Raw genomic sequence first — 72,089 nt, forward strand, 5'->3', positions numbered from 1 at the left:
TTCAATCACTCTACAGGTATGCAACCAGTATGAGTGATTAACAATACAACAAACAGCAATACAACAACCGACTTAGACCCGCAAGGTCCGTGGTTCAAACCGGTGTAGCCATGATAAGATACATACAGCTGTTGGGCTGAGCAAGGCCCTTAACCCCACACTACTCCAGGGGGGATTGTCTCCTGCTTAGTCTAATCAACTGTAAGTCACTTTGGATAAAACTGTCAGCCAAATAACATGTAATGTATGTTTATATAAAGGATGCCCAAAGTGTCCAAAAAGGATTACTCACCCTAACGCTTTCTAACCAATTGGCAACTTTATTTCACCTGCAAGCAGGGTTGAGGGGGCAAAGCAGTTCAGCAGGGCAGGGTCGCCATGGCAACTTGATGGGATCATGTTAAAAGTGTGGATGTAAGCACTGACAGCAAGTTTTGTCAATTGACCAAAGATTGGGTGTAACATAGATATGAGCTCACATCCTGTTTAGGTTGTTTGCCTTTGATTTCACTGAAAATCAAAAATCCATCTGATAACTTTCATGAAGCTTTGTCCAAAGATCATCTATGCCAAATCTCATCTTCAGGATCTCCCGAAGTATCACCTGATACAATAATCACTTTTGTTAAGGTAAACACATCAACATTTAAACACCTATTTTTTTCCCCACATCCTCAGGTAGGGGCCCTGAGTCCATATACCAAGTTTGGCATCAGCACGTCAAAGCATTGCCCACACTTCCTGTATGGTGGCTTTTGCAATTTCAATTGGCTGTACTGAACACACAATTCTGAAAATTATCTGATACGTTTGTGAGGCTTGGTCTGAAGATCATCTGTGGTGAAGATTAGGCAAACTTTGTGGGCTGTGGAAAAATGTTAAACCTTTCAATAAAATCCAATATAGGTCATCAATTAGGTTGAAATGAAAAGCCATGTCTCAGCCCTGACCAGACACATCAAAGCATTGGTGAGTTATGACCTCACTTCCTGTTTGGCAACTTCACCGCCATTTTTGTTTGACTGTAATGGATGAGCGTGGCTAAAAACTTACATGCATAAACATACCTCCAACCTTGACCAATTGGTGGTGCAAGAGCACTCGAGGTGGAGATATGAATCTTGGGGAAAGAATCATGGGACTGCCCCCAATCAGTGTGCCAAATTTCTAAACATTTTACCATACAGTTCTAGGGGCTGCCATAGACACCCTAGCCATCAGTCCACGTCCTGTAATTACTCTGTATATTCATTCTGCTGTGCAAATGCAGCAATATTCCTAAACTGTCTGTTGCCTGAATATGACTCATTATACGTTGTTGGAAAGGGTAGGACACCCCGTACAAGAAGCATGCCATGTTCAGTACTGAAATGACCTAGTAATGCTTTTATGCAACAATAAGAAGTAGTTCAAGACGGCATTTGCTTATGTATAGTCCCGGCAAATATATAGTGTTCTCGAAAATGGCTGAATGGATTACAAAATACACTTCAACATTCGTCAGAAAACAGTCGTAGCTTCATAACCAGGTGGGATATTTGGTTCCATAAATATGTCGGTATCATATAATTAGCAAAAGAAACTTGTATTTGTACCAAACCGGAAATATGTTGGCCAGACGTGGAATAAAAGTGAGCTAAGACATGTTTTTATTATCCATCCATCCATCCATTATCTGAACCCGCTTATCCTGAACAGGGTCGCAGGGGGGCTGGAGCCTATCCCAGCATACATTGGGCGAAAGGCAGGAATACACCCTGGACAGGACGCCAGTCCATCACAGGGCACATACACCATTCACTCACACACTCATACCTACTGCCAATTTAGACTCTCCAATCAGCCTAACATGCATGTCTTTGGACTGTGGGAGGAAACCGGAGTACCCGGAGGAAACCCACGCAGACACGGGGAGAACATGCAAACTCCGCACAGAGAGGCCCCGGCCGACGATGTTTTTATTATGTTGCAGTTTTTTGTATTATATAAATATAAATGCAACAATAGTTTTAGATGTTGGCAACTCAACCACAAGGGGGCAAAGTGGATAGGTTTAATTTTCTTCAGGTGGATGTTTGGGGTTTCATTTTATTTCCCCTCTGGCAATTGTAATGCAGAACAATTAATGTACAGTATATGCAAGCATGTGTCCACAGTATAGGTTTCACTCTTACACTGGCTGGATTATTGATTGCTCCTTTCAGTATGTTACATGTGTATCTAATGCTGGCTGTACACCGTGCGATATTAACCATCTTTTACGATTGCTACATGTCACACTGTGTCCTTCATTGCTGTCACGGTGCAATAAGCTCCAAAAATTCTATAATAAGAGCAGAGATTCCATCCTACGATTACAGTGGCTACATCATCTCACATCCATGGACAGAATATGAGGATGGTGGAGCAAAAAGTTGAAGACTAATCATGGCGTTACCCTGATTTTTTTTTATAAAGGCGGTTTCTTTTCTTGCTCTCCTTTTTGATATTAGCTACAATTTTACTTATGGGTGTCTCATCTTTGGTTATTTATGCGGGTTGCAAAAATGGTTTGAGAGCAGTTGCAAAAGCGATGCCATTTTCATAGGGTGGTGTTAGGTAAATTGGGACATCGGGTAAAATTGGACATAGAAGCTTTGAGGCAATGTTCTCTTTAAATATTAGCAGTCAATCTCTGAAAACATCTTGTAATTGTTGCTACAACACTACTTAACATAAAGCAATTGTTTTGATTGGTCTGTGGTAACCAGTGTGTGGCAAAATGTTGAAGGACATCAGGTCAGGCCAATCACTCGATAAGCACTGTGACATAACGAATTTCACTTTTGCATAATAAGGGTGTGAAACCAAAAACAGACTAATCAACAATCTGCAGAACTGTATTATGATGAAGTCTTTTATGAAGTCTTTTAATTTTACTAGACAAATTTAGAAGGTTTGGTAAAATGGGACAATCATTTCAGCTAAATTGGGACACTTTTTTAAGTGTTAGTGGCAATAACAACATTTTTGTATTCATACAACACCTGATTCCCTATTTTACTCTGTTCAGCCCTTCTATAAGCTATAATGTACTATGTTCAATTGTACCATGTGCAGAATCTCGCCGCAGACGTGGGGGTATTTGGGGGTATCTGGGGTTTCCTGCTCACCTCGTATACCTTCTTAGGGCCTGTAGAGGTCATGTGGGTTATCCACGTAATGGTGTACTGCCATACAATGTTCAAAAAAAAAAAAATGAAAATGAATGTCTCAATTTACCTTACAAGCTGTCCCATTTTATCTGAACATGCCATCAGCGTGAGAGATGGGGCCTTGGTGCGTTTGAAGGTCAGTAGTTTCTAAACAAGTATACTTAGTAAACATAACATAAGTAAACATAATTTCTTAACATAAATATTGCAGAGATCCGTGATAACTTATAAAAACATCATTGGAGTGAGTAACCAGCTTTTTTGGTGGTCTCCTGCTAATTCTACCAAAAATGTCCAAAATTATCTGATTCCACTATAGTGTACTTAATTAGCCTAGGCTACTTTATCCACATGCAAATAATATTTTTGTATCAAAGGTGACACTAGCAATGTGTTAAAACAATGTGTTTATCATGGTTTGAGCACTACGTGTATCGTTTACAGTTTGTCATGTATTGTATTACAATGCACCTATTGCATCATTAGATGTCCATTGTCTGTGGTCGTAGCAGCTGTCATATTGCACGATATTGGCTCGAAATATCGGACACTGCCAGCCTTCCGTCACAGGCTAAGATTCAGTAAATCAGCAGTCTATGAATGTCACACTGAGAGATTCAAGACAGTCAATTTTGGCTCACAAAGAAAGATTCTTCTACGATTTGGAAATTTTCTCTGCGACTGCAGAACCATGGCAAAAGTCACACTGTGCATACCCAGCTTTCATTGAAAAGTGCTTTATATGCCCTGTTTGATTATACATGTGAATAATGCAGGTGGCTTTACAGAGGATGGTCATAGCACTGAGATATTTATTCTTTAAAGACAACAAATGTCCTGACCTCAGCAGAACTATGGCTGAAAAAACATATGTTCACAGAAAGCAGCCACATTTATCATGACAACATAGCTGGGGCCTCATTTATCAATATTTTCTTTGTCTATGTTGATGAATACCAATCAATCGTAAAAAAAAAAGCTTGTGCACAAAATGTATGATGAGCATAAATTGATGCCCCTAAAATACCTTATAAGGAAATCAATTTCTCTCCTTGTCCCCCCCCTATAACCCGTGACCACAGTTTGGGCTGCTAGCCTACAGAAAAGTGGGGGCATGTCATAGCTAATTGACAGTACTCATTACAACTTTTATAGTGGTAAATTTAGGCTTAGAAAAATAAGTTATAAAATACATTTAAATGACTGAATAATAAAACAATTATGCACATTGTTTAAGTTTCACATTCAACCACCATGTTACTCCTTTAAAGAGATGGTTGAGAAAAACAAAAAAACTGTGTAGCCTACACAATTTCTTTAATCATGTTTAATCAGCTGTGTGTGCTACAGCTACTTTGTAGCTTGTCTTTGCGAACATTTAAATGTAAATTAAAACTTAACATCTTCTTTGCCATGATGTATTCTTATAAAATTATAGGAGTTTGGAGTAACAATATACTTAGGAGTCTGGAATTAGCAAGGAAAGTGTATTTTCACTGTTCTGTGCCAGTCCCCAAGAAGCTGAGGATAGGAATCACCTGTTCACCATGTTCTGGAATTGGACAGGAACGGCATGTGGATCTTCTGCCTCCAGTATGTTGCACAAACTCAGAAGGAGATATCTCGGCAGTCAGAACTGACTCATGAGACTCACCAAATGAATCGTCTGGTCATGGCTGACTTTGGAGAGTGGCTGGTCTTTGAATATGCGTTCTCTCCAAAGTCAGCCATGCAGCAAATCTTCTATTAAAGCAATAAATGTAATGTGAAGAGAGGTCAACCATAGCAACATATATCTAAGCTATGACTTGTACGCCCTATTTATAGCAAGCTTTGTTTACACATTTTATGGAATTGATATTGAATTAATTCTTAATTGGAGTTTATCTGGATTACCGGAATTAAAGATCACCCATTATGTAAAATCCAGTTCCGTTTTTTATATGATATGAACTATAATATTCCATTGGCTTATTACAATAATTTTGTGGCTCTAAATCTAAATAAAATATGAATGGATGGAATAATAAAAGCAAAAAACAAGCTTTACAACCATGAACATTCATTTTCACACACAATACGATCAGCTGAGAGCAGTCGTGGAGTCCTTTCTGATCCTACTGACATCCAACATTATTTGTGTACTTGCATTTCTGAGGGATTTACGATCACTTTTGTTCGGCTCAGGTTTGATAAATGAGGCCCCTGGAGCGCAAACATACAGTGAGCACCATAATTAATTGGACACATTTTTGGTTATTTTGGTTCTGCACTCTAGCACTTTTAATTTAAAAGGATACAATGACAATAGTGCAGATTGTCAGCTTTAATTTGAGGGTATTTTCATCCATATAGGCTGAACTGTTGACAGCAGCTTTTGTACATGGTCCCTCCATTTTAAGGTAGGCCTACTACAAGTATTTGTTGAATTAGCTTCACAGGTGTGTTTCGTTAGGCAGGTATATTCATTTGTGTTGTTAGTGAAGTGAGTTGTTGATATCTAGTCTTGATTTTAGACTTTGAAATTGCCTTTGGAGATGATGAAACATGATGGAGGGGGTGTTATGAAAAAGAAAGAAAAACAATATAAAATTAAATGATGCATTAGGTTATAATTATATTAAATTATATATTATAATTATAAATATAGGCCTGTATTGTGTTAGGCACACTTTTGTTGCTACCGGATAGATAATAGCAGTATATTCATCATTTTGTAAGTTTCTATTCATTTCAATAACACGAAGCTCAAGCCATCCCACTCCACCTATCCAATCAACCAAGCTATTGATATTCGAGCGCAGCGAAGGTGGACTATGTAGCCTACTGAAGTCTCCTCCGTCAATTAGTTTGTGCACACGGTCCTTATGACATACATGCGACTATTCGGGTTTAGGTTTTCTTCTGGACAGCAACGCGAATCGAGAAGCGGTAATGCCAGAATTTGGATCCAGGGACAAGCCATGTCATTTTCATAACTGTGGGACATGATAATAAAAGACCGTTAGCGACAAAGATAGGATAGAGACAAATATATGACGGAGTAGGATTTATAGTCTGTTTCCATCCTTTCGGATCTGAATGCTGATAGCTGGATTCGTGTGCGTTTGCTCGCTTTTTCTCGTCGGTTCTGAAAACTGTAAGGTAAGGTTATCATTACTCGTTTTTCAGCCATATCAAAGTTTCACTCGCTCGTTTGAACGAGGGCTAGGGTACAATTTCGTAATTTATTATATTCAAATCACTTTCGCCGACACAGACTAGTCTCGTAGGCGGTAATGTTAGTTTTATGTAAGCTGTATCTACATCACTTTCATGGTTCTTTCAAGGAGTGCATGGCACACACTGCTTCTCGATGTAGCTATGCTACAAGTGCATAGGGATTGTTGGATTGTGAAACTGAATAGGCTACTCTTTGGCACCACGTAATTTTGTTTTATTCTGATGTTGAGATTTTTCACTGAGAGATGGGCTAAAGTATTATGCTTTTGCAGATTATCGTATGCAGTAAAACAACCAGTGTAGCGAATATAGAGTTTGTAGGCTATTGTTGGGTAAAACCGTCATACAGAAAAGCATCCTTTACCCTCACAATGGAGGCTGTCAAAACAGACGCAGCCAGCTTTATCTTTAGTCCAAGTGGGAGAAGTCGCACCACGGGAAGATTTTTTTTAAAGAAAGTGATGCGTAAAATCTTTGTCTAATAGGCTACGTTTTTAGGCACTGTTTGTTACGAGCTGTTGTGTTGCGGACGAAATGCTTCGTAGGCTGAAATGACCGTTTCATTGTAAATGGAAAATTGTCCATATTTTTTGTTTTGGGCCTAATTTAATTATTGAAAGTATTAGTAAGTCACTATGTATACGTCACCTATAGTCTACATTATAATGTAGGCTACATATTGAGCATAACGATAATGTTAGCTTAGTATCGTTTCCTAAAGGGCTGCTTCAAAGCATAAAGACAACTTTTATTGTGAGGAAATTGAAATTGAGGAAATTGAATCGGGAATTATTATTTGAAGCTTGGGTAATGAGTCGGATTTTAATTGGTTAAATTCAAAACATCGAAAGCATTGCCATAGTCCGTTATTAAGATGAACAATGCCAAGACGGCGTCAAAACAATCGTCTGATTAGCCGCCAAGTATGGCATCGTGAATGGAAAGTGTTGAGAATGTATGAGTTAAATCTAGAAGGCTTTGGTCATTACAAGAGAGATGGTGAGGAAAAGAAGTGTCTTTAATCACCTGTGCGTTGGTGTAGTCTACCAGTCGTCTGTGGGGTCTCGGAGGTCTCATTCATTTATACAGCATATATAATTCCTTGTAATGGTTCTCAATTAACGTGTTATTGGAATCTAACGTTTTCTTTTTTCAGAACATGAAAATAACGTCCCTAGAAAATATAGTCCAGCTTTACAGGATATTGCTGTAAGTTAGAACTTTCTAGCAGCTACAGTATGATTGGAAGAAATCACTCCTGTCATGGAATAGAAGTGGCAATAAAACCACTGAGAGAGAGGGAGAGCCACTGATGAACAATGGTCCCTGTCATATGCCACATAGGGATAGTCATGTTCTTTTCAGAAAAGTTCATAAACTTCAAAGCATCATGAACCTTGTAGCATCTGCAAGCGCAGTATCATGGAGAGAAATTAAACATCATCACACTGGTGAGCATATTTCTTCCTATTGTTTTAGAAGTCTTGGCAATGGATTGCATTTTCCTGTGGTCCTGTTTTATGGTAGATGTTACACATGTGATTGAAACATATGGCCATTCTGCTTCTGGGGTTTATGAGTGCAGTATGCTGCTTAGCATATGATTTTTGCGGTTCCCTGTATTGAGGTGCGTTGGGGGAGCATGCTGTGACATGTAAATTGATGCATTCTAAATGTGATGCATGCTTAATTTGGTCCATCACAGAAAGAAAGAACATGCTTTTAATTTAACAGAACATTGCTAGAATTAGGGCTGAAATAGCGAAATTAAACACAATTACCGTGTGTGTGTTTGGGTAGTTGACAAACACACATCACATTTTAAGAAAAAATACATATATTTCAGGAGAATGAAAACTGCTGTTTGCAAAAATAGTAGTGGTCACTCAATTTGTCAATGACTTCACTTTTTTTTTCACATTCTCACTTAACTGCACTGTAAATGTGTCCTGTGGTGTGACATTGAAAAAATGAATAAAGAAAGTATATTAAATAACATGCAAATTACTTGAAACAGAATTGTCTATATTGTTACACCATTATTGTTATGTTCCTGTGTTCTGTGTGTTAGTGTATCATTGTTTAGTATTATTTATTCTTGTAATTTATTATTTTTCATATTTCATGTCTGGTTCTGTTTATATTTGTTTGTCTTTACACTCGTCTTCCCCTGTGATGTCTGAGTCTGAATGTTTTCTAGTCCAGTCACTCCCTTGTCTGCGTGCCCCACTATTCGGGTGTTTACGGTAGTTCCGGGGTTCAGTCTTCCTTCCAATCTTACATTACTTACTTCCTGCTTTCTCTCCATTTCATGTTTGTACATAGCACTAATATACTAATCCCAACTAACATAGAATTTGTACAGTACTAATTATACTAACACACTAATATGTTTGTCAAACTAACATTCACTAGTTTTGGGTATTTGTAATTTAAAGCACTTAACTAACTTACTAATGCATCTCCAGTTTCAATTCTGTTCTGTAACTCCACCTCCCTATTCTATCACTGATTACTTGCTTAGTTTTCAGCGAAGTATTCGCACCTGTCTCTCTGTATCTCTGCATCTCCTGATTCTCTGCAAATTGTCTACTCCCTAGTCCGGAGCCGTTTGTATTACATGTGTGTCTTTGTGATTCCAGTCCGCGTTTTTGTTTCCCCCTCGTTATTGTCCCATTACCCTTTCATGTGTCTCACCTGATGTTTATTTGTTAGACCGCCCTCACTCCCATGCCCCGCCTAGTTTGTCTCATTCCCCTGTGTATTTATACCTGTCCTTTTCAGTTGCACGCTGCTAGTTCGTCTTGTCCTGTTTCTGTTCCCGAGCCCTTGATTCCTTCCCCAGTTCTAGCCTCCTTGTTTCCTTGCCCCTGCCCTTGTTCCCGAGTCCTTGCCCTTGCCCTTGCCCTTGCCCTTGCCCTTGCCCTTGCCCTTGCCCTTGTTTATCTGGTTTTCCTGTTTTGACCCCTGCCTGCTTCCCTGGACTATTCTTTGTGTTTTGTGGATTTCTGTACCTCTGCCTGTTTGGACTGACCCCCTGGATTTTGACCTTGGCTTGTTTTGTGACTACGCTCTGTCTGCCCCATCACCTGTGAGTAAACTTGCCATTTTCCACACCCCTGTGTCTGCTTCTGGTTCCTCTGTCCGCCCTGCCGTAACAATTATTTTCTTAAAGTGATATTTATTTCACATAACAGTACTCCTTAGAATAGTTTTCACCATGAATAGTTGAACTTGAAACTTTTTTTGAAAGATATTTTGAAATTGAAGATTTTTTTTTTGTTATTTTATGTTTGTCACACCATAGGACAAAACGTCACACCAAAGGACAATGATAGTTATTGCATAAAGAGAGCCAGAATATATGAAGTGTTTATTGTAACATTGACAAAGGAGGACATTTTTTAAAATCTTTCAACAATATAAACTGTGCAAAACATGTAGCACATCAGAAGTAACTTTGAGATCCATCGTCAAACGAACACTGACGCATATTATATCTTTGTAGAATTCAATACAATTTCATTTCAAAACAATATTGTGACACACTAAGATGGCACACTTTTCGTCATTTTTAGGTACTTTTTTAAAAACTTTCAATTCATTTTCAAATATTACCATTCATGTATGAATTTTCTATTACAAAACAATTCGAAGAGCTATATTTTATTCTTAACAACATTTTCAATAATGAGGTCATTGTACATGGAAGCATTCATCAATCAAGAATTTAACATCAACCAGTCAAGGGGTACGAGTCGAGCACCACGGCGCATTGGGTCCGGTTCAGATATGACACCAATGATCTTCTGCCGTGAATAGTAAATGCAGTCAGGTTTCTCCGGCCACACAAATGAATTCTCACTTTTTGCTTCATACAGTTTATTTTTAGTTCATCTCCATGAACCTCCACGATCTGACCAACATATGGCCTGTCATCATACAATGACAAATTTTCCTTGTGTGCACCTCTCCTCTTCCTCAAAGGAGTCATTTGATTCAGTCTCCAGACCATTTCCAAAATCCACCTTCTTTGATTTGTGGCAAGAACATACTTTAGGATATGAACAGAAACAACTTAAGTCTGTGCAGGATCAGTCCAGGTGAAGATGACAAGACTTGGTGTGTACTGAGAATCCCTGTGACTGGTTTGACAGATGGAGGTAGCAGTTTGTCATAGGCATCAATATGTGACTCTTCAATCCATTTGAATTTCACACTCGTATCTGTTTGGGAGGATAGAAACTCGTAGAAATCTTTTGGAGATTGCAAATCACTGCCTCTCAGAACATACTTGTCTGCCATTCTTTTCACTGCTCCCCCAACACCATCCGGGGCTCCCTTGCCATGCAACCTTTCTGAGAAATTCCAAGTTACATGTTTAAAAGCCCATTGTGAAGGGAACTTGGCTTAACAGAAAGCAGTTGGTTTTGTTTCGGTATTGTGTTACCGGACCATCACTGATGACATGCAGTGTATCAATGGCTTGGTCATGTTCCATAACAGGCATGATGTGTGCCCAAACAGCTCTCTTGTCATGCCTTAATGATGATGACAGAGTTGCATAGCTCTGGGTTCCTTTTGATCTGTATGCAACTGCAGTATGCAGTGTGACACTGCTTTCGGCTTCCTGCCCAATGATAAGACTGGATTTCTGAATTGAGCTTGCAACCATAATTCTCTGAAAAGTCTATGTGTAAGACCATTTCATTTTGAGCAACATTTTCTTTCATTTCCCTAAATTTCTCTGCCAGATGCAACCAGTGGTATTGGTGGCTTCCTATTGATTTGAGCTCAAGTCTGAATTTCTCTATCAGGTCTTCAACCGTGCCATACTTTGTCTTCTTGACCCAATTTTTATAGACTCTTTCACCTACTGTCACATCCACCTTTGCCCAATATTCCCATCTGGCGGAATCAAGGGGATTGTGTTCTGCAAGTTGAGCTTCCTCAAAACAGCACGCGGTGCATGTTCTGTACATGCATTCTTTGATTTCAGCATTACATGTAATGCTTTTGAGCAGCAAGGATAGGCTTTGTGTTTGAATAATGCCCCTATGTGCCATGCTATCGATGAGGAGCTGCATGTTCTCATGTTGAAAACAAGCACAGGTATTACGGTCAGTCGCTTTGGCCTCTGTGACATAAAATGGCCTATATCTCACAAATTACTGATAAGACATCCCGTATTTGTGTCCAGGATCTTTACAGTAATCACTGTAGAGGTCTCACAGTGATTTTGTCAGAACTCTCTGCTGTCTCTTGTTCACCCTGCCAACTTTCTTTCCCGCAAGAAATCTGCTGTTTGTGTCTCTTGACAAGAACGACTCTACCGACTTTCCTTTTTTCTTTATTTTCACCAAGACGGTTAAGTCTTTTGCGCAATCTACTGTTTTTTTTGTTGTTCCAACTTGAATTTCATTCGTAAGAGTGAAATAATAAGTAGTCATTTAGCCACTCGGCAAGATCCCTGAATCATTTTAAGATGTTTAAGGCAACATTTCAGTTTGATTTACTTTCTCGGTCGTTCTCTTAGGATCGCCTCCCTTCTCTGTGGATCCCTGTTGATTTTTTCCCTATACTTTCTGGTCCTCTCTTTTGCATCCACCTCTCCCTCAGTTCTTTCTGCTCTAAAAAAGAGCTAAGTTGCATTATATTTATGTATTATAGTTGTTTCACTAACACTTCAGAACATTTTACATAGTCTCCAAAAACAGCAATAAACATTTGAATTTGAATTTAAGTAATTATTGAATTTAAAATCATTAAAACTGGTGAAAAGATAATGAAAAATATGTTAACAAACTTTGTTTATTTGTTTTAAAAGCTTATTAAGGAGGTCTTGTGTCACACCAAAGGACATTTTCTGTCACACCAAAGGACATATCAGCTTCTGTGGCAGTTAATAACCATGCTAATACTAGCTGAAACTGTTATTAGCATTTGGCATTATACATTTGCATAATATTACATAATCCTGCTGTTAAAAATACAAATTTTAATAAAAAAATGAAATTTAGAGGTGTCACACCAAAGGACAGAAAAACTTGACAACTTCAGTGGTCTGAAAACAGTTGAATATTTGAACAATTCTGAGAGAAATACTTACCACAGCTCATGGGCTTTATAGGGGTCTTCAGTCACATGACCTTGAATGGGGTCTTTCAACTAAATGTAGTTGTCCATGAAATTGCCCAACTTAAAGTCAGGTTATTGCATAACACCATAGGACATTGTTTTCTGTGACAAATTTTATGAGATTCCTACAATTTTGGAATATTGGAAAAGTGATTGCCACCTAGTAAAATAGACACTTGCACAATTGTGCCAGGAGTGTTCTTTAACATTTTTAAACATTATTTTCTTTATGTATGAAAGTTCATGTTTATGGAATCATGTTGTCTTCAGTCACACCATAGGACGATTTTGAGATTTGGCTCAAAGTTACAAAATTTTTTAAAATAACTCCAGTTTTAAAACAACAAGTTCATATAAAACAAGAAATTGTTTAAACATTTACATTATTTTAAATGAGAAAAATGTGAAAAATTGTTTTTTCTTGTGTGACGGTGAAAATGCCATGTCACGTCAACTACCCGTTTTTAAAGTTTGTTTTAGTACAATATGTTGGAGGGTATGTAGTCATTTATGAGCATCTATCATTGTAACAGGGGAAGGTGTGCTGGGTATCAGTACTGTTGACAGTGGGCGCCAAAAAACATCTGCACAACTGCCAAGGATAAGAATATGGATCCCATCGTGTTCCAAAATCTGTATTGTCACACTTATACATTGTCTGCCAGTATTTGCCAATTGGCTTTTTTTATTTTTATTTTCTATATTCTGCAATCCACATAAACATACAAATATGTAGCTGTTTATTCATTGCGATAACATGTTTACTATTTTCTTGTTTTTCATTGTTCTATTACATTATATGCAAAAAAAAAAAAAAAAGGCATTGCTTTGTATTTCCTTTGTAATTATTGAGGTTTGAGGTGAGTACTGGTGTGTGTCTGTGTGCCTGTGAGTGCACACGCATGCGTGTTTATGGTGCCCTACCAAGGTAAATGGCCACCAGCCGCCACTGCAAGACAGATTGGTGATCGGGGCGTGGCCGATTCGGACAAATAAAGGCCGGCCCCCAAATACAAGCTGGGGTAATATTGCCTACCAGCTATCAGTCCATGTGCACTAGAAGACATTGTTTCGATTTAACTCAATTAAATAAAAGAGCTCTTCTTAATATTTAAATCGCTGGTTGGTTTAATCTGTTGCCATTGAAAAGTCGTTGTCCTACACCATGGGTCTCCAACACATTGCTCTCAAGCTACCAGTCGCTTGCCGCCCCCTTCTAAGTAGCTTGCCAAAGGCTGAAGCAGTATGCATTTAAACACACATTCCAGCCTACGAATTTAATAAAAAGTAAATCAGGCAAAATTAAAAATTAACTCAGTTTAGGCTACTTGGCTACGCAATAAGGTTTCCATGTATTTACAGCACAGCGCACGTTCAATGAATGAATGAAAGCGGCTTCCTTGGCTCGCAATAAACAGACGGGTGGAAATCCCGACTCTCTTTCAACTACATAAAACTTAACAGTGAACCATCAAATACCCCCCAGATTTCAGTGCCCATCAGTCCCAACATTTAGCAATAGAATCACAGTCCAAAAGTAAATTAAATCCCAAACCAAAGCGAAAATCTTTTGATAGCCTACCAGTATGCTTCTCCAAACGAAACGCATGTCTCACAATAAAACGCACTTTAGGAAAAAAAGATCCTTAACTTGCTGTTATCTACACTAATTTGTTATTGTTCATGAAGGCGTGTCTGGCAAGTTGTTATTTTATGGATTCTGGACTTGCATGTGATTTATTGTGTTTGAGAATATTTGCAATAAACTAAGTCTGTTAAGACTGACACTATGACTTAGCAAACGGTGTTTCCTGATTAGCCTACACTAATTGATTTCTGAACGGTTACAGGAAGTGTTGAACAGTGTTGGCCCACTTTAAGTGTAGCCTTTTACTTTATTTCCAAGAATAAAATTCGACAACAGAAGCCTAATAAGAAATAAAGTCCTGCCTCGAATACAAGCCTGCCCCAAAGGCCTGTGCTTTGTGCAGCCTAAGTAAATAAAAGACCCCGGACACAATTTGAGGATTTACGGTAAGCCATGTTATTCCAGAAATAACTACCCATGCATGGCATAAATAATGAAATCCTTTGTTAGCATTGTACTTATTGTGCTATATTGCCATAAAAAGGCTGCAACATATTTAAAGGAATCGGTAAGGCAATAGGCTCCTCTTGGTTATTTAACATAAAATGTTTTATCATTTGCTTTAACCATCTTTGAATTCTTCATTACCAAATGGTTTGTTTTAGTGATCATGTGTCTTCTCTTTTCATCAATTAACAGCTTGTTCACCACAGTCTTTAATTTTATCAGTTAAAAGACATCTTTTTATGTATTTTAAACTGAGTTTCCTGAAACTTCACTTTGTCCCTCCCACAAGTTCCCCACTAAAACACTGTGGATTATGGGTAATCTTGCTACAAATGACTGCTACGTCTGTTACGGGCTGAAATGCAATGTGGCTGCCCCCTACTGTCAGAACAAAACAATGTGAAACTCACTTGCTAGCTTTGCATTTAAAACTTAAAAATAATATATTTTTACTCTGAAGTAAATTATGAAGAGCATGAAAGCCAGACAGTGCATCCGCAAAAGCTGCTGAAGTGATGCTGGCTAGTTTCCAAACTCCGGTCCCAACTAGTTTTTTATCATTACATTTAAAAGCTTCAGAACACTATTTGTATTATACTCTTGATTTTGACATTAATAGCAACATAAAAACCATAAACCCCACTATCATGGCAAGAATAAAATTACTTTTTATAACTAGACCTTTTACAAACAGGTGGTTAACAGCAGCATTTGTTGCCTGAGATTTATGCTTCCTGTGTAGCAAGGGTCATTTTCAGCCTAATGAAAATGCAGTGGTCTAATGATTATGGTAACGCTGATTGACAACTGCACTGCAAAAAAAGTATGAACAGACACTGACAGGATGCTACATGTGCTGTTATCCATACTAGCTTTATTCAGTGCAGTTTTGAAATAGATAGACTGAAAGGCTCAGCCTCCCACTGGCCCCTGTTTGCTGAGTGATAAGACTTTTATCTCTTAGCATCAGCAACACACAGGTGAGCTGGATGGAAATTTGTTCCCCAGTGCGCAGCATATCTTTGTCATGTGTTTCTGCTTGTCATTCTAATAGCAGCATTTTGATTAACATACAGTAGTGTGCAAGTTGTTGCCATCCCTGGCACAAGGTTAAACATGACACATTTCTTCACATTTTTGTAAAGCAAGATTACAAGTGTTTTCATTTCAAAATTACAAAAAAATGATTTGGAACCCGTTAGTACTTTGTAACTCCTCCTCAGGCAACTATAACAGCTTGCAAACACTTCCTGACGCCAGCTAAGAGTATTTCAATTCTTGTTTTTGGAATTTTACCCATTCTTCCTGGCAGAAATATTCTCCAGCCTCCTTGCATGAATGGCATGTTTGAGATCTCTCTACAGATTTTCAATAATATTCAAGTCTGGGGACTGTGGTGGCCATTCCAAAACATTCATCTGTCTTTCCTGGTGGTACTTCATGGTTGATTTATAGGTATGCTTTGGATCATTGTCATTGGCTGGAAAACCCAACCTCTCTTTGACTTCAATGTCTGGACTGACCTTTGAACATTAGCCTCTAGAATTTGGTGGAATCCATTCTTCCTTCTACTTGCACAATATTTCCTGTGCCCCCAGCCATCACACAAGCCTAAAGCGTAATGGATCCACCTCCATGTTTCACAGTTGGCAAGGTGTTCTTTCAACAACAGCTTCACCATTTGCTCTCCATACCTTCTTTGGTGGTGGCCAGAAAATTTTCGTCAGTTCGGAGCACATTGTTCCTTCATTCTGAAATCCTTGGATAACCCATGGTTGTTAACACCAAACAGAAAAGTTGGAAGTCATGGAGCTACTTTAGAGTAACAAGTTCAGCCCTGGAATTATATTCACCTGGGTCTGGGCCTTAGTAATATCTTTTTAAAAAGTAACAAAGAATAATCACAAAGGGTTCCCAAACTTTTGCACAGGGCCCTTTTCCCTTTTTTATAATCAATAAACAATAAAAAAATTTCAATAAAAAACAATCTTGCTTTAAAATTAGCAGAAAGGTCTCATGTTTAACTCAGGTTTGCTTTCGATCGTATACAGATTCAAGAATTGTACAATAATTGTTCAGTGTCGTTATGAATCATAGCAAAACATTGCTTAAAATGTCCATACTCTTACAGTGGTTTGCTCTCTAGCAACACTGCCAAAATAATTTCTTCAAATTTTCCAACCCAACCTCATCATCACTCAGTTTTTACTTCTCTTAAACGTGCCATCAATACATTTTTGCACTCTCAACCTGATTTTGGTTGTATGTGTATGTTGTTGTGTTAATTGGGCCATATACTCACTGAGCACTTTATTAGGTACACCTGTACACCAGGTTGTTAATGTAAATAACTCATGTGGCAGCACCAAATTGCATAAAAGCATGCAGACATGGTCAAGAGGTTCAGCTATTTTTCAGACCAAATGCCAGAATGGGGAAGAAATGTGATCTAAATGACTTTGACCATGGAATGATTGTTGGAGCCAGACAAGGTGGTTTGAATATCTCAGAAATTGCTGATCTCGTTGGATTTTCACGCAGAACAGACTCTAGAGTTTGCAGAGAATGGTGTGAAAAACTAAAAACATCCAGCGAGCTGCAGTTCTGCGGGCAAAAACAGGTAGCCCTAAAGGGGCAGTTACAATAGTAAATGACAATAACTGGAATCTGTATCTATATATCCTTCCATATTAATCAGTCAGTAAGTATTGTAAATGACAGCTCTTCTGGTTAAAGTCCACAGATTTAAAATATACCTTAGAGGGTAAGTCTATTGGGGATTCTGGCACACTGTCTACATCTTTTCTGAATTAACCATAACAGAAACAGGTGTCAATACAGTCAGGCCAATCAGTATTACCTGGTGGAAAAAGAAAACAGGGCTGGATTTGGATTTGAAGGCCAGATTTGATTGCCTAAGGCTTTTGCGTCCGGGGGTCTGCTCTGAGGATCTGGGCCTATTTATTTAAACACAGCCCAATTTAATGGCGGTTAAAATGACATGTTTAGCAATGAACAACATAATATTTTTTCAGCGTTTATTTCTAGGTAATCCATTCAGACAAAATATCCTTGTCATTATTAGCACTGGTATTCTCAACATTATTATTATTATGCACCATGGTCATGGAATAATCAAAAGAAATCTAAAATTGGGCCAGTTACTGTGATTTCTTTTGATGATTTTAAACACATTGTTCTTGCTTTAACATAAATGTGGCACTCACAAGAGATCACAGCCACCCTGGCTGCCCTTTCTTCTGCCTATTCTTTATCCCACACACCCCGACCCACTGGCAGCAGAGGAGGCAAGGGTCTCCTGATCTCATCCTCATGGAGATCTAGTGTCTTCTCCATCCTTCTCCTTCTTGAGAAGGAGGGTCTCCGTTTCTGTTACTTTCCTGCTTAGCTCATCACCGGACAATAGCACTCCCCTGATCCTCCTAGGTGACTTCAACATGAACTCAGAGTCCACCCAGTCCACCTTTCTCTCCTTTCTTCTTTTGACCTTACCCTCACATAGTCTCCTCCCACCTACAAAGCAGGAAACCTTCTTGACCTGGTCTTCATAAGGAGCTGCACAACAACCAACTTCTCTGTAACATCACTCCATTCCTTCATCTCATTTTCTCTTCCAATATCCACTGTCACCTGTTGGCGCAACCTACGCCACCTGTCTACCTCCACCCTCTCTTCTGTAATCCTCTCATCCCTACCATCTGTGGAGTGTTTCTCTTGACTGTCTCCCGATGATGCTGCCACAGTCTTCATGTCCTCTCTCTCATCTTCATTTGACTCTCTGTGTCCCCTCACTACCAAACTAGCCCAGGCCTCCCTCCCCATTCTTTAGCTTTCTGAAGCTCTATGAGCTGATTGAACCAAACTGCGGGCAGCAGAGAGAAAATGGAAAAGTTCCTGTTTTACCCAGTGGTATAGCTTCCTTCCATGCCCTCCTATCATCGTTCTATTCCTCTGTCTTTCTTGCTAAATTGTCCTTCTTTCACTCTAAAATTAATGCAGCCGTCTCTGACCCTCGCAAACTGTTTTCAACCTTCTCTCTTTTCAACCCCCCTCCTCCCCCACCTTCCTAATCCCTTACAGCTGATGACTTTGCCTCTTTCTTTAAAAAGAAGATAGATGACATCCACAATTCCTTCTCCCTACCCTCTCCCCCTGCTGACCCTCCTACCTTCCCCTACTTCTTATCCTCATTTTATCCCCTCTCTGACTTTGAAACTCACATCCCACCGCCCAGCCACCTGTCCTCTTGACCCCATCCATTTCTCATGACATTCTCACTTTTCTCACCTCTCTAATCAATACTTCCCTTTCTTCCGGCACTGTGCCCTCTTCCCTTAAGAGACCCCTCTGCTCCGAACAACTACCAGCCTGTCTCTCTTCTTCCCAACCAGTCCGGCTTCAAGAGTGGCCACTCCACTGAGATTGCTCTTCTTGCGGTCACCGAAGCACTCCACTCTGCTAGAGCCAAATCTTTCTCCTCTGTCCTCCTCTGTCCTCATCTTCCTTGACCTTCCTTGATGGCAGCCTTCGATACAGTCAGCCATGACATTCTGCTCTCATCACTGACTAGGATGGGTGTCATAGGATCTGCACTCGCATGATTTTCTTCCTACCTCTTCGGTTGTTCCTACCAGGTGACTTGGAGGGGCTCAGTCTCTGACCCACACCCCCTACAAACTGGAGTCCCGCAGGGCTCAGTTCTTGGTCCTCTCCTCTTCTCTCTAGACCATGTTTCTTGGTTCTGTTAACTCTTCCCATGGCTTTTCTTTTCTCTTATGCCGATGACACTCAACTCTTGTCTTTCCTTCCCTCCCAATATGCAGGTCACCACAAATCTCTCTGCCTGCTTGGCTAATATCTCTGTGTGGATCTCTTCCCACCACCTGAAGCTTAACCTTGGCAAGACTTCTCTATATCCCTGCTATGTCCTCTCCGAAAATCGACCTCTCACTGATCGTCAAGGACTTGTAGTAGTATCCTCCTCCCATACGGCCAAGAATCTTGGAGTGACCCTTGATAGCCACATCACCATCGCTTCACATATATCCTCCACTCCACTAATTGCTCCCTATACCCCAGCTAGACTACTCCTGTCTGCCAGCTCTGGTCGCCTTGTGGTTCCCTCATTATGTGCACCAGGTGGTTGAGCTGCACGTTCACGCCTGTTTTCCGTTCTGGTTCCTCAGTGGTGGAATGACTTGCCTACCACTATCAGGACAGCAGAATTCCTCCCCATATTTCAACGCAGACTAAAAACACACCTTTTCAGACTTTACCTTAGCCCTCCCTCCTGATATCCCTCTTGTCTATCCCAAAAAAAAAAACTTATAATTACTATTGTCTTTTTATTTAAAACAGCTCTTCCTGAGTGTTTTGCTAGTTATGGATTTGATGCTTTTAACTTGTGGAAGAACCTATGTATGTTGGATTAAAAGCTTCTGCCAAATGACACACAAAAAAAAATTGTTCCTTGCATAACAAATGATGTCTTTTTGGGCACTAATTGTGTGGCTTCTACCATGGCCAGGTATCTCTTGAAAAATAGATTTTTAATCTCAGTGGTACTTCCTGGTTAAATATAGGTAATAAAATTATAAGAAAACATACAGTATTACATATATCTGTATCACATCATATTCTGTAGTAGCTAAGAGAGAGGCTGGGGGAAGGCACCATATGCAGTGATGTAAGGTGCTGGTCACTGTAATACTGCCACATTTAGTGTTTCTTCGAACAGGATTTAACTATTTTTTACTGTTGTCAGATTAATTTGTGTCGTTTTGTGTTCCTGCAGCTGTGTCACATATTTTTCAGTGACATGTTTGTCTGTGTGTGTACCTGCATGCATGTGTGTGTTAATTACTGTCTAAGCAGTCCCCATTTTGATAAACCATTGTATTATTGGTGTTTCTGTGGCAAAAAAGGCACAGGGTCTCCCCTGACGAGCAGCCCCAGAGCTGGCAGCTGTGCCGTAAAGCTGGCAGTATAATGACTCTCTTAGCCAAGTTTGCAGTTGGCTCACTTTCTATTTGTTTTGCACTGGTTCCGGTTCTTTCACCATGCTAGCCAGAAATGAGTGTGAAGGCTAGTATAGACAATAGACCTGCTTATTTATGGGAGACATCATGCCGTGGTGTGGGCTGCAGGCAGGAAATGGGTCATTATCACTGTTTACAATTTTCTCCCTTGGTGAAATCAAATAATATTACAGACCTCTGAATAATAATTTGGATAGTTTTTCATTCAAAATCAAATAAAATAGACTACATTAAATAATTTACTTGAATGCAACTTTGGAGAATAATTCAAGCGCCTTTTTACTGATGGCACTTGGAACCTGGAAAAGCAAATGTGTGTCCTCCAAACTGGAAAGTAGTCTGTAATTGACTGTCTGTGCAATTTATAGGTGTGGGTCCCCATTCCTTAACGTCTTTGGTGTTAATGTCCTCAAAACACCGCTGAAAACATATACACAGTGCTGGTTTTCTCTTTATTGTGCTGGTTAAGTTGCTCTAGTATTGTGACACTGAAAAGTTTTTATGTAGGCCTATGCAGAAAATTATGTACATTCCAGAAATACAGACATAGAAAACTCTAACACTGTAAATATGTAACACGTAGCATCCATAGTGCACAGTGTCTACTCACTGCAAAAAATGCATATCCTAAATAGCACTGCGTGCTATGCCTTCCTGCAAGGGCCACCTTTCCTGATTGCCAAAATGCTGAAAGGTAGATTTTAAACTGAAGCAACAGCAAAATTTGTTGTCATGGATTGAGTGTCCAAATACCGCAATAACACTTCCATCAGGGGCTCTTGTAAAATACTACCACATACTACTGCCATTTCAGCAGAGCAAAGAAGTGATTTATGGAATAACTACTGTGGTCCTTTTATCAATGGCCAAATGTCAGAATGTTTCTAGACCTGCAGTTTTCGCAGCAAAAGAGCATTGTATAAAACATAAAACTTTTTATCTATTATAGCACAAAATATTAGTCTGATTAATTCTACAGTAGCAAGTACACTCAGAAATAAAGTGACAGTGGCGGTACATCTTTGTTCATTAAGGATCAAACTTCCAAAATATACCCTGAAAGTACAGTAATATTCTTTCTGTGTACACATGAGTATGTTTTACAAGCAAAAAAGATACACTGATGCCATCACCCTCTGGAATAAAATTTTCATGTAACATTTTCTATATAGATTTTTCTCAGTTCCATCCTTTTTGAAATGCTTTCAGGTTGACTTTGAGTAATGCGTACCCATACAGTACTGGCACAAATTATGGAAGTGCTGCATATATAAACAGATTTTGATAATATCTTGCAGCAATTTCTCTTTGCCATAATATGGTCAATATAATATATAAAAAATTACATAAAACAAAGATCTTTTGTATTACACATAATCATTCCACCTTCCTACAATTGAACAGTGTTGCGTATCTTACTTTTGGATTGATTTTTGGATTGACCCAAAATGCACGACTCAGAAACAATAAACAAACAAAAAGCACAGTGCCGAGGGAAGAGGCAAACTCGTAGTCGGTAGACGTGCAGGAAGGTCCGGTAGCAGGAGAGCCGTCAGCGGGGCAGAAGTACAGGCGGACGGCAGGCAGAGTCGTAGTCGAAAAACAAACGATGGTCAACAAAACAGAAATCAATCAACAATGGTCGGGAAAACAGGCTTGGATCTTAACATGAATCAATCAGTAATAATGCTCAAGAGGCAGACAATTTCGCGAAGAACAGTTGCGCGACTGGGCTATAAATGCGGGTGTAGACAATTAGTTCAGAGTGCAGCAAGGAAACAGGTGCGATGGATGACAAGTTTAACTAGGTAATTAGTCATCGTTAGTAATAAACCTATCCTGCCCTAGCATTAGTAAATTAGTAAATGACATGCACGAGAAACGTAAGGTAAGATGAACACATGATTAGTTTGTTAGTTCTACCCAATCCTGATCTAGTGTTAGTAGTTTTAGTAAATAGACAAATAGAAACAATTAGGGTGTGAATGACAGAAAGAGAGAGAGAAAGGCGGAACGCAAGGTTTGCAGAAAGAGAGAGAGAAAGGCGGAACGCAAGGTTTGCGGAAAGACATGTAAAAGTGTATGTTTAAACCGTGACCAGTCTACATAACAAATAAACATAAATCAAAACATAACACAAAACGAAACTAAGACGATAACCATTCAACATAACAAGGTAATATAATCATAACGAAACATAACTAGACATGACAAGAAAATAAATCGTAACAAGAAATAAACTAAACAACATGACGAACCTAGACTAACATAATACATGATAAGACAATACGAGACTAAGACAAAATGAATAAACATAAAACATGACGAGACAGACCTGAAACATGACAATTTTCAAACTTTATTTTAGGCCATCTCAACATTTTAAGTGAGATAATAGTAAATCAGCCTAATTGCCAAATTAAATATTTACATTTACATTGACATTGTGCAGTGTAACCTCACAGTTGCAGAAATCTGTTGTTAAATCCCTGTGGTTTACATTCAGGCATGCTGGTTGATCGTGTGTCATTTTTAAAAATGCATCAGTTAAAATGGTCACGGAATATTTGTCTGATATAATATAAAACCGGGTCTATTTTACCATAGGCGGCTGGTCTAATGATTTTACTTTTATGCCAATGCAGGTCTCTGTACAATTTGAAATATTCTTATCTAACGGTAAACTTGCATTTTATATGGCGTGGGACAATCGTGGTGGTGAGATTAAGGTGTCCATTTTTTGCTGAAAGCAGGGAATTTTCGCTTTTTAAAATAGCCTAATGATAATGTATTGCTTTATTTATTTTTATGTAGATACTGCATAGTGGAAAGCGAAGTTCGGTTTGCTGATAGTTTGAATTCACATGTCAACGAATAAACACGGATGAACAAACTCCACAGAATAAGCCTTACGTGAACTAACAGCTACAGATTTAAAACACACAGAAATAATTTGACAACTATTGTACAGTAGCATTCATTTCCATCCGGTGTTTGCATTCTTAACCCTCTGAAATGGCCGCAGATTGCTTGCTTGTACAACTGTAGCTTGTGAATTTAATGTAAACAGCGTATTGTAATATTTTGTGCAACATTTGTGCAATGATGTATTGCTTTATTTTTATGTAGATACACAATAGTGTGTCAACGAATAAACACAGATCTTCTGTGAACCTTAGGAAACTACATAACTTTAGTCAACCAACAGCAACAGAAATGATTTGATAACTCTTATACTGTAGCATTCAATTCCCTGTGGTGTTTGCATTTTAAACCCCCTGAAATGGCCAGACTGCTTGTTAGAACTCCTGAAGCTAGTCGAACCGCAATAATACGCCTGGTGATGAACGTGCATTTATTTTAAACTGAGCTTACAATTTCACCTTGAGAAAAAAAAATTGGTTATTGGTTATCAATTTTTTGTAACCGGTTACAAATCAGTTTCGGTTAACCGGTTAACCGGTTAACCGTTTAACCGTTGACACCCCTAGCAGGAATACTACAGAGGTAGGAAGTGTACACAAACAACAACGGGGGTCTCAGTCACGGAACCCTGAGCTTGTCGGTGAGTTTGCAAAAGCTCTCATCTGAGAGGTGAGACACACCACTTGACTTTAAGGAAAGTCAGCAACCACAGATATTCAACAGACACTCACCCAGGACTGACTGTGCGGGAGACCTTACAAGAAAGTGAGCTAAAAACACGAGTAGGGCCGAGGCTCTCCTGCGTAGAGCCATCGGCTATCGGAGCTTCACACAGCTCCCCGCCAAGAAGGGCAACAACTCCAAAACATGTGTAGTTAACCTTACTGTAATACATAAAACAGACTGGCACTAAGAAGGAAATTAAAAGCATAAGCCTCTCGGGTGTGAGGCTTATGCGGACGTAACCTAACAACACAATCCACCACGAGGATCTACAACAGATCTCCAAACTGTCGGAGGTGCGCTGTGGACATCTGTTACTCATTAAGTGTCTGCTGAAGGCTGGTATCGGAAGCAAAGTGGTTCCACAGCTATCTGTCTAATCGTTCTCAGTTTGTTAAACATGGCAATGTCATGTCCGACCCTGTCTTTTTAACAAGGTGTCCCACAAGGATCAGTTCTAGGGCCATTGCTTTTCTTAATTTATATTAACAACACAAGTGACCAGTTTAAGTCCTGCAATTACCATCTGTATGCTGATGATACAATTATGTATTCCTGTGCCCCCAATGCAGAGATGGCCATTTCAATTCTGCAGACAGATTTCAACACTTTGCAGCATGCCTTACTCGATCTGAAACTCCTTTTAAATTCAACAAAAACTAAATCCATGATCTTCCTTCCTGGGCAAGCTAAGGCTCCAACCTCCTCCATTAGTACTCTTGACGGTGTCTCCATTCAATTTGTAGACCATTATAAATATATAGGTATTTGGTGAGACCATAATCTACATTTTAAATGTCATATTCACCACCTTTCAAAGAAGTAAAAATTTACACTGGGTTTCTTGTACAGGCTAAAGTCCTGTTTCTCAATGGTATCAAAAAATGGTTAGTTGCTAGCCTATTTCTGCCTCAGCTTGACTTAGGTGATACAATTTATAGGGCCGCCTCCTCCTCCACCCTATACAAGCTCGACCCCCTGTATCACTCAGCATTGAGATATATCACAAACTAGTTTTAGGACTCATCATTGCTCTTCATACAGCATGACTGGTTGGTCATCCCTTACTTTGCATGGGCTACAACACTGGTACATTTTGTACAGTCATACTCTGAGATCGCACAAATGGCTTCAGTTCAAGGTCCCCTCTTTTCGTACAGAGGATGGAAGAGCATGCTTGTTCTACAGTGGTCCTTGATCCTGGAATGAGCTGCAGGCTGAGCTCAAACTGGATTCTTTTATTTCATTAAATGATTTTAAAATAAGAATTATGGATGTTCTTACGGTTAACTGCAGTTGTTTTAAGTAACACTGTTAATTTCACCACCAAGTGTTTTGTTCTGTCATACTGTGTGTATTGTAACGGCACTGTCTCCCTCTTTATGTAGCGAATAGACCTATTTCTTCCTGTAAAACCCATAAAACTGCTGAAAAATGTATACAGATAGTATCCACTTAAGCATACTGTATCAGTGATTAATGTTTCAGCCACAGAAGTTAGATATTTCATTTTGAATTTAATACAGTTATTGCCATTATTGGTTACACCACATGATGGATGGTCGCACCGAATAATGAGAAGACCGCATGTAGTTAAAAATGTAAAAAGATTAGTACACAATAAATTCCATACAAAAAACAGAATTAACCAGTTTTTATTATAAACTCATTGAATTATCATGGACAATTCTCATTTCATAAACATTTCATCACAAACATAAAAATGTGCAATGCACTTTACAGGCTTTGTAGTGAACTTTCTAGTGAACACAGTGTTTTGGGGACACAAACATTTCATGAACATTTCATTCAACTCAAAGTGCAACTATACAATGTTTGGGGACAAACATTTCATTACACATCACAAACGTTAAAAGTGAAACGCACGTGATGAGCTTTGTAGAGACAATGGAATAAATCATTTTGATCATTTGTGATCATCAAATCATTTTGATAAGAATCATGTTTAACTGCAGGAATGTCTTTAACCCCAGGCATTTCTGAACTTTAGAGAAGCGTGAGGTTGCTGGCTCGGGTTCTGAGATGACAGCGTGAACATCTTTTCGAAGTAGAAAATGACATCTGGAATTTGTGGCCATATTAACAAATTCTTATCCCCAGACTGTTGCATGCAGCTTGTCGTGAACCACGGACCCCTTGCCGAGCTCAGACCTCACGTTCCCACGAGCAGTACCTCACCATGAGGTGTCTCGGGGACAAACTCAAGTACTCCGAACGTTCTGGAGCCCTGGTAAGTTCTACTGAACTTCCAGCCCAGTCTCGAAGTGAAGGGTGTGATGCAAATCTGGTATACGATGTCCTGTATTCAATGTATTCCTCTAAAAGAATCTTTATCACATTTGATTATAGTAAGATATACTTTATTATAATCAATCAAAAGAATAGAGTTATACAGATTACAGGATATATATCATCTTTCAGTTTGCTGATCACATGCAAGTTACATATACCCCTTTAGCTCTTTCTAATTTACCTTTCCACCATGATGTTAGAATTCAAGGTACACCCCTCAAATACCCATCATCTTCTTTGGCCTTTACCTTATCTTATGGCTCCCCCTTCACGGAGCTAAAAGCTACTGAACTTCCATTAATACAATGGGCACGAACACCCCTAAAGTCTACTACTTATTTATATCGTATATAGTATCTTACTAAAAAATAAAAGACATAAAAATGAAAGGAAACTTATAACTTTTAAATCACCTAATAATGCTACCTTCTATAGTATCTTACTGAAAACGAAAAGACATAAAAATGAAAGGAAACTTATAACGTTGAGCTTCTATGTACTACTTTTCCTACTTTTACAAGTAATATAGATTATAATTACCACCCATGCCCTAAATATAGCCATCTCGTTTTCTGCGGGATTTGATCCCTCCTCCTTGCTGTTGATGAGCTCTTTGAACAGCTGCATTGGTTTGGGAAAGACGTGACTTTGCACTTCGTACTTCTCCTGCCTGTTGTATGGGATGTGCACTGGTATGTCTTCGAACACGTCAGGGGTTTTGCAGTGCAGCCGCAGCATATGCCTCTCCTCACTGACACTGAGGTTAGGGGGGGAGGCTGAGGGAGCGCGCCACTCCAGCTTGACTACAGCTGTCCTGCGTTGCTCTCTCTTCTACAGCCCATAGATATCTTCTGAAGCAAAATTCTAAGATGCTATCCTAAGATCTAAAAGCTTATTCCTTATATATCCTTTTTCCGTATAAGAGTGTACCTTTTTTTGATAAGAAATGTCCCCAGTATACCGAGTAGGAAGACATTTATCTCTTATGCAACTTTTTTAATGACCATATTCATTACTTCTGTTTGTCTCACTGTCACTTTCTCATACCTCAAAGGAAATTTCCCCAATACTTTATCTCATGTGCCCCTCCGGTTGGGAGTTTCCACCATCTCAATATACGAGTGGAAAAACACTAGCTCTTATGTAATTTTTCAATGAACCTATTCATCACTGGTATTTGTCTCCCTGTCATAATCTCTCCTTGGACTCTCTCCAAACTTTGACTTCATACAAGCCAGAAGTTAGTGCCCTCCACCATCTCAACACACTCTTCAGGTGCCCCTCTCCGTGGTGCCTTAAGGGATCTACAAAGGACATCCAGCTAATAGCTGAGTGTAATTCATCATTTAACTCCTCCACTGTTAGTCCTTTGAATCTATCCGATAAATTATCAGATTATAATCGGGAAGGCCCTTAAAGCCTCTTAATATTCTTTCGGTATTGACATCCCTTCCGTTTTCCTTATCTTTTTGCTTTAGCCAGGCATTGTGCTCCTCCCCTGTAGGGTTGGGGTATTCCCTGACTGCTCGCTCAGCATGTTGAATCTCCTCCAAGGTTATGCTGGAACTCATTCTATGCATGGCCTCAGTCAGAACTTTAACCTTGCTCCTTAAAACCCTAAATCTAAATCCCCCGACTTCAGACTCCTCCGCTGACAAGTATGGCTGCTCATTATCTCTGAACCACATATTTTTCCTCTTACGGGCGTGCTTGCTACCACCTCGATGGCGTGTGCGAGGGGTTAACAATGCATTCCTTCCTAACCCATCCCCCGTCAATCTCTCATTAGGCGGGCCTAGGGCCGGGTCCTCGACAAGCTAACCTGGACTTCATCTCCCACAACCTTAAGGACCTGGCCTACATATTGAAGCTCACCATAGGTTACAATCACAAACTTGCCACATCGATCTTGAAGACTGGCTTGTTCCCTTGGTGGCTCAGGAGTGCTTGAGGGATTCTCAGTGTGGTGCATGGTGTCTCTCAGGTCAACTGTTACTGGCTTGTAACAAGGGCATGGCTTAATTTCTGAGCGCTTGCAGAAGCATGACACCTCCCTGTGACTAATTTGCCCAGGTTGTGAAGACAAAACCTTGTGTATCTTAAAGGTGCCCCTCATAGCCACCAAATTGCCAGGAATCAGCTGGTCATATTTTTGAATGCTCTCTTTGCTTACCCAAAAGTGAGTAATACGCCTGATTTTTTTTGTTCAGCATCTCATAGAGATCCTCTGGAGTCTGAAGCTCGCCTCCTCACTGAACGTAGAGATCAGCATCTCTCTTTATGGCCCCACCAATGCCATCTTTGCCATGGGACTTTTCGGAGTAATTCCATGTCACATGCTTAAATCCAGAGAGGAAAGGCACAGTACTAAGAAGGTAAAAGTTGTTTTTGGTACTGTGTAACCGGCCCGTCACTAAGAACATGTAGAGTGGCAATTTGTGGGAATGTTGCCCTAAGCTCCTTCAGGATGGGCTCTAGGTGTGCCCACACTGCCCGCTCGTCATGGCGGAGGCAGTCAGATAGTGTTGTATAAGATTTAGAGCCATGGATGGTACAGGACTGCTGTGTGGATCGTAGCCTGCTTTCTACTGCCTCCAAAATGATAAGCCTGCATTTCGGTGTTCATCTTACAGGCGTAATTCTCTGAGAAATCAATATGGAGAACAGCTTCACACTCTGTGACATTTTGTTTTAGGTTACGGAACTGCTCTTGCCTGGTGGATCCACATGATGTTTTCAAGTTCAGACAAAATTTACAGGCACGGAATTGGCCACCTAAACAAAACAGGCATTTTTCCCACCAAAGTGAGGTCATACCACATGACATTCAAATGTGGAAACTACATACCAGCAGTTAAAAAGGTGAATTTCATCCAAATTTGAGAGAGACTTACAAACCTGCTAGATGTTTCCATGGGTCCTTGGCATGCTGCTGATGTCAGTTCTTGTCCTTGAATTGTTTTCAACATAACAGTCCCAAAATGGTATTTTCTTGATGGTCGTGCCAGATGATATCTCAAAATGAACATCTTCAGACAACGTTCATTTGTATATTATGATGGAAATATAAATGCAAATGCTTTGCATTTGCATTCTGCTTTTACAAAACAGTTTTGAAATTATGCCAGTTTGGGCAGAAGATACATTTGAATAGATTTAGAGCAATTTCAAACAAGTTTTCAAAATAGCAGTCATGGCTGGATGGTTGCACCACATGATAGTTTGGCACTTTAAATAACAGAAAAATTACAAATAACTAAAAAGCTTGGAAAAGTTAAGGTGGGTACATATATGGGAAAGATACTAAATATATATGTTATCTTTTTATGCATTTAAATCTTTTTTTTAAAGGGAAAAAATGCAGTTGAACATTAGGCGTCACGTCATTGAACCATATATATATCATCCAACTCCTCCTCCATCACATCTTCCATTTCCATATCCTCTTTCATTTCCCCTTCCATCTCCTCCATCAACATGGCCAAAGGTCTTTTCTTCCTTGCCCTCCTTGTATCACTCTGCTGTTCCTGTGTAGCCATGGAAATAGAAGGTAGCTGGGCTGAAGCACTGGCAGACCAACATCTCGCTGCAAAAGCAGGATAGTTGTCTGTGGTGGATCCTGTTCTCATGTGCAATGACCTGGTGTATTTGTCTTGTTGAGGGAACCTGTTTGAGTGGTTGCATGAGAAGTGTATCATATCTTTGCATGTCTTCTGCAATGTAGTACAGCTGAATGCCCTTCAGACTGTTTGAGACCTTTTCAAAGAATGTGTTTCCATCCGTCATCATTTCCTCTCAGGACCAGGTTGTCAGCTGTTCTTTTCACTGTTCCACCAATGCCGTCTGGTGCGCCCTTACCATGGGAAGTGGGGAAGAAGTTCCATGTTGCTCTTTCAAACCCCAGTGTAGGTGGGATACCAGACAGAAGAAAAAAATTATATTATAATTATTATACTGTTTACTTGGACCATCAGACCAAAAGTGCACGGTGGTAACCTGTGGATATTTCGTCTTGATATCTTTTAGGACTGGATCCATGTGTGTCCAGATTGCCGCAGCATCCTGTCTCTTTGACTCTGAAAGTGTGCAAAACCCTGCCTTTCCACCCTTAATGTAATACATTCCGGTATGTAGCGTTATCTGTGGCAGATTTTGTCCAAAATGGCAGGCCTGAACTTCAGATTGATACTTGCATCTTCTTGCATCTTGCATCTTCTACTTGCACCTTCAGGATTCCGAAAAGTCAACGTGGACAATTGCTGTACTTTCATCACAGGTCTCAATTGTGTTTCTGTATGCTTTTGACTGGTTTCGCACTAAACACACTTGTTGTGGTTTCATTTCTGAGTATTTGCTCATAGAGTTTGATGAGCTCTGAAAGACTGCCGTTGTGTTGGACAAGCTTAGTGTTGATGTGGATTCCATTGACTGTGTCTTCAACTCTCTCCACTACTTCCACTGAACATGCTCTTGGGTTGGAACTGTACCTTTGTTTAGACATTGTGAGCAGGTGCGAAGAAGGCAGGCCTCACTTGCTGGAGAGCAACAAACTAATTGAAAACTGTCATCCAATTTGTTTGACTTCACAACACCTGACGGTCGAAGGACCTCGAGGATTAAGCATGCATTTTCATGCATTTTACACAGACATGTCTTCCGATCAGATGCTTTTGGTGCTGTAACATAGAATGGCTTCAGAGCACAGAATGAAGAATAGCTCAGCTTCACAGTGGGGTTCCTAATGAGGAAATCAGTGTGGAGGTTGATCATGGAGTCTGTCAGGATCATTCTCTGGCGCTTCATCTTGTTCCTAGTGATGGTGTCAGTCTTATCAGTTGTCACACGTGCAGAGTTCAGGAAGAAATCCTGAACAGTCTGTGTTATACCCTGTAGGAATGTTGGCTTTTTCTTTGTCTGTTTCTTTCCTCTCATTAACTTGTAGGTTAACCCAAACTGGTGGATTTGGTGAAGGAGACAATACTTTTTGAGAATCTTGCCTGATGACACACTCAGTGCTGGTTCCTGACGCCGTAGCCCAGGAGTTTGTTTGTTTTTCTTCAGCTCTCTTCTGAGGATGTTGTGGAATAGAAGGGCTTTCTTGATTTTTGGATTCCTAATTTTGCTTTCTGATAGCATCTTCTTTGTTTCTGTGCCTGGGGAGTCCAGTGGTGTTTTATTTGTAGCCTTTCTTCTTCGCCATTTTTGTTTTCTCAGTTTGTTTAGTTGCTTTGTTACCTTCTTAAGCTTCTCTTACAAAGTTTTTATTTCTGTTGAATGCCTTTTTCTCGTTTTTCTTCTCTCCCTTTCCTGTTTGAGAGACTGTCTGCTGTGTCTGGCATTGCATTCTTGAATATTCTGATCTTGCGGACTATCTCGGGGGGTGTCTGCGTCTAGCACTGCATCTTCACTGGACCTTTTCTGTCTGGACCTTTTCTGTGCCTCTCTCCACTTCCACTCCACCTCTACTTTCTCTGGTTCCTCTTTGCCCTTTCTCCCATCTCGCCTATTTGTATTACTTTTTTGTCTTGAACTCTCTTCTTCCACCTTTGTCTTTCCTTCTCTTGCATGTCATGTTTGCTCTCTTGGTCACTATTGATTTTTTCTCTTCTCTTTCGTTGGTACTCTCTATTTCTTCTACTTTGCTCCTCAACTGACAATTTCTGTCTAGCCATGCTTTCCTACAATACATACAATACATACACATACATACAATACATAGAAGTGGGTCCCTCTACAGAGGCCGCCATTCAATGTAATATTCAGTTTCACAACCAGATGTTGCGAAAATCTACAAAATCTGGCTTTTTTATTTAATATATAAGTGCTGGGAAAGTTACACAATAATAAGCAGACCACAGCCTGCCCATGCTCTACAAGTCAGAAGTGTAGGTTATACAGTATGGTTAAATAATGTAATGCATGTACATTTACATGTGTACATTTATGTGTAAATAAAACCCTGAAATAACATTTTAATCCTTTACTATGTTCACAAATAATATAATATTAGCACATTAAGAGGTTATAGGTGGATTTGTCTGCTCCGTCAGCTTACACGTCAACTCCGTCAGACGTAGAACCTGACGGAGTTGATGTCTGACGGAGTTGACGTAAGGGCATGTATTATAGGAGCTTAGTCTAATACTATAAGCTACTGAGATGCCTAACCACCGGGCAGCCTGGCTGACGCGCTGCTATGTTACTTGCGATATGGCTGTTGTTGGTGTGAATAAAGGTAGTCCGACTGCTGTCTTTCAGGTGCGGAAAGTGTCCATTTATTCCTCCGTGGTATTATTGTGACTACAGCATGACATGGTTCAAACACAAAACAAAAGACGCACCAAACATTTAATCGCTAGCTTAGCATAGCGTACCGAAGCGGTCAAAGACCATTGCAACTTCCGGGGTCAAACACCTGTTGCGCTCAGGTGAAGACAACACCTATATAGACTTCAGGTGAGCCCAGGTAATGTCACAGCGACACCCCATGGACACAAAAAACCCACACCTCAATATAAACACAGAAATAATCATCAGACCAGATTTGGCTCTTGTATTTTCCCTCCAAAACATGTGTACACACTGCAGCTAGCTAGTTTTTCCTCAGTTGCTAGCTGTCTCAATAACCTCACTAAAATGCTTAAATTCAATCCACTATGGTTTAAAAAAACGTATCATAACGGAGAGATGGTGTTGACATGGTCCAGCTGTGACCATAGGAATATTGACATTGTTTGTCTAAAATATCAAAAAATGTAAAACTTACCAGAGCATGTGTGGTAGTGTTGCATTCAGCACAGGCAGGGAGATGAAAAGGGGTCCTAAGGAATATAGCTGACCATGCCATTTCCTGATTTAATGAGGTTCATGAAAAAATCTGATGGAGTTCACTTCATGCATTGTTTTATATATTTATAGCCCTTCTTTTTTATTTGATATATATGTATTCACAATTGCAGAGTTTTTTAAAGTTTTTTTGGACTGGTCAATATTGTGACCTCTTGCTGAGGACAAGTACAATAACATGGACCTTCTAACCACAGACCATACATTTAAACAAATTTCCCCAAAAAAGATAAAAAGATGTGCTAAAAAATAACATAGGTATACACAGTTCCTTTAGATTTAACTTTGTAAGTATGTAAATCATGATGAATTTCTTATTTTTAATATAAATTAGACTTTTCTATGTAGGACATGTTTTTTCCCAACTCTCAAGAATCAGTGAGCTGTATAAAAGACACCTGTCCACACAATCAATCAGATTCCAACGTTTCCACCATGGCCAAGACAAAGGAGCTATCTAAGGACATCAGGGACAAAATTGTAGACCTGCACAAGGCTGGGATGGGCTACAAGAAAATAAGCAAGCAGCTTGGTGAGAAGTTAACAACTGTTGGAGCAATTATTAGAAAATGGAAGAAACACAAAGTCACCGTCAATCTCCCTCGGTCTGGGGCTCCACGCAAGATCTCGCCTCGTAGGATATCAATGATCATGAGAAAGGTCAGGGATCAGCCCAGTACTACACAGGAGGAGCTTGTTAATGACCTGAAGGCAGTTGGGACCACAGTCACGAAGAGAACCATCAGTAACACACTACACCGTGAAGGATTAAAATCCTGCTGCACGCGCAAGGTTCCTCTGCTGAAGAAGGCACATGTACAGCCCCTCTGAAGTTTGCCGGGCCCGTACAAGTTTGAGGCTTGGGAGAAGGTGATGTGGTCAGATGAGACCAAAATAGAGCTATTTGGCATCAACTCGACTCATCGTGTTTGGAGGAAGAGAAACGCTGAGTACAACCCCAAGAACACCATCCCCACTGTGAAGCATGGAGGTGGAAACCTTATGCTTTGGGGGTATTTCTCAGCTAAGGGGACAGGACGACTTCACCGTATCGAGGGGAGGATGAATGGGGCCATGTACCAGGAAATTTTGGGTGACAACCTCCTTCCCTCAGTGAGAGCACTGAAAATGGGTCGTGGATGGGTCTTCCAACATGACAATGACCCAAAACATACGGCCAAGGCAACAAAGGAGTGGCTCAAAAAGAAGCATATTAAGGTCCTGGAGTGGCCTAGCCAGTCTCGAGACCTAAATCCCATCGAAAATCTGTGGAGGGAGCTGAAGCTTCACGTTGCCAAGCGACAGCCTCGGAACCTTAAGGATTTGGAGAGGATCTGCAAAGAGGAGTGGACCAAAATCCCTCCCAAGATCTGTGCAAACCTGGTGAAAAACTACCTCTGTGCTTGCCAACAAAGGTTTCTCCACCAAGTATTAAGTCCTATTGTTCTATGGATCAAATACTTATTTCATGTGAAAATATGAGATTAAATTTATAAAATTTATATGATGTTGTTATTGTGGATTATTTTGTGATATTCTGTCTCTCAATGTTAAAATGTACCTTACCGTACCTTGCATTAAAATTCTACACAGTTCCAAGTGGGCAAACCTACAAAATCAGCAAGGGATCAAATAATTATTGCTCCCACTGTATGTATATATTACATTGAGCAACGCTGCTCAGGTTCAGTTGTAACCACCTAATTTGCTTGTTGCTACTGATAGCGAACTGGTATTGTTTTGGTGTAGTCTTTGCTTGGATAATAAGCAATTGTATACAGAGTTTCAGTTCATGCCAGCTACCCACGAACAATCAGAATAAGCCCCCACACCATTGGCTGAGGCAATTAGAACCAATTTTCAACCAATGAGCTTGGATGATTGTACAGCTATACGATGTTTTGGTATAGAGTGCTGGCCCGTCAACTGTATATTTTAAAACCCGAATGTAACAATGTTTTAACAAAACAATCTTACCTATTGTACCTTTAAGATGAAGATGAAAAAAAAAAAAAAAATGACAAAAGGAAATTCTGGCATTACAACTGTGGTTGGAACAAAATCCAGCATACCCAGAATGGGAACTATTGGGTTAAAGTATACACTCAGTGTACTTTATTAGGCATTTATTCAACTTATTTTTTTGACTTAAGTTTTGCCGCTGTATCCACTTTGAGGTTTGACCTGTTGTGTGTTCAAAGATGCTCTTCTGCATACCACTGAAATCACCCTGTCTGGCACCAACAATCATTCCATGGTCAAAGTCACTGAGATCAGATTCATTGTGATGCTTGATGTGAACATTAACTGAAGCTCCTGACCCATATCTGCATGATTCCATGCATTGCACTGCAGCCACAAAATTGGCTGATTAGATAATCACATGAATAAGTAGGTGTACAGGTGTTCCTAATAAAGTTCTCTGAGTGTACACTGTATATAATCTCACATTGCAAAATTATTTTCTGATTGTTTTGTTTTTTTATATTGAACGGAAAAAATGCATCCCTGTCTCAACCTCACCTGTCATACAGTGACCACATGTTCTATCTTCTATGGGTTTCCATAAATGTTTTTATGTCTGCCTATTTCTATGGCTAGATTGTGGTTACTGAGCCTGTACTTGGCCTTTGTATCTGAAAGTTGAAGGGATGATATTTGTAAGGCCTAATAGCATTCTAATATGTGTTTGAGATTTTGTTTCAGTATTCCTGCATTCTAAGTAGGAGTGTTTGATCAGTATCATAGTTTGGTTCACTACATTTTATACTCTACTTTACTCTATTCTTCATCATTATATGTTTTTTCAGTTCGGTCAGCAGTCAGCAGTTTGGAATTGATTTGTTGATTGAACTTGGTTGGATAATTTCTGGACCAACTGACAGAGGGGACTGGTTGTAGAGCTGAGCTCTTGGGTTTTGGTTGCCTCAAATTGGAGGGAATTATGTGGACTTAAATGGAGATGAAGCCACATTTTATGATATATTTTAAACTGTTACAAATAGTAGAATGGATTAAGCATACATTGTCTCTATTAGTTGTTTATCCCTTTTAATGTACTTTAGTTTAGGACCCCATGCTTCACACCCATATAATGCATTAAGCAAGATCATGCCATCAAAAAATCTTGCACCAAAATTTAATTGGAATGACTTAAATCCTTCATCTGTAATCTTAATGTCCAAATGCCCAATGGCTTCAGTTCTGGCCTTTCTGGTATTAAACTGTTGGCCCTTTGTGTCCGCAAACTCTTTAACAAATTGCACATTTATTTATTCTTAGTATGTCTATGGTTGATCTATGGACTCCATGTGCATTCTTTTCCAGTCAGTTCTCTAGTTCAGTGTATGTATATAGTTTTACTTTTTATATAATAGTATTTCCCACTGTTTAAAGTTTTTTTAATTCTTGGAAATTTAATAAAAAATGCAAAAGTTTTGGCCAAAATTGTTTATTTTTTTACCTCCTGCAACACTGTGGTCTTCTCAGCTTGAATTAACACACTTAGCATGACAGCACGTGCTGAAAACACATTGATTAATGTAGTGAATGACTTTCAAACTCCTTTTCGCACCCTGCAGAAAACCCCAAAAAAGTCAGCAGATTCCGTGTGTCCCTAATCATCACTCACATCAGTCCCTTAAGGGTGTGTGAGCCATCTTGCCTTAGATTGTCCCTTCATCTTCACTATGAAGCATTATGGAAGATCTTACCCATCATTGGATCAAAGCCCAGGCAACAGCTTATTGCTATTTTCTAATGAAGCCATTTCCATTTTTATAATGTGATGGCTGAGCCCCAGTTGTCATTGATTTTTATGGGATCTTATGGTGGCGTAAGTAAAAAAAAAAAAAAAAAAAAATAGAACTACTCGTTTTTACTGCCAGGTACATCTGGATCTTTATACAACTGGTTGTTCACGTATAATTTGCCCACTACAATGTGTGCCTGTTCGTCAGTCTCACTTGAAGATAAAGCAGATCTAGGTCAGCATTCAACATATCATAATATGAATCAACTTGTTTGACTGAATTCATTTATTTATGAAAAGTTAACAAACTCTCTGTATCAGCAAACTGCGGCCATCTTAGAAATCCTACCTGAACATTTATATTTTTGTCCAATATTTTTCTTCATAAAATGATCATATTTATGCAAAGACATGTATTCTTTATGTGAAATGGCTGATGTTCACAATGTCACCACTTAATTACTATTGGTCAAGAACATGAAGAAATGTCTCAAATACATTTTTACAGATGAAAATGGCTCCGAGAAACAAGAAAAGATGAAAGGGCACAGATAAAAGTATTGAGAGAACTAAATTAAGCACAGTGTTTCTATAAGTAACCTACTGTTGCAAGAAGCATACAAATATAATTTAAGTGTGAATGGATTAATACCAACTTCATAATTCACTAGGTCCTAATGATGTTCCTGGAGATCTGCCACCCTGTAGGTTTTCACTTAAAGCTGCTAATTAGTATTAAGGAATGTGCCATGGACATTGAGCTGCTTAGGGATATCCTGGAACAGATGTGGAAACCACTGTCATAAATATTAACACAGTTCCCTTTTAAAGGAAGACAGAGGCAGCTGGGGGAAACTTCCTGTCTCTTAATAGAGACACACAGTCACAGTAAAGCCCTCAGCCCTCTTACATTTCTCAGTTGCATCACAGTTTTACTGCAGAGATATATGAGCCTTAACTTGGACCTGTCTGTCTTCCATTTGAACTGCAGGTTCATCAAAGCGTCAGTGTGGGAGCTTGGCATATGCATTGTCAGGGAGACCCAACAAGTTAACATCAGTGCCTGAGGCTGGCTAAATCAAATCCAGTGCCACTGAGGCACATCAGGAGACCTCAACCAGACCCACATAGACATTGGTGTGTTGGATGAACAGAGTTGGTGGAACTCGGTGATGGATTGTCGACGGTTGGAGGTGCTGATAACCACAGGACAAGGTGGGACTCCCATGTAACTGTAGACATTTCCCTGGTGGTACACAGGGAGAAAGAGAAAGCGGTCATGGCCAAGCCATTCTACATACTGCAGCGCTTCCTACGGCGGGTGCAGCTGCTCCTCCTCTTCCTGGGCGTGGCATACATCATGGCAGGGAGCGTCCTCCTGCTGCAGCGTTCCGGACAGGTCGTTTCCCAGCGGGGAGGCCCCAGCCTTCCGCCAATGCCCTCCTTGCCCTCCCTGCACAAAGCTCCTGGTGAAGGCAGGGTGTATGGTTCTGCACGGTCCCAGATGGCAGCAAACAGGGAGAGGGACCCAGATGACCCATCCCGTGGCAGGGCGGGGCCACACTGGCTCGTGTCCCGGAACCTGGAGATCCGACTCCTGCGACGCCGCTGGTTCCACCATCTGGAGCAGGAGAGCCAGGTGGAGCGGGGTCCTGTGCCCCGGAAAGTGGGGCACAAAGGTACTCACCGATTCCACCCATGACTGCAGTCAAGCACAGATATTTAATAAAATATATAAGAAATATACAATGAATTAACTTTTTACAATTAAGATATTGGTGAACAGAATCAAACCTGGCTACAAAGTTAAACATTTTTATTTTCATTTTTTACAGTTTCAAAATAAAATAAAAAAAGGAAAATTTGTGCAAAAGTTTGGGAACCCTCTCCGTTAGTACTGACAAGGCAACTGTAACAGCTTGCAAACGCTTCCTGTAGCCAGCTAAGAGTCTAAGAATTCTCGCTTTTTTCCCCATTTTTCCTGGCAGAATACCTCTAGTTCAGAAATATTCTTTGGCCTCATTGCGTGCATGGCATGTTTGAGATCTCTCCACAGATTTTCAATAATATTCAAGTCTGTGGACTGTGGTGGCCATTCCAAAACCTTCATCTGTCTTTCCTGGAGATACTTGATGTTTGATTCCGAGGTATTCTTGTGATCATTGGCTTGATGGAATACCCAACCTCTCTTCAACTTCAATGTCTGGACTGACCATCGAACATTAGCCTCTAGAATTTCTTAATATTTGGTGGAATCCATTCTTCCTTACTTTCATCATCACAATATTTCCTGTGCCCAAAGCTGCCACACAACCCCAAAGCATAATGGATCCACCTCCATGCTTCACAGTTGGCACATGTGTTCTCTGCAAAGGCTTCACACTTTTTTCTTCAAACATACCTTCTTTGGTGGTGTCCAAAAAGTCCAATTTTGGTTTTGTCAGTCCAGGCCTTCAGGCCTCCCAATGTTTCCTTTTGAATACTTGAGGCACTTTATTTTCTGTCGAGGTTGTAGGAAAGGCTTCTTTCTGGTAACTCTGCTATGTAGGCAGAGACCGATTATGAATACTTTATTCTTTCATGACGTCCCTGAAAATGTCTTTGTTGTTTAAAGTACATTGTATTGTTGTCCTGTGAACAGGTAGACCTGTGCCAGCTACTCTTTTTTTGCAGTCATATGTGGGCTCTTCTGAGCCTTTCTCACCAGGTCTTGGGCCATTCTATTGGAACATTTTCTTAGTCTTCCAGACATTGCCTTGATTTCAAATGTTCCATTTATTTTCTGACCATGGAAGTAGGCAGTTTGAAATGTTGAGCTTTTTGTAGCCTTGTCCTTCTTGATGGAAATGAACCATCTTCATTCTGACATCCTTGGACAACTGTTGGGCATGGTTGTTAACACCAGGCAGAGCAGCCACCACAGTTGGATGCTTTAGAAGTCATTGAGTTCCTTCAGAATAAAATGTTCTGTCCAGAATTATATTCACCTGACTTATTCACCTGGGTCTGGGCTCAGGGGAATAATCCAGAGGGTTCCCAAACTTTTGTACAGGGCTGTTTCCCTTTTTTATTATTTAGTATCATGTGTAACAGTTACAGGTTTGCTTCTGTTCACCAAGATATTAATGTTAAAAGGATTTTTGACCAGGGGTGCCCAGATTTTTGGCTGAGCACTTTATTAGGTAGACCTGTTGACCTACTTGTTAATGTAATATTTAATCAGCCAATCATGTAGCTGCAATTAATTGCATAAAAGCATGCAGACATGGTCAAGAGGTTCGGCTGTTTTTCAGACCAAATGTCAAAATGGGGAAGAAATGTGATCTAAGTGACTTTGACCATGGAATGATTGTTGGTGCCAGACAATCTCAGAAACTGCTGATCTCCTGGGTTTTTCCACGCACAACAGAGTTCGCAGAGAATGGTGCGAAAAACAGGCAAAAATGCCTTGTTCATGAGAGAGGTCAGTGGAGAAGGGCCACAAATTAACCACACATTACAACAGTGGTATGCAAAAGAGCATCTCTGAACACACAATGTGTCAGAATGGATAGGCTGTAGCAGCAGAAGACCAATAAGTCTAATAAATACCTAATAAAGTGCTCACTGAATGAGCACTGTGTGTATGTACATGTATGTAGAAATTATTTTTATAAATACTGCATCTACAACGATAATTTCTACAATGCTATTCAAAGACCAAGGTTTGAATTATTGGATAAAGCTAATAACATTAAAAAGCACAAAAGTTCAATGATAACTGTGTATGATATTGTTTGATTTGAGTTAGTCAGAAGTTATAATTTTGAATGTCCGGTTTTGAAATGCCATGTTTTTTTAACGGAAAGGAACCTACGTCGGCTGCTTCTTGGATGACAAAGACAATCGAGCCCTTGGGGGGAATGTTTTCTATGACTTTCGGAAAATGACCAGCACCTTGTGTCAAGACACCTGTTCAGAAAGGTATGTTGACTCCTTGTTCTTCTTTCAGGTACAAGCAGCCTGTCTGATATCAAGACAGGCAGACAGTGCCTGGACAGGTTACCACTAATCTTGGCCTGGATTCAGGGTGTGTATTGTAGAGAGACAGTTTTTGGAGATGGGCTGTGATTGGCAGATTGGTAGTTACTGTGGAATAGTACACCAGACCACTCTGAGTATGAGGAGCTGGGACTGTTATGCCCTGCTTTGGCTCTGGTAACTGATCAAATAAGTGATAGGCAAGTGCTGAAATTTGGAAGACCCTATTGGCTGCGTCCTACTTGAGAGAACACTGAAGATGTATTTGACAATGGTTGTTGCACAGTAGTTGCCTCTAAATGTATTTTTAGGAGAACTGAATGCTCATCCCATGAGTTAATAAGTCAATGCTAGGAAACGGCACTCCCACATAGCACTGTGATCAGTGCACATGTGCAGAAATAGAAGATAATCAGTTAAGGCCAAAAATAAAGTCACAAGTGCATGAAATATAGAAAAGCAGCCAATATACTGTCAATCGGGACTTGGCGGAAGTGAGTCAGATTCATAGCGTAGTTATGCCCTATACTCACAAAATATATTTTTTCACTAGGCATTGTAATGTAATGCAAGAGTTTAGCCTCTGAATGGGCTTAGCAGAACAATTTAGTAATTCATTCCATTTTGAGGCTGGAGGCCAACTGAAGATCTGAAGATCTAGCCTAGGAGAACAAGAGTGGAAAATTGATCGGTAACAGAGGAGCAGCATAATTCTGATAATAGTGAATTATACTGAGAAAAAAGCATTTGTGGTTCATTAAAAAGACACAATTTAATACTCAAAGGACATTCCCCCCATTTGACAATATTGCATTTTTCATTATGAATTCTCAATAAGTCCATCCATTCAATTCATCACACACATTTAATGGCACGCCAGGTTTAGTTCACACTCAAAAGCATTGGCTATACAAATGCATGTCCCCTAGCAGGTGAAATTAGCACACACAAAAAAAATGAAATTAATATGTTGTCATGGGGTATTGTTGCCACAGCAACCTAGAGAGGCAGGAGGCTTTCGATCCAGCTGAATCTAAGAAATAATTTGCAGAACACGGCTTTAAGGTCCACTGAGCCTGTGCTCAGAATCACACTGTGGCTGTCGCTTAGCTCTAACACATTAATGTAAACTGGGGACCTTGCAGTAGTCTGAGAGAAAAATTGCAACAGGTAATGGACTTCTTCCATCTCTGGTTTCACGGGATTTAGAGAAAATGGGAGCTTCATATTACCTCACAGTGCCAGGGCTTATCCAGATCTCTGCAGCATGAAGCTGCTCTACTTACAGCACTCAGTCGGAAATCCAGTCTGTGCCGAAGCTGTGACCTGTGTCCGTTTCTATCCTGTAGTGGTACTCAGCCTTGCCCAGCTCAAGGGCAACATTGATTACATTTTTTTTCCATTAGCCACATTACTAAAACATCCCTTTCCTCCATAAAACCATTATGCATTTTAATAATAAGGCTACTATTAATATGTTATTGACCCATTCCACTTTGCCCCCCTCGAGGGCACTTTGTTGTACTAGTCCTGCACAAATGTCAATATCTTCAACATGGTTGAAGATTTCACTTAAAGAAGAGGCTTGTACCATTCAGGAATTTGAGACAGAACAAGTTTGTCAGAGCATGTACATACAGTGTACACTAAAATACAAAACATTTACAAAACGCCTTGTGTTTTTATAGTTTAGCACAAAATATCTCAATTTGTATGTCAAGGACCAAGCCATAAATACTTTATATTTGTGCACAAACTTGATATCAACAGAAATTTGGTATAGATATGAACAGGCATTAAAATTCCAAATTTGTTTTTCCAAAACTGCACCCAGATATCCTCGAGTGTCCCCAAATCTCCAAATACAAAACATCTGCATATCTTTTTGTCCAGACACATGAATGATCACAAAAGCTTATTTTTCTCTTAAAACAGATACAAAATGTAAAGAAAATTAACCAGCATGTGTTTTATTCATTTGAAAGTTTGTTTTTATGCCCAAAGTTTCCAAAAAGCTCTCCAAAAAACTCAACCTACCTGCATCACATTTAAAATGGAACTTTGTTTCAAAATTAGGTAAATCTTAACCCTTTTACCCAGTACAATACAGGTTTATATATAGCAAGATACATTATACCTTTTTTGAAAGGGTAGGAAATCCCATACAAGAAGCTTATGTTTTATATTAGTACAGTACTGAAATGACCTAGCAATGCATTTACGCAACAATAAGTAGTAATTCAAGACAGCATTTGCTTAGGTATAGTCCCAGCAAATATATAGTTCTCGAAAATGGCCGAACGGATTACGAAATAAACATAAATATTTCTGTATCGAACAATTTGCAAAACAAACTTATATTTCTATCAAACCAGAAATATAGTGGCCGGACATGTAATAAGCTAAGACAAAAAAAAAAAGAAGTGTTTATTCATGAAATTTCCAAATTGTATATTTTTGTTCTTATATTGGAACCAAGATTTTTTGATGTAGAGAAATGGCATCAAGGATTACTAGAATAAGCCTTTTATTGTTTTATTGGCAAGGTTAGGGTTGTAAACTGTGAGCGTGGTAAGGGGGAGGCTGGAGTTGTATTGCCCTGCTTTGCAAATAAGAGGCTGATAAGCATCTAAACTGCTGTTCTCGCTGAAGTCTTTTTAACAATCTGGCATTGCCGTTTTGCAGTTTTATTAGGTCACAGCTTTTTGTATAAATATGAACGCAACAATAATTTGAGACGTCGATTTGAGATGGTCGAAGTTCAGAGGGTTAAGCACTGAAAAGCATGGTGTATAGTGCAATCTCTGTAATAATAATTCAGACACTGTGCACTATAATTACTAATCGCTTTCTCTCTGTAATTCAATTACCTCCAAGTGCTGATCATAAAAAAAACTGCAAAAGCCCATTGATAATCGTCAGAAAGTACATAGCAGGAGGTAAAAGACTTTTTAGCAAAATCCATAACAGCAACAGTCAGCCTTGCATTATGTTGGCATGAGAGGACATCCCCACAAAAACTTTCAGTCCTTCAGGTCCAACCTGTGTGGAGGAGAGTTTCCATAGGGAGTCAATGAAGTGGTCAGTCTTTAAATTAGGACAAAATCTAGTCATATATTAAAATGATAAGGATTTTCTAAATTACTAGCTGCTGTGTGGCTTATTGCACAACAAACAAACAAAAAAAGCCAGATTTATGCTTTTATTTTAATTGCAAGAAAATCTAGTTTGTTAGTCCAGCTAGTTAGTCTACTTTTTGTGGTTAAGGAACATCATGTAGTTGATGTGGTTCCTTCTCAGGATACTCAATAAAATAGAAGATGTCAGGGAATGATAACTTATCAACTGTAAAGACACTGAGTTGAATAATTTATCCACTCTGTACCCACATAATTACAGTACTTGTGACCTGTTTGGTTTATTTTGGCAAAATTCCTCTGATCTTTAGGAAACAACGATTGAATTTAATTTGCTGACATTATTATTCATTAAAATACTAAAATAGCAATTATGTATGTTAGGCCCCTATTCAGAACAATGACAGACACAGGTTTGTTTTCCCCATGCAAGGCTCTGCCTGCATGCCTATGATGCATTGCTGACTGGATCCATAGGGAATTGGGAAATGAAAAATACTGCTGACAATGTCATAAATGAAATGTGTTGAATAATTTTTATTTAATTTTTTTGTTAAGTAAAACTTAAGTAAGAGTCACAACTAAGAGCCACATATGGCTCGTGAGTCACAGTTTCCGATACACTACTGTCCCAGTAAGATTTAGTGGATGATGCCTTATGTGTGACTTAACATGCTATTGTCAGCTACATGCTGTCTGATCTAGGCTACAAACTGACTATATACTTGTCTATATGAAAACGGTCCTCAAGCCTAGCCTACATGTTTTAAAATATACACTGTTAACTGAGGACGTTTGAAGAAAAAATAGCATTATATTCTTATGCTACTTATGGCTCTTTTGCCACTAATTTAAACATTCATAGTAAGCTGTTATCCAATTTTAATTTTTAACGTGGCTGATTAAACTGTTAAAACTGTAAAAGCAACAAAAATAAAAAGTTTAAACAGAGGGGCCAGGCAGTGAAACAGGTTACTTTTGTTTGTATTAACATGCCAGTCAAGACTCGCCAGTGCGATTCACCGCAGTGAGCGTGCCACCACTGTAGTGCGTTGCCAGTTGATGAGCAGAGTTAGTAGCCTATGAACCCCATTATTTTCATATCCACTGTCAACAGGGATCTGCCCTGGTCTCCCCAGTGAGGGAACTATCTGAAAGTGATCTGAGGTTTGGAAGGCTCATCGGAGAGGCTGGTGTTGAATTGCATGACCCCAAACATTAATGGCAGCTGCCATTACCTAATTCCTGGCGTCAATGTCAAGAATCTTCTGTAACCTCAGCTTTGGTGGCAGAAAAGTGGCAATTCGGTAAAGCATATAAAGACGATGTGATTTCTGACAGCATTGGTTCCAATAAAGTGCTCCATTAATCGCACAGACCAGGGCAGAGCAAGTGCACCAATTGGGGAAGTGTTCCCATCATTTGTTGAGTCCTTGAAAGGTTTGCAAAACATTACCAGACACTTAAGTGTATTTCTGTCTATTCCACGCACACATTTTGTCGCATTGATTGTTTGCCAGCAAAAGTGCTGTAATTTTGTTGTGTTGTTGCAGAACTAATTCCAGCATGTCATAATTCGAGTTCCACCTGGTCTTGGTGGACTGTTTCAATGACTTGGTGAATTCTCTCTGCAGACCAGTGTTCGAAGTAGGTTCCCAGTTTCTTAACATCAGTTAGTGAACTCACCAAAGGCTGCCGAGCTCCTAAAACTACAGGGGAAAATGCAGAAGACAGGATAATCTTTCAAATGTGGGCATTGCAATTTAGTCACAGTGCTCCACAATCAGTGACAAACACAGCCTTCCCCAACAGTAGCGTTTCAATGCCGAAGGCAGCCAATTTGTAGAGACTGTATATTCTCTCCCATTTTGGGTGTATTGTGCTCAAAGGGTTCAGCAACCATCATCCACGATGCCAGACTATATTCATCATTAGTATAATGAATGGTTGCCAAGATGTATGAGGTTTTTCTGTAATCTTCAGTCCATATTGCTGACATTGAATCTGCCATGCTTGTTGCCGATTGATAAATAAATATCAGCCTGAGATGTGCATGCCTTTTATTCATTGGCTGAAAAATAGACTGAATTTGAGTGCATCATTCTGGAGAAACCAGGAACGAATATCATTTAACCGTTACCTACGCTATTTTATAAAATCATTTTGGGACCATGGGACCAACAACTTTTTTACTGAACGCCCACTCCTGCCCACAGTAGGCCAAATATCTTCCGCTACTGCACAAGTTACTGCAAGTCCCACAGGACCCACGGGAATCCTGCCCCAATGCAGACCTCTAGCTGGGGGATGACACCTGTGTCATGGTAAGGCCACTGGAACAGAAGGCAGCTGAAATAGACTACTCACCCAGAGTGCTGTGCTGCTGAGAAAAGGACAGCAAGTGACCTTCTATGAGCTAGTGGGGTGAGCCAAGTCTGGTGATTCAGAACAATATGTGGCAACTAGCCATGGTAACAAGGCTGTTTATTGATGCAGTGATGCCAGGTGAGATCAGGCAGATGGCCATGGGCAGAACTTAACCTGCTCGGGCAGTGAACGGGAGAGGGGGGGAGCACTGGGGGATGGTACATCCAGGCCTTTCGGCATGACCACTTGCGGTGCCATGTTGCTAAAGGCAACAGATTAATGTTTGGATTTGACTTTCCTGATTTTGTATTAGAAAAGCCTGGGCACAGTGGTAGCATTAATCAGGGCCCCCTATAAAAAGCGCTGATGTATCAGCATGTGTTCTATACTGCATGTGGAACACTGAAACAGGGCCTCTCTCCACTCACTGTTGGGCTCTAGGGACAGTCTCTGGATTTATATACTACCTTAGGGTGAATGTGCAAGAAATGAGAGGCCACTGATTGCAATTTAATGTGTTGATTATCTCTCTCGCTATCTCCCTTTCCTTGTTTTGTGGGGGTTGATTGTTTTCTGTGCCTTGTGCTGTTTTGTCTCTCTGTCTTTCTCCTCTTTCTCTTATTCCTTGTCTTGTGTGGGGGTTGATGGTTTTCTGTGCCTTGTGCCATTTTCTCTTTCTCTCCCCTTTCTCTCCTTCCTTGTGTTATATGTAGTGTTATAATAAAGGTGTGTTAGAACTCTAATGTGTTGATTCTCTGTCTCTCTCCCCTTTCTCTCCTTTCTTGTTATATGTAGTGTTATAATAAAGGTGTGTTAGAACTCTAATGTGTTGATTCTCTGTCTCTCTCTCTCTCTCTCTCTCTCTCTCCCTCCCTCCCTCCCTCCCTCCAGTGGGTACCGGTTTGCAGGGTTGGAGTACGGAGCTGAGTGTTACTGTGGCAACCGCATTAGCACCTCCCGAACACGCGAGGAGGACTGCAATCTGGACTGTAAGGGAGAGAAGGGCTCCCCCTGTGGGGGCGTGGGCCGCCTATCCATCTACAAGGTGGAGGAGCTTCTCCCGGGCCAGAGGAGATGTGAGTGCCCAAGGCAGAGGGAGAGCTGTAGAACACAGCCAAACACAGTTTGAACACAAACAATGGCAGCTAGCCAGCTTGGGCCCCCAGCTGCATGAACACAGGCCAGTACGATTTTATCCAATGTGGGTGATGGCAGAGAGCGGCGTTTATTTGAGCCCCTACTCCAGCAGTGCTACTGAACCAGCTCATAGCATAAATCAAACCCCGGGGATTTCAAGAGATGGATTCAGAACAGCATGATTCAGATAAACAAGACAGCATACTGTCAGTATACAGGGTACTGGCTGGAAGTACACACGCATAGTGTCATTCCCTTGCTGAAGACAGGCTTCCTGCAAACAACTGTCACTTTGAGAATACTTTTCAGCTTTATTAAAGATCCAGATATTTATAGTATTTCTCATATGCAGATCTAAGCTTTCTGGGCACAGCTTTCATGCCATCACATTTCTTGCTTTGCTTTTGTTAAGGTAGTGTATTATTAAGGTGCTGTGCCCAATAATGCATGCAGTGTAACCAACTCTGGGGTTTAGAAACCTATTTCTGGGGCTCTGGAGAGCAGTCATATCACACACAGTGAAAGAGGAATATAATTCCGTACACACCAGTGATGGATCTAGAAAATTTGACATGGGGCGGCTAAGTGGTGGCAGGGAGTCTTGCCGTGGGGGGGGGGGTTAACACCCAACAAAAATATCAGTTCTGTTCACTTTTGAAGGATAGATCAGCCTCAATAAATGACACACAGCACAAACATCATAATGCTTGAATATGATATCATGCGTTACCTTTATACATTTTATAGTAGTCCATTGCACTGTACATCAAATACCGTACATCATCATCTCGTACAGATCCTTCTTCCTTCCTTTTAACATCTGTGTGCACCATCCATACAGCCTCTTGAACACTGAGAAAACAACTTCAGCATGGATGGCTCTGTAAAAAGGAATAATGCAATTCACTGGACATTTATGTTGCACAGTTCATTATATTTGTTCTGATAAACTTTGTTTGAAAATAACTTGAACTTGAAAATAACTTGAAAATAGGCCTACATGCCATACATTGTAGGGGTACAATATCTAGCTAAATTCTGTATTCACTTCTTCTGTCATGATGTAGAGATGACATGTAGTAAATATAAGTACTTTAAAACCATACAGTGTTCATTTGACCTTGTAGTACAGTGAAAATGGTGCTGTCAAGTGCTGTCAAAAGTGCTTGTTTTGTATTATTGTACCGGTGTCTGGTTAACTATAGCCAGTTGTTGTGTGTAGCTTGATGAGCATAGATCATAATCATCTTCCTTGTGTTTATCTAACTTAGCTAGGATTGGGCTATGAACTAGCCAGTTAGATTTTGTGTCCTGTTTTGTATTGCAGTACACATTGGGCCTCATTTATCAATATTTTTGGAAATCCATGTGCAAATGTATGTGTGATCTGAAAAGAACTAACAACTTCTGCCAGATTCATGATAGACGCAGCTTTTTTAAATTTCCACGTGTATATGTTGATAAATACCAAGTAAATGTAAATCAAAGGCGCGTGCACAAAATTTGTGATGAGCATAAATGGACACCCCTAAAACACCGTATATGGAATTTCGGCTTTTTAAAGAGATAGTCGAAAAAGGAAAAAAAGCTTCTCTGAAGCAGAGATTGAAGTTCTGTTAATGGAAGTCTAAAACATACACTGATCAGCCATAACATTAAAACCACCTGCTTAAACCATTTTTCTTTCTAAATTCTTTAAACTGTATAAACTTGTCTATAAACACTTAATAGTGCATGTTTTTGTTATTTAAATATCTTGGTACGTACTGGTGTTCATGATCACGTCTATCTTACCAAGTGCTCCAGGACCTATATCATTTTTCATATTTAAAAATAACACCCTTTATTAAAAAAATTAAGACCTGCCATATTTAAAATTGCATGGAATCTATTCCGACATAAGTTTCACCACATGCAGTACCATGTAATTCCAACGGAGGGAAGAAGGGTGAAACTGATGTAGGATTAGATGCCTTGCATTTTACAATATGGTGGGTGGTCTTTATTTCTTGTTAAATATGAAAAATTCTACAGGTCCTGGAGCATATACGTTATCGTGAAACACCAGTACGTACCAAGATATCTAAATAACAATTCAGTGCACGCACAGCCCCCTCATAATAAGTTTACAAGACTTCCATTGTCATTTAAAAATTAAACCTTTTAATGCAATTCACTTATGATTATCTGCTTATATAAGTATGTATATCATTGTGTGCATTACTCTTCTGCAGTGGGTTGGTAGCATTTTCTCCTGGACTAGTTAAGTATGATTTGTTTGTGCTGTTTATTAAGTTTAGTTGTCATTATAGTGTTGTTCTAGCACTTATGATGACTATATGTTTGTCGCTTTGGATTAAAAGCTTCTGCCAAATGACTAAAATGTAAATGTAAATTTAATGAAATATTAAGTGTTTATAGAGAAGTGTATACTAATCATGAAACTTGTTTAAGCAGGTTGGCTGATCGGTGTATTTTATTTCCGTAGTGTAAGCAGTGAATTGTCAGAGCTGTGGAAGACTGGCAATATAGCCTAGCTGTTGTAAATTATTTTTCAAGTAACACACACTATGCAACAGGTAAAAATAAATTGGTTTCACACTTTCCTTCCCACAGTGATGTCTGGCAGCCGTTTCAGCACCGGCAACCATAGAATTATGTGTACATATTACTCGCTAGCAACTTTTCTTTAATGTATTTTTATGAAATGTACCTGTATTTATGTTACTTAGCCAGCTAGTTTCATAGACCCGTCGTGATTAATTTACTATTTCGACAAGATGCTGCCTTCCAGCAATAGCCAATAGCTACATTTTCCCTGTCCTTGCAGAGAGCGAGAAGGAGGTATCACAAGCCTCAAACCAAGTGATTACGTGGCCATGCTTAAACGTGAGGCAAAAAACTGAACTAAACAAATCAGCCACATGTCATTCCACTTCTATAGCCTACCATGATGTTTGCAGGTGTAACTTGAACTTGAACTCGCTGTTATAGTTTGTTGTTTCATAGGCATAGTAGGCTACGCCATGCCCCATACATGTTTTATGTAATTTATATTCACTTTAATTATGCATGAATTAATCAGGATTACCGGAATGAAACATCTCCCATTTTAATGTTCTGTCCTGTTGCATTTTTATATCATATGAATAATTTTAATATCCAATCAGCATATTCAAATAATTTAGCCACTCTAAATAAAATAATGACTATATATTATATATTAATAAAATATTAATTAATAGAAAAATGAAATAACAAAACACCCGTTTAAAACCGTGTTCTTTCATTTCCACGCACAATACGCACAGCTGAGACCACTCGTGAAGTTTGTTCGGCTCCTACGAAAAAACTCCTACGACATCTAAAAACTTTGATAAAACCCACATTATATGTGGAAATGCATTTCCGGTGATTTACGGTGAATTTCGTTCAGCTCACGTTTGATAAATGAGGCCCGTTGTGTGCTGCATTTCAGATTCAGGAGCATGCAGATTGCCTGAGTTTAATTTCCCATGCTTATGTTTAACTTCTTTCTTTTTGGTTTCAATAAATGAGCGCAGTGACTCGAAAATGCCACCCTGTAGATCTGCCCCTGCTACACACACAAATACACTCAGTGAGCACTTTATTATGTATTTATTCAACTTATTTTTTGACTTATTAAGTCTTCTGCTGCTGTAGCCTGTCCACTTAGAGGTTTGATGCATTGTGTGTTCACAAATGCTTCTGCATACCACTGTTGCAATGTGTGGTTATTTGCGTTACTGTCACCTTCCTGTCAGCTTTGACCTGTCTGGCCATTTGCCTCAGACCTCTCATTAACAAGGTGTATTTTTTGTTTTTTGCCTAGAGACTGTTGTGCGTGACAATCCCAGGAGATCAGCAGTTTCTGAGATACTCAAACCACCCTGTCTGGCACCAACCATCTTTCCACAGTCAAAGTCACTTAGCTCACATTTTTTCCCCATATTGAACGTTGATATGAACATTAACTGAAGCTCCTGACCTATACCTGCATGATATTTTATGCATTGCACTGCTGCCACACAATTGGCTGATTAGATAATTGCATAAGGTGTAGGTGTACCTAATAAAGTGCTCAGTAAGTGTATATGCACACGCACACCCATACACACACACACACTGTCTGCTGTGCGATTCATATCCAAATTGAGTGAATAGTTTCTCTCCTGGTTTCAGATCGTAATGTGCGGTACCGTGGTTGCTTTGAAAGGCCAAAGAACATTACAGCTGCCTTCCTGGTCCACTCAATCCAGCCCAATCTAACATTGCAGTCCTGCATCGAGACCTGCACAATCAAGGTGGTGACCCTCTCTCCTACACATCAACCTAATTTTTAACCACCAATTGTAGTCTGTCACAGAGGTTCCCTTACTGTTGGTAAGAACCAGTGAATTTTTAAGGGTTTGTGGTGAGCCATATCACAGATACATATTATTCCCATTGTCAATCTAAAAACTTTGCTGGTTAGTGTTTGGACATATACAGTATAAGGCTACATTTTAATTGGAGATAGTCACCAAAGAAACCTGGTAAATCTGATGACCTGATTTTTCACAGCTTCCAAATGGAAAACTTTCTGTTTCAATTCAATTATCTTTGACCGTGAATCAATAGATTTTGTATAAAATCTTGAGAACCAGTTTTGCACTGAGTGTGCAGCATAGTCATTGAACTCCCATTATTTGTTGCTCTGCATACATCAGCTAAATGCATAGCTCAGGCTTTGCTAGAGGAGATACTTGTACAACAATGAGCATTTGATACAGTATGTGCATTAGCTTAACCAGAAACTGAGGCAAATAAAAACAAATTCAATTAAATTCACAGAATCAAAGCTTTTATCTACAGTGAGACTGAATGGAATTATTATACTGAAATGTTTGCAGCATATAAAGCAATATCTCATGTTGCCTGCTGTATAAAAGATTAGACAGGGTGTTATTTTTGCAGGGAAGTGCTATTCTTGCTGTCACAGCACACAAAGGTATAATTAATCCATCAAACTGCTTACACATATGCAGTTTTGAGCAAATGCAGAAAATAGTCTTGCAACCAGACACTTATACAAAGAAATTTGGCCAGTGACCTTATTTTGCAGTTTACTTGAAAAAATTACTTGTTCATATTGACCTCAATTATGTGAAAATAAAATGAGAAGTACAACATTTTCATTCTTGCATATTTTGCAACCAGGAACTTCAGCATTGTTTGTGTTCATGTTAAGTAAAAAGCTTTTTTATACATTTTTCAGTGCTACTAAGATCTTTAAAAGCATATTCCACCTTTATAATATGCACATAAGATTAGATAGACATGTACACTAATGCAAATATTTTATCAGCAAATCATGTGGCAGCAACTAAATGCATAAATACATGCAGACTTGCTCAAGAGGTTCAGCTGTTTTTCAGACCAAATGTCAGAATGGGGAAGAAATGTGATCTAAGTGACTTTGACAGTGGAATGATTGTTGTTGCCAGACAGGCTGGTTTTAATATCTCAGAAACTGTTGATCACCTGGTCTCAGTTTGTAGAGAATGGTGCAAAAAACAAAACATCCAGTGAGCATCAGTTCTGCAGGAAAGAACACCTTGTTGATGAGAGAACCTGCCCCTAAAAAGTCCTTTAAAAGTTACATACAATCAAGTCCTCTTTTCAGGCACCAACTTGTGCTTCAGGTACAACTGCACACCTCAAATTCTGTATCATAATTTACTTCACAATTCTATATAGCAGACAGTTAAAAATACAGTGATAGTGAAACCAGACCGAATGGGTATACTGCTTGCTATTATAACCACATTGTCAATTCCGATATACAGCTTAAACTTTTGAGAAGATGAAATTACCGATACCTTTCCAATTCTATTTTCTTTGCAAAAATCCTAAACTCATAATATTTCATTTTACATATTATTATAGCCAGCAGGAACTATATTGAAGAAATTTACAGGGACATACAATGGGAGTTTAGGTTCTACTTGGAATTTTAACTTACAATTCTAGTTCTGTAAATTGTCCAACAGTCAGTTTCTCACTTCAGGTTTATTGCTTTAACACTTCCACACTGACTATTTAGCATGACTCTTTCATTTGTTTGCTGTGTCATGAGAAGGAGCTCCCACTTGCAGTGCTGAGGAGGCCAGACTGTTTCTGTGGCTACGTATCCTCACGCTTCACCCTACACCAGCCAGCCGAGGAACGATATTGTGCACATGCTAACGCCACTGGCCCCATAACCTCAGTTGACCGGGAGTACTACCAGGTCTACCAGACACCTGTACAAGGTGAGAGGTCTTGGGTTCAGGGTTGACAAGAGACATAAACTGACATTTGACCTGTCCTAACACTGGAGAACTGCTTCTAGCAGACTCACTGACTTGGTTACTAGAGAAGAGTCTGCCCTTACCAACTGGCCTTTTTCTTATTTTATTCCTCTTGGCAGGAAAATGAGTAGCAATAGTTCAATATGTATAATGCTAAAGGCCGTAGCAGGCAGCACCGTGATTAGTGTATTTTTTTCATAGTGCAGAGGTGAACCTGCTGTCTCGTGACCTGTATTCATGCTGATTGCTGATTTCAGACTCCAGGTGCACAGAAAGGAAGTTTCTGCCAGAGAAGTCAAATACACTTGTGGCTCTGACCAGTTTCCCCGGAGCAGGCAACACCTGGGTGCGTCACCTTATTGAGCTGGCAACTGGCTTCTACACGGGCAGCTTTTATTTTGATGGCACCCTCTACAACAAAGGTGACAATATTGTATGGCATGTATTTCATTATCGTATTTAGGAATTATAGAATTGGCAATTATATACATTATACATTAGTCTAATGTAATGGTTTCTAAAATGGTCTACTGTCCTCTGCATATAGTATACAGAATTATATATCTGGCAAATCAGTATGTAATTGCATAGTGTGGACCCATTATAGACTGTATTTTCTCTAACCTGATGAGAAAAGACATAATTGCTTCACATTAAGTAACTTTGATTTGCTTCTTTCATAGGCTTCAAGGGGGAGAAGGATTACTGGAAGAGTGGGCGGACCATCTGTGTAAAGACCCACGAGAGTGGGCGGCATGAGATCGAAATGTACGACTCTGCCATCTTGCTAATTCGGAACCCGTACCGCTGCCTCATGGCGGAGTTCAATCGCAAGTGTGCTGGACACCTGGGTCACGCCGCAGAGCAGCACTGGAAGAGCAATGGTGATGTGGAGAGTACATATTTTTGTCCAGAGCAAATAGCAAGGATAACTACAAGAATGTAGTAGACAGCAAGTGAAAGATTCTGAAGTCAAAATTGTTCAAATAATAGATCAGACTACAGATTGAAAAATTGTATTGAATGTCACCATGTGGGTGAACGATAAAAATGTGCAGAAGAAAAATATGTGGTGGAAGTGGTTTAAAGATTAAGTATCTTAAAAAGTAAACTGGTGTCTGGTGTACGTGGAGGGAGGTTTGCAGTATATCTCAATTGGAGGGGACATCTGTGCATCAATTGGCTAGCTATCTGTAGATATTCTTGGATTGACAGATGGCCTACCTGCTATTTGTAGTCTTGGGCTCACTGAATACGGAGTATTCTGAGTACCATGAGCTCACTGAATACGGAAGTGCATGATTTCCCAAATTCCCAGTTTTGGATGGTAAACTGTCAATATTAAGCATAGACTGCAGTGGGATTTGTCTAGCCTACTGTATGCCAATTAATTTGTGAGCATTTTAAGTATAGCCTATTGCCAAATGCTGGGAGAAATAAAATGTGCAATTAAATCCACGAGCCTCTATCAATACATTATCAAGCCTACTCGTAAGTATTTGTTCCAGGCATAGGCGGAGTTTGACTTGAAGGCATGGGGGGAACAACACATTTTCATTACGGACCAGGAGGTTATGCTAATGGGAGAGTAGAATGTAAAAATATCTGAACGTGGAAATCCTTATTCTCGGTTTTGTAATTGCTAGCCTATACTGAGTTTTAGGTGTGCATGGTTTTGTCATAGGAGCTAGCCAGCACGCAATTAAACTGGTCATGTAGTTTGAATGCAGCCAGTTAAAGTAATCAAATAAATGATCATTGCTTACTGAATTCAGCAGTAGGCTGTAAATATATATTTGTTAAAAAGTTGTGTTGTGTTCTTTATTGTAAACAGACCTTGATCCAGGTTTTCCCTTTTCCCAAGCCCCATTCTAACCACTGTAGCCTGCAATAAATCATTATTTGTGAAATGACAGTTATCGCACAAAACATGGTCTTTTTTTACTGTCTTTTTAGATGCCAGTTTTGGCAGAGTTAATAGACTGCCTTTGAACTGCAGAACAATTTTCTTGAAGTAAATAATGTCACAACTGATTTAAAATTAAACCCTTTCACAACAACAGCAAACACAGGAAAAATCCCGGATTGTTGCTTCTGTGTGAAAGGGGTATAAGGAATGTAAAAAATGTAAATGTTTTCTTACCTTTGTCTAATTTATTGTCCTGATTACATTTTTTAGTAGTTCTTAGCTCTGTTAAGTCATGAAATAATTTGCTAAAAACTATCACTAGCCTATTAAACAGAAACGGCTGACATGGACGACTGCGTCTCCTTGCACCTCCTAGTGTTGTTGTGAACCATTGCAGGTCATTGCTGGATTTCTTTTTAAATGTAGAAACCCATGCTTATTTTAATTGGCTGCATTTTGTAATCGCTTAAATGTAGGCTAATAAATATCACGGCTTATGAAAATATCATCAAGAATGAGGTTGAATACCTGTTAGCCTCTATAGAGAAGCTGGCGATCAAAAGGTTGGGACCCCACCATTCAGAATATATTAGCATCACCCAAGCACAAAAGGATAAAAAATGAAATTTCAATCCTGAGTGGTCCCAAAGATCACCCATCGGGATGTGGTAGGCTAGACTAATTTGGTCAAATCCTTTGAAGCTACCCGTTTTCATGTTTTAGCTAGATGAGCGACATGCAGTGCTTTTGTAAATGTAACCACAGAAAGTAAGATTAACTCTTAAATTAGCAGAAAAAAACCCCAACAATTTGATGATTCATTTACGTTCTTACTCTGTGTGCTAGCCTAATATTTCAGGGTAATAAAGCGTATTCAAATGGTAAATGGTTATGCATTTACATAGTGCCTTTATCTAAAGCGCTGTACTATTGAAACTTTAACACACGCAGGGCTGGATCGAACCGGCAATCCTCCGACTGCTCTTACCTCCTGAGCCAGAAATGTCTGTTTTAACCAACTGCGCTCCCTGGGTAGGCTACTTTCTTGCAGCCCTATTTTGCAAGTGAGGAGTTTGTGATATTGTGATATAAGGGTTTCATCACAGTGTCAAACAAGCAAGGTTGAGGCTCATAATAGTCGCTGCTAGGTGTGACAAGCCCCACCAGAAGTCCTATGCCAATATGCCACTAATGCAGAGGGAGGTCTGTCACTATATATACATTAAATAGTGTATATGAATTCCGCAGGTGTCTCTCTGGTCTAATATGCTTTTATGGCTTCTTTCTACACAGAGTGGCCAGAGTTTGTGAGCAGCTATGCCTCGTGGTGGGCATCCCACGTGCTGGACTGGCTGAAGTTTGGGCGGCAGGTGCTGGTGGTGCACTATGAGGAGCTACAAGGGGCCCTCTTCCTCCAACTGCGCCATATCGCCTCTTTCTTAAATATCAGTATTACAGATGAGAGGCTGCTGTGTGCTCAGAGTAACCAGGATGGCCATTTCAAGCGCTCTGCGACTCAGAAGCAAGGTTTTGACCCCTTTACCCCAGAAATGAAGCTTCTGATCGACGGCTACATCCACACAGTGGACAGTGCCCTCAGGGACAGAAATTACACAGGCCTGCCCCAGGAGTACCTGCCAAGATGATGAGGAGTACCCCGCCCCCAAACCCCCAGAGAGGGGGAAGAAGGGGTGGGAGTGTGGAGCAAGTACCTGCCTATAAAAAGCACAGACAGAGAAACGCTATTTGTGATGCCAACTGTGTCTTTTTTAAGTTTAGTCGACTCGATACAGTCAACTAACGTCTTTTTAGAAATGTGCCATTAAGTGGTGTCGAGCTACAGTACATATATGGAACTTGAGATGATTGAAGATTAGAGGAGACATTCGTCTATAAGCATAGAGGCAATGACATGCCTTCCGTCACATGGGGAGACACAATCAAATGTAATATTTTCTTTCATGTGCTGTTTGTGCTAGTGGAAACTAGTGCTGGCAGGATGATTTCTAATACTTCACCACAGATGTCTTCATCACATTGTGCCCTCTGTCAAGCAGATTTATTTTCTCACTTACAGTATTGCAGCTATCTGGATCACTCTGCTAAAAATAACAAAGTGCAGCATACTGAAATAATAAAATGCAAGGAAAGGCATTCTAGTGCTGTATCATTATTGTGGAAAGCCTGAACTGTAGTTACCCTCTGTGAAGTCCATATGGACTTTAATGCTTCTTTGAATTTAATAGAGTATGACATTGCATCATTGTGTACTATTAGCCTGTAGGTCTATTTGTCCTTCCGCTCATGCCCATGGTACTTTCCTGAGTGATCCTTTTAAAGAAGCCAGTGGAGCTCAGATAGACAATGCACCACTACACCCACACACGGAAATTCAGGAGTGTGTGTGTGTGTGCATGTGTCCGTGTGTGTGTACAGTTATTTTATTATTCCCTTGGGACTTGGGATTATTGGACCAAACTTCTGGCTGAGATCCTTAATTGTGAGGCTATTCCTGTCTTCACTTCTCACATTTCAACACTATAGCAACTGAGTATTGCTGAATGAGCTGATAAAGAAAATATTACAAAAATGTACAGTATCTTTTATTTTTGCTGCATATTTCTGTAATTACATTTAAGTGCAATGTTCTTACATTCTTGCTGTGTAACACATGAAAGTCTCAGATATTCTTATCTGGCTGTCTAAAAATGACCTGGTCAAAAAAGAAACAGCAGTGAAAAAGAAAGTGCCTTTATATGATTCTCATGTCTGAATATCCAAAGCAAGGCTATTATGACTTAGGTAGATCTATTTGAATAGTCCAATCCACATATGACATGTGGGTAGGTGAAAATATCTTTGTGTGTCACTTCTGAAGTACGTCAGCATTCTTAAATAAACATTTTCTTTGTGTGGGTTAACTCAGATCAAAGCTAAATTTTATTTCATTACATTTCAGTTATTTAGCTGATGCTTTACCCAAAGTGACTTATAGTTGATTAGACTAAGCAGGGGCCAATTCCTACTGGAGCAATGTGAAGTTAAGGGCCTTGCTCAAGGGCTCAACAGCTGCACAGACCTTATTGTCCTGCACTGGGGCTTGAACCACCAACCTTCCAGGTCCCAGTCACCTTAGCCACTAGGCTATAGGCTGCCCTGCATTTCGCAGTTAAATTATTGACACAGACAACCATTTCAAACCAGGTCTAAATATATAGCCCCTTGTTTCTTGTTTGTGTAGCTGTTTGTGTTATGATCATAGTTTATGTATGGGGTAAGTCCCCAAGGGTCACTGCTGCACTGTAAGCCAGTATAATACAAACATAGTTTGTCATACACTTTGTTGTTGATTAATGGTGTTACTTCTCACATTCCCTACCTGTCTTTGCTTCCCCCTTGAAAATGGCTGACATTGACAACCACTTATTTTTTATGGAAGTAATTTGGTGCAAATTTATTTTCAGACAAAAGAGTAATATTTTTGACACTGTATTGACATTGAAAATGTATTGCAGATGAAAAGGTAGATATGTGGTGCAGAAATAATATAATTATTTTTACATGGACCTAGCTGACCATCAGATTTCTATAGAGACACAAGCTACAACAGTACTGAAAGCTCCCTTCCAAATCTTCAAATACCATTGGTTCATAAACAAAATAAGGGTTTTTAAGAAATATATTTATAGTATTTCTAGTTTTAGGTAAACCACAAACAAAAACAATATGGTTACTTAAAATCATATTAATGGTAAGATCTGGGAAAACTATACATATTCAAAATACTTTGAAGTAATATTACTGCAGATTACTGAAAGATTTTCTTTATTATTCTATAGGAATATACACTACTGTTCAGAAGTGTGGGGTCACCTTATCGTTTTCTGCTTTTTCTGATTTTATATTTTGTTTTGTCTGTAATCAAACAATTCATATGTGGTCAGAACGCAGACTCATAGCTTTTATTAAAGGGTATTTTTGTACATTTTGGTTTCACCATGTAGTAATTAAGGCACTTTTTATGTAGTCCTCCATTTCAATGTTTGAGACAAATTAACATAATGTCAAATAAAAGAGTCTTGTTTTGTATTTTGTAATGAATCTCATGGTCTATTGTATTGAATTGAATTGAATTGTAGTATCACTCTACTGCATATCTGACAGCAGCACAGTGGTTCGAGGCTCATTTGATACCTTGTTTAAATTTTTTAAATTGTCCTTGAATTTAAGGACAAATAAATCCTGGCCAGGTTCATTTCATTATGGTATGTTTGGAATGTCCCAAATTTGACAGCTGATGTGTTTCACCTTAATACTGTAAATTACCAGTACATTAGTTCCAACAACACAGTGAAGAGTCAGCTAGGGAGGAGACAATAGCTTGGTGTATCCATCTCAATCACAGCAGCGTTTAAGTGAAAATTGTATTTGGTGAGGATGCACAGATGTCCCTTTCTGGGCAGTTATGATATACATGATCCCCTCTAGGAATATGTATATGTAGATACGTCAAATATTGATAAGCATTGCAAACAGAATAATTAAATATAATAGGCAGTGTGCTATTGTTAGGATTTAAGTTTGTTGCAGTTGTAACAAACTTAATCTGCCTTTTTTTAAATCTTCCTTTGCTGAATTTAAAAGCTACTTTATTTTTGAAATAAATTATAAATTTGTGAAGACCTGTTTAACTGTGGTCACATTTTTATGGATTTACCCCCTTTCTCTTACCAATTGTTATTGTTTATTTATCAACACTCATTGCCTCAACCTCCCCTATTGATCCAGGGTGCAGACAGGCATTTCTCCTCCAAGGCACTCCTCAGTCGCCATTATTAGTTCACAAATCAGAAGAAGACACTTTGTGAGCAGCTTAAAAAGCAGACTTGTGGTCACCTGACTGATCAGCAGCAGTTACTGGTATGCAATGAGATGTGTCAGTGAGGCTGCAGCTGGCTGCCTGTTAAGTTCATATCTGTACATGCAGTCCCAAGTATTTGGACAGTACATTTTTTTTAAAATTTTGGCTCTGTACTCCAGCACATTAGATTTGAAACAATTAATTTGAGGTTAAAGTGCAGACTGTTTTCGCTGTCTTCCTCAGGAATACTCACTCAGACGAGAGATTCCTTGACAGTACTCTGTACAAACTATTGTATTATTGTATAACCCGTTGGAAACGTAATGTCAATATAAAATGCTTCTAAGTCATCACTTCAATACCTTACCCCTAACTGGTTCTATGTTGAGCAAAATGTTTTACTTTTTTTTGCTCACAGATGAGGATCATTACAAATTTGGTGAGAATTGGACAATGCGTTTCACAAGCCACTTTAGTAAAATTGGCCATGCCCACATCCATTATTGGCTTACTGCGGCCATGTTTATCAGCGTATCAACTCTCTTTATAATAACTTTTTGGAAGACAGTCCACTGAAGAAATTGATATAAGTTGCATGTTGATAAGTCAAATAGTCTAGGAATTTTTAACCCCTTTTCTTGACTAAAACAGAAAAATGTCATACCCAAAATAGAATGGTTACCATTCCTAAACCCTTTTGACTACAGGTAATCCTGGTCTCTTCTGAAAGAAAAAAGAAACTTAAGGGATAAATGTTTTTCACAAAATTCTAAATAGCAGAAAATCTACCCAGATGCATCTTTTGGTCTGAGGAGCCCAGGTAGAGCCAGAGAATCTGGAGAAAAACTTATTTGAATCTAGCCCAAACGGTTCAAGAGTTTTAGGCCAAAATGTGTAGTGGTTGCAACACCGCCACCATCTGGCCAATCACAGTAATCTTTCAAACCTCAGTAGTGGGGAACCTAGGGAACCTATCTGCCAAGTTTTGTTGCTGTCGAAAATCCATTTAGATTTTTCTGTGCAAACACGTTTAGGCCAGAAAAATAATAATACAAATGTATGCTGTGCACTTTACTCTTAAAGATTCTGATAAAAGTATGTTTATTACTGAACTAACAGGAGCACTCCAGAGTTCTTTCGGCATGGTCAATCTGATAGGCAATGCAATGGAGGGGACAAGGGGGCTGCCTGTTCTTCAGCAGGAAACAACTTTAACAAGACATCAGGTGCAGGTCTTATCACTAATCCGAGAGAGGTTTTGTCAAGCTTAAGAAGTGGCAAGGATGTTACAGTGCTATGAGATGGCCAGGCCCTGCTGAAATGTACTATACAGTGGTCTTGTGTTTTATTTGATGTCTTGCTTCTGTGGCAAGAGTGTTGCCAGCCGGGAAATAATACTTGCAAGGTTCCAACAGTAGGGTGCAGCTGCATTACATTTCGGCTTGTCCTTTGTAGAGAAGAGCACCTTGCCTGGGGGCACAGGAAATGTTGTGCGAGTGGAAGGAAGAACTAGTTCCACCAAATATTAAGAAATTCCAGTGGCTAATGTTCCAAGGTCAGTCCAGACATTGAAGTTGAAGAGAGGTTGGGTATTCCAGCATGACAATGATCCAAAGCAAACCTCAAAATCAACCATGAAGTAACTCCAGGAAAAACAGATAGAGGTTTTGGAATAGCCACCACAGTCCCCAGACTTGAATATTATTGAATATCTGTGGAGAGATCTCAAACATGCTGTACATGTAAGGAGGCCAAATAATATTTCTGATCTAGAGGTGTTCTGCCAGGAAGAATGGGAAAAAAATTCTGAAAGCGAAAATTGATAGACTCTTAGCTGGCTACAGGAAGTGTTTACAAGCTGTTATAGTTGCCCGAGTTACAAAGTACTAACTGATAGGGTTCCCAAACCTTTTTCATTTTTTATTATTTTGAAACTGTAAAAAATAAAGTAATCTCAAAGAGAAATGTGTCATCTATCCTCGTTTCCTCACCCCAGACTTCAAGATAGGAGAAGGAGATGAGTGGCCATTTTAGGTGCCAACTGCTTAGTCCCATTGAGCTAGGACAACTATCACATTTGTAGCTCATTAGTAGAATAATAGTAGGCTATACCTTCTGACCTATTTTCATCCATTTCTTTTCCAAACAAATTGTCATTTTGTAGTCGATAAAACGGTTAAAAACAGGTTTTTACACAAACGTGTAAACAATTTGAAGGTTTTTCCTGCATAGAGAATTCTCAGGTGGCTGCTTCTGTGGAATTTTGTGCCACCTCCACATTATAAAACATTATAAATACAAGTGTTGCTCACAGTGGATTTCTATTATTTACAACTGAAATGCCTGCATTCAGCATGTATCGTAATCAGCACAATGCACCGGGAAAGACGCTAGCAAAGAAGACCACAAAGCACATGGGAAGTCTTTATGATAACCTATTTGCTTCATTGGATTGCTGCCGTGAAAAGGACACCGCTATTACCGTGATTTGTGTAGCTTGTGAATTCCCAAAATGCAGAGAAGGTAAGGGCCCCCTCGCTTTTCCCCACCCCACATGTTACAAAATAAAGGACTGTTGCATGTTTTAATGCTTTCAAACGGTATAAGCTGTAATCATATTGATTGAAAATTGCACTGTGGAGCTGCGGTAGTGCACGGCTAAAGCATCGGACCTTGATGCAGGCATCAGTCCGATGCTGTTGTACACCGAGGATGCATTAAGACGAGTTTAGCCAGCTCACGTGGAAGCGGCATAATTGACCAGCTGCTCAGAGGGAGGGATTCAGCTGGGTTAGTAGGATCGCCTCAGGACAGGTTATGGGGCTGAGACGATGCGGCTTGGAAAAGGCCTTGTTCTCTAGATCGCTAGACCATCCCCAGCCGCCAGGGGACAGGGTCGTAGGAGGTGTATCTCTGGCTATCTTCAGGAATTGGAATAGATTGGATATAATTGGCTTCCAAATTGGGAGAAAAATGGGAAAATTCTGAAATACATTTTTTTTTTTAAAGGAAAGAAAATTGCACCATGAAAAAAGGAATGAATGAAGAATGAAAAAAAATCCACTTAATGGGTTAAATAATTTCATTACAAACTCAGAAGAGCTTAAGTTTTTTAGACTACACAGATAATCAAGTGATATCATGAATGTAAGAGACAATGCAATTGTAATACACTCCAAGTAATAAATAAAACAACAATGTAATTCAAGGAGGAAATTATTCACTTTTTTGTTGTTGTTGTTGTCCTTATGTAGTATCACCGCTTAACTGGACTTTTACTAAGAAATTGACAGCAATTAAAATAATTCCACACAGAAAAATAACTGCATCTAACTGCATCTACTGCACAAGTACCCGTAACGATTATTGACCTTTTTCCGAGCACGAGTAATTGGATCATTATCCGTGATCTGAGAATTGGCCTCCTTTATTTATTTATTTTCTACAGTGGCCGCAATAGCTGTACATCAGTGACGAATGGTTAACACGGCTGTTGGAGGGGCGTGTTTTCTTTTTTGGGTGATGTATTTGTGCCACACTGATTGGCTGCTGCCAGAAACCTGACAGGGTGCACATTTTCGCGCCCCTGGCCCATAGGCATTCAATTCCCACCCAGTGGGTTTACTGGGTGTATTTGTAAATGTTAACCAGCGAAGCCGTTCTGTTATTTCTATTTTTTGAAATGCATTGTGCTGTGTATAATTTCCTTAGCTAGATGTCAAGCTAGCCAGGGAGTTATTTATTGTAAGTTATTTATTTTGGGAAAAAACCCCTTCACATCTCGGTAAGCATTGTCTGATCAAACAGATCCACAGCAAAACAACATTTTACTTGAGTTTAACTTTATTATTCATTTGCAAATATATACAGAAAGTGAGAGGGCTTACCGGCTCTCTGATTTGAAACATACATAGTAAGACTTTTATACACACTTTTCCACAAGGGTGGAAACAAAAACAAGGAAGACAACCTATAATTATTATTATCTCCAGATAAACTCTGACCTTGCCATAAGATCGTAATGTCCAAACAATCCCCTTCTAGGAGAAGCAAGTATATTAATCTCACTGGCTGTCTGTCTGCTTGAGAGAGACAAAGGAAAAGTCTAAATCCATAGGTATTACAGAGCATATTTCCAAAGCACTTAATTCAGAAAGTGGTCTAATTTGTAATAAAGATTATAATAAAAAGGTATTTTTAATTACGTAATTGTCTCTATGTTAACACATATTGCCAATTAAGAAAATGACCCTTAAAAAACGATAGGATGGTCAGATTAAAATTTAAGCAGTGGTTGTTATTTCTGGGCAATTCGCTCTCTAAAGAAAACTTAGTTTTCAAGCCGTTAAGGTGGCTACTGTTTTAGCATATTACTATGGTTGCATATGTTGGTTATTTTCATTATTCTTATTATCTTTGATAATTAAAGGTTTAAACAAATTGGTGCTTATTTGCAATTTCTAGCAATAGTATAAGAGTTTCAGTTTGGGCAGCTACACATTCCATGTTTGGGCTGCTACGTCTTAAATCATACGTATTTAACTAAACCTTTATTTGTCTCAAACAGCAAGTTGCACTTGCATTGTTAGTGGTACACTATCATATCTTAAGTTATATAGCCAGCTAGTTCCATAGCCAACTAAGTTGCTCATAATATACAGTAGTTGGTCAGCTAAAGTGAAAACTATAAAAAGACAAAAGATATAAGTAGTGTTGTGCAGCACACTAAAGTCAACATTTCATAAAGTCACCTGTTTGGCGAACATTTTCTTACTACGAAAGGACGGCAGGCTCTGTCGCGTTTGTCACTGTCAACTTTCCGAAACAGTGCATGTTGTGGTTTGAGGGTGTTTGTTGCTGCAATTCCTCTCTTGACCATTAGGAGTCCAAAATTACCTATTAAAACATGGGTCGAATTTGTGTGTGCAGATTTCGAACACATTAGGAGGGTTAAGTGAGCAGATGTATTGGTCGAATTGATGGTATATAATAGAGGAGATCCGAATATCTGTTTCAGAAGGGTCATTGTAACGATTATTAACTTTTTTCCAAATATGAAAGTTGTATGAGTAATTGGATTCAATTATCTGTGATCACAGAATTGGCCTGCTTTATATATTTATTTTTTACATTGGCTGCAGTAGCTGTATATCAGTGATGAATGTGTAACATAAAGTTAACACTGTTTCGTGACTGTATCAGGCCAGTTCCTCCCCCTTGTGTCTTTGAACGAAACAAAACATAGCCACAGTTCATCTTAACCTGGCAAGCTGGCTAGATATAATAAATGCATTGTAACAATTAGATGCTCATTCAGAAATGTTTTTCATTGGAACATGCTTGCTAGCTAACCTAAGTAGGATTGTAAGCATCAATAACCTTGCTAGTGTTTTGGGGCCACAAACAAAATGTTTTTTTGTGTCATCAAAATCCTAGCCCTGGAGTTATACATATGATGGCTAATTATAGCCCTGGAGTTTTGTTGTCGGTAGTCTCCCAGCCTCATGTAACTCTCACGACAAACATTGGATTTTTCTCAAAAACATGATTTGTTGGCACTGAAAATACAAAATGCATTAATTTGCTTTCATTTTGAAAAGCCAGAATTTCATAGTGAGCCGAAAAGGTAAAGCTGCTCCCAGATCCCAGTGTGTGTGATGTTGGAGTGAATTGCTGCTGTAATGTATTGAGGGATACTATCTGTAGAGCATGCCTGGATATGTTTATTAGCTCTAAAAATGAATTCCAATGAGATGAAGTGTCACTTTAAGGAATTTGTAGCAGTCACTTGTGGCAGTATCAGGCTGGAAATAGTTGTTGGGAGAAATTTAGCCATGAAATTTAGCTATGAAAGCTTGGTGATGCCTTTCAGGGGGGTGGGGGCGGGGGTGAAAATGGTTAAACTCACTCACACTTACTTACAGTTTAAGTGTTTGACTCTTTTTTACACAAACACAGTTTGCTTAATTGCAGCAAACACCAAAAAAGGTTTTCCTTAAAAATGCAACACATCCATCTATTTAAAATGCAAAGTACAAGTATTGATTTCATCCAGACCTCCAAATGTGACACTGAATGCCACTTTTCTTTCATAAACACCATACTTTACCTTCAATGCCCAGATCTACATCCCAAACAAAATGTGACTTTTATACAGTGTTCAAAAACACAAAAATAAAAGAACCAATGAACAATTTGTTATTTGTATGCTAAACACACAGAGACATGCACAACAGTAAAGACTATGTGGGTGAGAATACAAATAAAGCTGTCTCATATTACCCAAAATGGGAAAGCTCTTTTCTGGCAGACCTTCATGTAGGCTTTCATGAAGATGGATGAAGAATGACAAAGTAAAAATGAGTCACCAGGGGTCAGTGCCTTGACGACTAGACCTGAACAGAATTGACATAACAGAATTGAAAAATCGAGTCTGAGAGGTCAGTGTAACCTTCAAATGGTAATAGAGAGTTTAAATGTCCTGCCAACTGTCATTTTCTATGATGATCACTGAAACTCTGAGGGCATATCTTACAAAATATATCCATTTACAGAAGAAGAGGACTTCCCCATTCTGAGACAAGCTATTTTCTTTTAGGGAGTTACTTTCTCAAGCTAACCAAGACTGAATCAACATGAAGAGGGCTTCCTTGTTTTGTACCAACCCCCATGAAGGTGCTTAACTCTTGAGAACTTAATTAACCAGAGCAGTACATCCTCATTTTATTGAAGTTTATTTTGACATTGTCATTTTACTGTAATTTTATTTTTTATTCCAGCTCACTTTTAGTTCTTATTCTTTATATTTATTCACCTGCATAGCAATATGCAAATAGGAACCGGTACTGTCTTGATACAATAATTTTTCAAAATATGTGTTTATCATGTGCTAGGAAACTATAACACATTTGATATGTTTTTTTCCCCACACCAGACTCTTAGATGAAGGCATATGTACAATGATCCTCTATTGGCTTGCCTGGAAGATTGTTATTATTATGGAGTCTTATTATACTAATTTAAACAGTTGACTCAAAAATGTGACTCATTCATTAGTTTTCCCTTGGAGGAAAAAAGACGAAATGGAATAAAAAGAACTTTTACATGCATACATCAGATGGTTAAAATAATGTGTAGTACAGGGCTTAAAGGTCTCAGGCATGGTGCCGGATTTCCGGCGTTTGGCCGTTTTTTTTACACGAAATTATATTCTTGCAAAATAGATAAAACAACAACCACTCCCCGGACAAGTCAAGATAATACATAACTTTGCTACTTTCCCCTAAAATTATAGTATATACAGTTGTGTTCCAGAAAATAGCAGTACAACATCAGTAACCTGATGAACCACTTATTAGCAGTAGTGATATTTCTGCATGGCACATACTTTACTTGCAGGTGTAGTAGTGTAATAGAAAAACAACAGACCCAACTGTCTGTGTTCTGAGTAATTGACTCATTCATTGAAAGGGGTGTGTTCAATGTGGAGTTTAATTAGAGAATTCATTCATTCTGTGAAAAAAACAAGTGTCATTAATTGTCCTTCATTAAGGAAGAAGGGAAGAAAATGTTTCACACATTGTTATAAAATATATTTCCTTCTGAATTGCCAAGTAAAATGGGCCGTTCCAAACATTGTTCAGAGGAACAATTTAATTTGATTAAAAAGTTGATTGGAGAGGGGAAAATGTATAAAGAAGTGCATAATTATAGGCTGCTCAGCTAAAATGATCTCAAATGCTTTAAAACCCGAAACAAGCGGAAGAAAATGAGCAACTACTGTTAAAACGGATCGAAGAATAGTCAGAATGGCAAAGATTCAGCCATTCATCAGCTCCAGAAAGATCAAAGATGATCGACAATTACCTGTATGTGCTGTTACAGTCAGAAGACGTTTGATCGAAGTTAAGCTATCAGCAAGAAGCCCCCATAAAGCATCATTGTTGAAAAAATGGCATGTGCAGAATCTGTAAAAATTTGCCAAGGAACACATCAATTGGCCCAAAGAGAAATTACATAACATTCTGTGGACTGATGGGAGTAAAATTGTTCTTTTCAGGTCTAGTGGTCATCAACAGTACATCAGACGACCCCCGGGTACTGAATTCAAGCCACAGTACACTGTGAAGACAGGGAAGCATGGTGGCCCAAAAATCATGGTATGGGGATATTTTTCATACTATGGTGTTCGGTCCGTATACCAGGGATCATGGGTCAGTTTTAATACATCAAAATACTTGAAGAGATTATGTTGCCGTATGCCGAAGAGGAAATGCCCCTGAAATGGGTGTTTCAACAAGACAATGACCCCAAACACATAAATAAGCGAGCAAGTGATCTTGGTTCCAGACAAAAAGCATTGAGGTAATGGAGTGGCCAGCTCAATCCTCTGACCTCAACCCCATTGAAAACTTGTGGGGTGACATTAAAAATGCAGTTTCTGAAGTAAAGCCCAAAAATTCACAGGAACTGTGGAATGTAGTTTGTTCATCCTGGGCTGAAATACCTGTTTCTAGGTGCCAGATGCTGTATTTGTTTCATACCAGTACTCATAACAAATATTGACTTTTTTCGGAATACAAGTGTACGAGTAAATTGATTAATATCTTTCATGGGAGAATTGGCCTGCTTTACTTATTTATTTTTTACATTGGCTGCAGTAGCTGTACATCAGTGATGAATGCGTAATATGAAGTTAACACTGTTTCGTGAGGCCAATTCCTCCCTGGTTCCGCCCCCTTCGATTAGTAAAACTGACTGCCTGGCTGCCACTTTCCTCACTTCTCTCTTGTGTCAAGAGACTGTTGAGTGAACCTTTTAATTTTACTTTTATTTTGTGCATTGTTTATCACTTTCCGACAGTTATCATTTGTCAGCAGCACCGTTAATTTCACAAGCAGGCTGCTCGCTGGAGAGATTTGGTTGGCTACATGAAACTGTTAGCCGGCCTCAGCTTGAGCTTGCATACAGACACACATGCACACATGCACAGTACACGCACACAGCTCTCTCATTTGTGTTAATTAAAAAAATACTTTTGTCCCTTAAACTCATTTTGAGCATGCAAGGTGCTGTGGACTAATCTGAGAATAGAATAGAACTAATGAACTAATTTTATCATATCGGCAGATACACACAGGTTGTGGTTCCATGAGAAGGGTTCCCATCTTAGCCAATGCGACCATCAGCCAGCAAAGAAACTGAAAGCAACTTTTTGAATAATTTGTTTCAATGTACTACAAATCACAATGTAGTACAGGGAACTCTTTAAACGACACCATTTCCGGGTTACGTCACACACACTTCTGAGTACGAGTGACGGATACGGATACAAGTAAATGAATTGGTTTAATGGATGCGGAAACGAATATGAGTAATGCACTACTCTCCCACCCCTAGTTTGAAGTTTTCTTCACTTTCACTCCCTTTTTCAGGCTGTGAATTTTTAAACCATGACTGGACTTTCAAATGATCCCAATTTGGCGTGAAAACCACAGACATAGCAACACTGGAGGCTCCAAGGGGGCAATGTGATCACATTTCATACGGAGTTAATTTTGTCAGAACATCAAGGCTATGATGCCAATAGGCACATCTATTCAAAACAGGGGCTAAAACCTAGCTAATCATTCTCACATATAAGCTATAGAAAGAATGGTGTCCCTGTGAATTAATAGGCTAACTAGGTAAATGCGTCTTTTACTTTAAAATGAAGGGATGATTTAACATTTTACAGGACTGCTGGCAACTCTGTACCATGTGACCTGTTATGCCCTTGAGTAAAAATGAGAATTGCGTTACGCCATGTCTCTGCTCTTCGTGAGTCTGTAAAATTGTTTGCAGAAATACATATATATTTATTATAGTCAAGTACATAATAATAACCTTTGTTATAAATCGTTATGTGTGCAGAAACGAGAAAGCTGTAATCTTAGTGCTGAATTTAAAGCACTTAAATATGCTGTACGAAGGTGCTATAAATAAAGCTGATGATATGTTATTATTTAAAAACACTGCCTTTCAAGTGTTACGCCTCCCATCTAAAGCTCATGCCTACATTATGCATCTCGTTGACACCCCCACCTATGTCCTACCCCCAATCTCTCCAGACCCTCCACAGCAGTGGCTGACAGAAGTTTTTACCCCTAGGTCACTTCTAGGTGAGAAACTGTGACAACCGCTCAAAACATGAGCTTATAATAAGGAGCCAGTGTCCTGATCTGTGTTTTCCGTCATCTGGGTAGTCCCCAATGTTTCGCCTTGTGTTACTTTCTGTGCTTTCCATAGTCTGTATGTCTTCCCATTCATTCCCATTCACCTGTTTCAGCTGTTTTCACTTCCTGGTTATTGTGCACACCTGATTATCATTTCCCCCTCCTTTTCTGTCTATATTAACCTGTCTGTTTTGTTAAGTAGCGGCACGGATGGTGCAGTGGGTAGCACTGCCGCCTCACAGCAAGGAGGTCCTGGGTTTGAATCCCCGTCGGCCGGGGCCTCTCTGTGCGGAGTTTGCATGTTCTCCCCGTGTCTGCGTGGGTTTCCTCCGGGTACTCCGGTTTCCTCCCACAGTCCAAAGACATGCAGGTTAGGCTGATTGGAGAGTCTAAATTGCCCGTAGGCATGAGTGTGTGAGTGAATGGTGTGTGTGCCCTGTGATGGACTGGCGACCTGTCCAGGGTGTATTCCTGCCTTTCGCCCAATGTATGCTGGGATAGGCTCCAGCCCCCCTGCGACCCTGATCAGGATAAGCAGGTTCAGATAATGGATGGATGGATGGATGGATGTTTTGTTAAGTCATTTCCAGATTATAATGTGCTCCCACTATTCTCTCCAGCAGTTTTCCTGTCCTGTTTGTGTATCGACCCGTTTTGTTTTTGACTTTCACCTTTTGGATTTGCGGATCCTTCCTGTCCCAGAGTTTGTTGATTTTCATGGTGCAATCACCCACCTTCCTGACCGAATGCTCCAGAGTTGCTTACGTCATCACCCTGCTGGTCGGCAGAGCACAAGAGTGGGGAACGGCATTCTGGGATTCGGCC

The 72,089-nt window shown here is 39.5% G+C and overlaps 1 protein-coding gene across 1 annotated transcript; it reads left to right on the top strand.

The window, feature by feature from the left end:
* Positions 1–6,136: 6,136 nt before the first annotated feature.
* On the top strand, positions 6,137–60,278 carry LOC133132799 (sialate:O-sulfotransferase 1-like). Its single transcript, XM_061248536.1, has 9 exons — positions 6,137–6,338; positions 38,258–38,945; positions 41,115–41,229; positions 47,682–47,866; positions 52,131–52,252; positions 54,070–54,241; positions 54,538–54,702; positions 54,964–55,164; positions 57,483–60,278. Exons 2-9 carry the CDS (start codon positions 38,546–38,548, stop codon positions 57,833–57,835), a joined length of 1,713 nt encoding a protein of 570 aa, XP_061104520.1. The 5' UTR covers positions 6,137–6,338; positions 38,258–38,545; the 3' UTR covers positions 57,836–60,278.
* The last annotated feature ends 11,811 nt before the right edge of the window (positions 60,279–72,089 follow it).

Source organism: Conger conger, chromosome 7 (genome assembly GCF_963514075.1).
Source record: "Conger conger chromosome 7, fConCon1.1, whole genome shotgun sequence".
NCBI lineage: Eukaryota > Metazoa > Chordata > Actinopteri > Anguilliformes > Congridae > Conger > Conger conger.

Bases quoted from the DNA above. Each gene is read 5' to 3' on its own strand.
- LOC133132799 (XM_061248536.1), top strand. From the start codon at position 38,546: ATGGCCAAGCCATTCTACATACTGCAGCGCTTCCTACGGCGGGTGCAG. The intron at 38,946-41,114 runs GTACTCACCGAT...TTTAACGGAAAG, and splicing joins CCGGAAAGTGGGGCACAAAG to GAACCTACGTCGGCTGCTTC. The intron at 47,867-52,130 runs GTGAGTGCCCAA...TCCTGGTTTCAG, and splicing joins TCTCCCGGGCCAGAGGAGAT to ATCGTAATGTGCGGTACCGT.